Here is a 72,089-nt window from a genome sequence, read left to right on the forward strand (position 1 = left end):
GATACATATTGAGGTTAAAAGAAATATATTACTAAAAAAACGATACATATTGAGGTTAAACGATATATATTATTAAAACGATATATATTATTAAAACGATACATATTGAGGTTAAACGATATATATTATTAAAACGATATATATTGAGGTTAAACGATATATATTACTTAAAACGATATATATTGAGGTTAAACGATATATATTATTAAAACGATATATATTGAGGTTAAACGATATATATTATTAAAACGATATATATTGAGGTTAAACGATAAATATTATTAAAACGATATATATTGAGGAAAAACAATACATTTAGAGGAAAAACGATATATATTGAGGAAAAACGATACATATTGAGGAAAAACGATACATAATATTGCGGAAAAATAGGCGGTTGAAATCTGGGAACAGATCTGATGAGATACTTTTAATAGTTAGTCGAGTTAGCCCAACGATTATCTTTAGACTTTCATAATGTGTGTTGTTTCTCTTGAGCTCTAGAACAGGTGTATCAAAAAATGTAAAACATGTATATGCGTGTGGCCTCTACTTCTATTTGAAGTATAGTTATGTAATGTTATGCTAAAATTGTAATTACGCTCTAAACATTTTGATATTTCTACATATTTTCTCATTGACTATACAAATTGCCTTTTTATCGATTTTTATGTTATATTTTTAAATCTGAAATATAGGTAGAGAAAAATCAAAACTTTTATGAATTCATTGTTTAATTTATGTTCTTTGTTATTATTCAAAAGACGAATTTAAAAACATATTGGTTATTTTGACCTGACCGTGCTAGTGTTGAAAAAAAAGTTTATTGAGTATTTATTGAACACGATTTTTAAATGTGATCAGAATTGATCAAATTTGAATCGGTATTAAATCCCAAGGTTTGCTTGTTCTTTATAGCCCATTCATACAATATATATAATACATAATCTTTTGTTGGGCATAATCATGGCGCAAAACCATAAAATAGATATCCATAAAAGACATGTCATGCACGGTCAATGCTACCTTTACATGTATATCATGTTTGATTATTCACACTGAGTATTGTCATTTCAGGATTGACTGTTAGAACGCAAGCACCAAAGTAGTATCTAGAGAACATCAAAATCACCAAGATGGGAGAAAGGCTTTACAGTTACCAAAGCGGAGAGAAACATACATTTACATGGGTAGATTATCTGCTGTTCGTGCTTATGCTACTAGTATCGGCTGTAATTGGAATCTTTTATGCCATTAAAGACAGAAAGAAAAATACAACCAAAGACTTTTTATTAGCTGGAGGAAATATGTCTCTGTTTCCCGTCGCTCTGTCTCTGTTGGCAAGTTTTATGTCAGCTATAACGTTATTAGGTACACCAGCAGAGATGTACAACTATACAACGATGTATTGGTGGATCGGGCTATCATATGTTTTTGCCATTTTTGCATCAGCTCATATCTATATACCTATCTTTTATCGTCTGAATATAACCAGCGCCTTCGAGGTAAGATATCCATTAGTATATTATGTTGTTTATGTTGTTTGTAATCCTAACAAAACAATGCTAGTAATCTACCTTATAATTTGTTTATCACTTACTGTAAAACTGTATGTCTTTCTATGTGTTAGTATTCTTAATACATAACGCACCGTGCGTTGATCTTTTTGACCTACATGATAGTTGTTTTAAAGGGACAGTAATCCCCCAAGAAATACAAAAAATCCATTTTAAGATAATTAAAGATGAACATGTTGCATCGGTCGTGAAAAGTAACTAAAAAGCAATCAACAAAATCAATATCAATATTTTGACTTCAGCGTTCACAAAGAGTGACACGATTTTGGTAGTAAAATTTTTAATTTTGTCTTTCAACTGCTGAAAACTTGTCTGACATTTTGCTAGACGCTAGATATTTTTAATGGTTAGAATTGAACAAATCTGTAACACGAGATTATCTTTTATTTTCAGTATTTAGAACAGAGATTCGGTCGAGTAGCTCGTATAACAGGAGCTTGTACTTATATTATTCAGATGGTAAGATAGACTTCTTTCATTCTTCTAGTATATCAAAGCCTTGATGTAAGAATCAATAAATGCAGCCCTAATAAGAGACCTAAAGTATTTACATTTCAATGTATTGGGGCACAACATACCAAAACTGATCCTGGTCAGATTAGATGTATATGTTCAGGCAAGGGTTGCAATTAAGTGAGCTCATTGAACCAATGTTACATTTCGCCTTTTTCTTTTAGTGGAAAATTGATCCTCTATCATACACATGTGATGGTTTTGATAACATTATGTTTTTATTAAGAATCAAATCATTTCATTGGCTGAAACCCCTTTTTCAGAACATGACAATATTAGCAAATGTTTCAGATTCTTTGGTCTAAAGTTCAGTTATATATAAATCGAAAAGTGGTTGAAATTTGCTATAATGCGAAATCTAAAAAGAATGGCTAATGTTGTCATGGAAAAAATATGCGCAATGTAGGGCATTACCCTTGTCATTAACTCAAGCTGGATCAGACATCGGACGTAAAACTCTATTTCATCTTATTTTCAGAGTATCTATATGGCTATAGTTTTGTATGCTCCATCATTAGCTCTAAACGCTGGTGAGTAGGTCCAATTGCCTTTTTTGTGGTTTCCTTCTTAAACGTTCATATTTTGCTCATATACCAAGAGTCCAATTTTGGAAGCTGACCCCCATTTGAAAAATTAGGTGCTCTGATGAGAATTGTATATCCGAAACGAGTTCTATTCAATTAAAAATGATACTGCAGCTCATATTGAGGTGTATCTTTCCCTTTTAACAGATTATAATTAGACGTCCGTGTACCTTTAATATTATGTACTTTACTTTTCCAGTAACTGGTGTAGATCTATGGGGATTGATTTGGTCTGTAGGATGTGTCTGTATATTTTACACCACCATTGTAAGTAGATTAGAAAGACAAGCTCTTAGAGTGATCCAATTTAACGGATAAAGTTTTCTAATTTGGTACTTGGGAAGATTTTTGAAAATAGGTGCAGTTGGTAACTATGGTAAATTATGAAAATTACAGTTTGGTGGGGTTGCTTAAATTGGTGCTGTTGTGGAAATTGCGCATGGTGTGATAATTTGGGTACAGTTTTGATAAGTTGGGTATAGAGCAGCTTTGTAATTTAAATGTCATCGGTCAATTTTCCAGGGTGGAATGAAAGCTGTATTGTGGACGGATTCATTTCAAACTGCTATGATGTTAGCTGGATTATTAGCTATATTGATACAAGGTAGCATTGAAGCTGGAGGATTTGCTGCGGCTTGGGATCTCAATATTGATCGTGATCGCGTCGAATTCTTAGAGTATGTATTAAATTTTCATATTGGTCAAGTGTGTGTCACCATAAACAAGACTCTTATATCATTTGCCGGTTCCCTTACTCATTTACCCTTTATAATATATGATAAAGAAACTTGGTATCCTCTAAAGCTCTCTTTCATGGTAAATTCTTCGGGATTATTTTAGTTTAGCTACAACAATTGAATGGTTAGCCCTAGGTATTGCTATAGCTTATATACATCATTTCAAGGATCAACTGATTGGACCAATAAAGACTTTATTAATTATGATTACATATATTATGATAGAAGGGAGATGACGAAGAAGTTTAAATTGAAACCGTTTATTGGAAGCTCATTCGTAATTTTAATAATTTTTAATAATTATTATTATTATTTTTTTTTTTGCAATATGTTTCTGTATTCCACACAAGTCATTATTATTTTTTCAGTTTTAGTGTTGATCCAGCAGTAAGACATAGTGTATGGTCATTAGCTATCGGTGGTATATTTACATGGACTTATGTTTATGGTACAAATCAAGCACAGATACAAAGAGCTATAACATGTCCTTCACTTAATAAAGCCCGAATGTAAGATATTTTGAACATTTTTAAACCTTTTCACTTAGGAAATGATATTCTATAGTTGGTTATCAGGCATCAGCTACCCAGAAAGTCTTGCTTTGCTGGGACATTTTGAACGCAGTGGCGGTGCCAGCCTCTCGAAAACTGGGGGTACAAATAGGAGACAGACTGACAAAAAGGGTCTGTCGAGGCTGAAATTCAAAATTCGGCATGGAGGCGTCGGCGTCATAGTCGCAAGCCTCTAATGGGGGCGTCTGGAAGGTTACTAACCAGAAAATTAAATTGGACAAAAATGTCATCCCTGTACTCCCACTATTTCAACTTATTTTCGTTAACACGTTACGATAAAGTTCTGAAACTCGAGAGAACCTTACTTGATTCTTGAGAGCAGAATCTTCGATCCCTTGGAGTTGACGAAGAATTTGCATTGGATTGGGCATATCCCTCCCACAGTAATAAATTATGTAATGGTCATTTCAGAGCTATATGGTTAAATTTACCTGGTTTATGGGTTGTACTATATCTTTCATGTTTGATTGGAACTGTATTATTTGCTTTCTACCGTAATTGTGACCCTTTAACCTTTAAACTCATTACAGCATCGGATCAGGTATGGCTTTTGTTGTTTTACTTCAAATCAGCATGGACTATCACCGTTTTTAATCTTTAGGCATGACCTCGACTAAAAGTATGATTGACACTGTCAAATCTTTCTCGATGGTAAAATAGAACCAAGGATTATTATCCCTACATTGCTGTCATGAATGGACATGTGTATCCAAGTTAGGATAGAACTTATGTATGATCGTGTATAAGGAAAAAACAAAGCGTTCGCCGCCACCGTAACCCTTCATATATAGATCAAAGACGACGATATTCCTATACATGTAGTTATATATCTATATTATGTAATTGATAATGGAAATTGTTGTATTGAAATATCATTCCTCATAATGATTCATAAATTACTCTTATTTTCTAGTTATTACCCCTGTTTGTTATGGATGTGCTGGGACATATAAAAGGTATTCCTGGCCTGTTTGTCGCCTGTATCTTCAGTGGTGCTTTAAGGTACTTCTTCGTCCTGTTTTTAAATACATGTATATCAAAATAGGGCCCAGAGTCTTATGAACGGAGGATTTTGGTTTGTTCTTTTCCATAAATTATGTTACTTAATTTGTCATAAATATCTCTCTGGGATGTTTACAGGGCACAGCTATTCCGATCACCAATACTTGGCATATCGAGTTGGAGACAATAGTTTGTGGAACTCTTTAAGTTTAATGCTGCTGTGTTCTTTTCGTTTTTCAGTACTATATCATCTGGATTAAACTCAATATCAGCTGTTATCCTTCAAGATATAGTTAAAACATATTGTGTCAAAGATATTTCAGAGGCGAAAGCCACTTGGATTACGAAAGGCATATGTAAGTTCACAGCCGATTGTCAAGAAGTACCTTCTGCATCTGCTTCTTTTTTATTTGCATGCCGTGGCAAAGTACCTGACTCCTACAGGTTGTTGAATTTGCAAAATTCTGAGATAATTTCTTATACATATGCTTCAATCTGTATGTTGAACTTGACAGTATTTCTTAATGGTGGCTGTCAACATAGTAATGAAAAAATATAATCTGTTCTACTGCTCTGGAAATATGTCTTCTTATTAACAACATATCTATTTATTACAGCATTTGGTTTTGGATTTCTGATGATAGGATTAACATATGTAGCTTCATTACTTGGTGGAGTTTTACAGGTTCGTCTTTCACAGTCATTACGATTTAAGCCAATGAAATAGCTAAAAATGCAAATAGGTTATTAGAAAGAAAGAAACTACGGTGGCTCACATACGACATTATTTCACTTTTTATTTTGAATTATAAACTTTAATTTTTACTTGGTGAAAATTAATTGATATCTAGGTTTTCACCACGTAAAAATTAAAGTTTTTAATTCAAAATAAAAAGTCAAAGGTGTCGTATGTGAGCCACCGTAGGAAACAAACCTCCTGAGGTAAATCTTTTCGGATTATCCTTTCCCAATTACAGAAGGGTCAACTGGCGTTGTCAGTAACGATACACGCCATGTTACACTAGGTTACCCTCGTACTCGGATTGTTTTTTCTAGATTAACAAGGCTAAGAAGTAATTAAGTACTTGTATCATAAATATGGTCTACTTATACGGAATTACACTAAACGTAAACGTAAAAGAGAACGTCTGCCAGGCAAATGTGTAGTTGCTGTGCTGACACAAACTTCGTAACAGCATATCTTTCTGAATTTTATACCCACCATTGTGATATGAATATTTTATTTTTCAGGCTGCTATGGGATTATATGGTATGATAGGTGGACCTATTATGGGTTTATTCACACTTGGCATGTTGTTTCCATGGGCAAATCAGAAGGTAATCGACTCAAGATCAAATTCAAATATAAAATAGAATTGAATGAAACAGAGTTTTATGTCACCTCTGATGAAAGTTGAGCTTCTGAAGACGTGCAACGACATACAGTGTTAAATTTTCTGGTATCAACCTTTTGGGTTATTTCGTCCAATCTGATGGCCTGCATCAGAAGTGCAAATCCAAAGGTATTACCTCGACCTATTGCACGTAGGTGTTGAAATCATTTTGCTTACCCTGATTATCTCATCAAAGCCATAGACAAATCAAAACAATCTACTTAAAATGAACTGAAGCACTTGAATTTTTTGTGATCTGTAATATTTCAGGGAGCTGTTACGGGATTGTTTACCGGTTTAATATTATTATTTTGGATTGGTATTGGATATCATGTACATAAACCACATGTGGCGACAAAATCCTTAATCAGTATTGTCGACTGTAATTGGAACTTAACAACCACTATGAGTCCAGTGACCCAGTCTTTAAACGACACATTACAACAAGTATACGCAACGTCAACAATGGCTTCCAATATGACTTCCAATGGCGCCGATGATGGGTATGTCTTATGCAGCGTTCACACTGAAAGCTATATATAAAACCGATTTCTGGAAAGCGATCCCCTCAATTCGCTTTTAGCGCATTCAATTTTGTAGCATCACACTACTCTCTGAAGCGATTCAATGCGATACGAAACATGTCACACTTGACAGCATTATAACCCGGCATAAACCAATGCGCCCTCAACAACCTATTCCTTAAACTGCACACAGAGCGTGTAGGTCGTTCATTCCAAGGTGGATGCGCCCGCGAATCAACATGATCAACAGATGCCAAACGAAAACAATTAATGGTAGAATTCAGCTTATACTGTTTTTAGTGATGGTGTTCTTTCGATGAATACGGCAGAATTGGCGTAGACTGATGTTGAGAATCCAACATATTATATATCATCGACATCGATTATTTGTGGAGATTACGTGAATCAATAGCAGATTTCCCCAATGCCGTAAAACAGAAGCGAGTGTGTAAATAGCTGCACATGCCTGAAATGTCTGTCGTGTTTAGCGTCGGTCACAGTCGGAAAGCACGATGGATAACCTGCTTCCGTTAAAGCGGATTGAAATCGGTTTGAAAAGGGGTTTTGTTAGAGCGGTTTTAGATCGGTCCGTTTCAGTGTGACGAGTCTATGTGTTCTAAGGCTTAAAAGCGCATTCACTCCGATTAAAAACGCTACTGTTAACACGACTTTACACTACCCTATCTATTGTCACGTGCATGCCGTAAGTTAAAGTGAGCAATTCGCGGTACATAAATTAGAAACATATGATCTTATACATGTATAGGGATTGGCATAAATGTTAATGGAATGAATTTGTGTAGGGTCATTCTTCTTTACAGCATAGTTTTGGACGGACTGTATTCCTTCTCGTGCCAGCTCAGGAAGCTTTAAAAGCAATTAGGACAGTTCGTCAGATCAGTCCTTGTGGACAGTTTGTTAATGCATTATTTCAATATCATTTCAGATACGTGTACATTTCTTGTCAGTTCTATGTGCTAACGTATTTATCTTTCTTTATTCAGTAACGTGCTAGACAGACTGTATTCCCTATCATACATGTGGTATACAGCTACAGCAGTAGCTACAACTGTTGGTGTTGGTCTCTTGGTCAGTTTTATCACAGGTAAGGGAATTATTTGGCTGAAGTAACGTAAATTATGTTTTTGAAGTCTGTTGCTTAATCTGGTAACACACGGATCAGGATTATACGTTTCATATTTCTCAGACACTTATTCGTTCATAATAGGAGGACAGCTTCTTTTTCAAATACTGGTTTGTCAATATTATTCATGTTTATATCGTTTACAGGTCACACCAAGCCCGAAACACTGAATCCGAAGCTTATTTGTCCAATTTTTGATATTATGTTTCCGTGTTTACCAGAAAAGATTTTAAAACCTCTTCGATTTGGAATTGACTACACTGGTCTTGTAAGTAAATATATTACAGTTTTGCGAGTAAATAACTTTCAATAATTGAGGAACGTGCACAAGGTTAAGCAGTTTTCAAACCAAGAAACCGGAAGAGGAAGTTTTCGCCTTGGTTGTACATAACGCATTGTGATTTATGCATGGAGGACAAAAGTAGCAGTTCTATTATCTCAGTTTTCCACCAGGAATACGTTGGTAGTGTCCTTGCCCTTGAATGTGTCATATTCTGGATTTTCTTTGACATCAGTGTCATTTCCCTACAGCAGATGGAACTACTATGTTTGCGACTAGGTTTTGGATCTTTGCACATAACATTTATATTTTTTTAGTACGAAAATGATAATGGAATAAAGGCCACTGAATTAAAGAATGTTTCTACAAAGGACCTTCAATCAGCTTATACTGAAGATGAATTGAAAACTAAGTTCCCTGAAACCGAAAGCTATCCCAGTGTTGTGGGCAATTCATCTACTACACCATTATGGACTGTTGAATCTACGCCTACAATAGCTACCAATGATTCGGGAATACAAGCCGATGACAAACAAGGTGAAAATGGCGACAAAGGAGGTGAAAAGCCGGAATTTTCAACATATCTTTAAATGACAAAAACATTTTTTAAAAACATAATTATTTTGTGTAAATAAGGCGTCTTACTAAAATACTTGTACAGATTTTGTAATATAATAAATTTACCAAAAGACAGTAAGCTAGATAAGTGGATTATTCAGTTGACACATTTTGATGAGTTGTAAAAATGAACATACTCTGCCTCACCAGATACACCCAATGTAAATTTCATAACCAAACAGACAAAATTCAAATTCAAATTAAAGACCAGGAGGCTCTCCCGAAAGCACTACCTGAAATCTTGATGTGCCATTCAATAAAGCGAGAAAAAAGACCTACACCATGATGCCGTTCAGATGGGTTCAAGACTACTTTATATTTTTCCAAGAGTGGATGTCTTTTAATCAATGCATTTATGTCAGCTCATCTACATCCACGTGGGGTAAGGATAACCATGAAGACAATGGGGGTAAGGGTAACCATAAAGACAGTGAAGTTAGGATAACCCTACTGACATCATTTAATTTATTGACATAATTGATAGTCAAAATTGTTTTCATTCATTTTACGAAGGCACATAATATTGAAAATCAAAATCATTAACAAAAGAATGATTTTGTTTAATTGTAGGAGAGCCAGGCGTCGAATTTTCACAAATTAACACAGATCACAAGCATGACAAGAGTTACCGCTATTTAAAGTCACATTTTTTGGCCTTTATTCTAGCCTTTAATAGTTATTTTGAAGGTTGGTGTAGACGATAACTGTCAAAACGACTAACAGAGACTGGCAGATGTTTCAGGCTAAATTTCATACGCCCACATGAAATGAGGGGCGTATATTGCCGTCACCCATTTCCGTCCGTTCGTCCGCCCACAATTGCTCGTAAACACTCTACAAGGCACAATTCTTGACTGATTTCGACGAAACTTGGTATGGTTGTTTGTAATCACCCAAGATGAACCCTATAGAAAATTAGAAAAATCGAAAAATATTTAGTATGAGTTATTGCCCTTGTTCTTGAAACGCTCGTAAACACTCTAGAAGGTGCAATTCATGACGGATATTGATGAAACTTGGTGTGAGTGTTCGTTATCACGCAAGGGTGAACCCTATTTAAAATCAGAAAGATCGAAAAATATTTAGTATGAGTTATTGCCCTTGTTCTTGAAAACGCGTTCAAATTTTAGCTTGTTAACACTCTAGAAGGGACATTTCTTGGCGGATTTTGGCGAAACTTGGTGTGAGTGTTCGTAATCACCCAAGGATGGACCCTATAGAAAATCAGAAGAATCTAAATATACTGGGTATGAGTTATTGCCCTTGTTCTTGAAAACGCGTTCAATTTTTAGCTTGTAAACACTCTAGAAGGCACAATTTTTGGCGGATTTTAACGAATTTTGACTTGAGTGTTTGTTATCACGCAAGGATAAAGCCTATAGAAAATCAGAAAAATCGAAAAATATTTAGTTATATTGAGTTATTGCCCTTGTTCTTGAAAAGTCGTTCAATTTGTGGCTCTAAAAACTCTACAAGGCATGATTCTTGTCGGATTTTGACAAAACATGGTATTATTATTCAGTACCGCGCTGAAAATTGAATATTTGTCTTCTAGAGTTTTCACGAGCTAAAGATTGAACACGTTTTCAAGAACAAGGTCAATAACTCATACTCAATATTATTCAGTATCGCCCTAAAGAGTTCAAAAGAAGTGTATGACTGAAGGTTGAATATTTCATACTGGTGATTGTTACTGTACTGCTAAATATTTTTATTCAAAATCAAAGCTGCCAGTGGGCGTATATTGCCTTGCCTGGCAAGCTATCTTTGAGAGTGTTATACAAGTTTGAATAGTAGCCTACTACAGTCACGTAACCTAATATCGTGCGAACCTAACTTTGTGCATCTCAGGACATGATAAATAATTACATGCAACATGTGTGACCTCCCGCAACCTCCGTATTTGTATGTTTTGATTCTCTACAACGTCAACCTATCGTTTCAAAGCAATGTCAAATTTATCATCTATTTCTAACACATACAAAATGGCGGATTTCAGTTATCAAATATCACAATTTTACCGGCCAAATTTCCTTATAATCCCCAGCTGTTCTTGAATTCCAAGTGTCGTCTGCTAGAATATATTCCGGTGAACAAAATCGCCCGACAAACTAGTGGATTCCATGCCAGCAGAAAAATTCTATGGAGCACAATGTAGGCCATATTCTCAATATGCTGTTTCAATGAATTTTAGCAATAAATTACTTATACTTATCCCATTTAAATAAAGGAGCACAATTTTATGGTAGGCCTATACTACTCCTTAGTTTTACTACACATTATTTATTATACGTTATTTAATGTGATCTCTACTCCTAAATGTCGCTAAAGGATTATCTCATTTAGTCACAATTTCTTTTTTCAAATCATTGTTCTTTTAAACAATTGTCATTATTCATAATGAATTGATACTAAAGATAAATACTAAGAAATGATAATTATAGGCCTACCACCTGGTATTCATACAACGTGTTTTTCTAGACTTATTTATAGATCAAACATTTTACACAAAAATAGGTGACGCATTTTATCGACGTTATCCAGGTAGTTACCCATGCATAACATGTGGGTCAAAGTGGGGGATCCATAAAGAAAATAGGAACAAACCAATTTTAATTATTTTATAAAATATCTGAAGAAACATTTAAGACATAACAAAACAATTTTCCGTTTTTTAATTTTGACGAAATTCGGTGTTGAAGCCTTATATGCACGAATATAGGTTACACCACTGTAATATTAATAGCCACAAGTAAAATATAAAATAGTGAACCACAACACAATAATCTGGGCATGTGAGAAATGATAATTACATTAAGGTGATCTATATAATTGTATAATATTAATGTCTATGAACGGTTGTTGGCATGAACGCCAAAGTTAGAGTTGCCACTTATCGTGAAACGGGCGATTCTCTATCGCTCTGGTCTGTGGTCTTGTCATAAATTTCATATGTAAACTGGATACCATTTTCTTCTTGAACATCAGAAGGGATATTAGATGGATTTTTAACACGTTGAAAGAGACTTTCTTCGATTGGTGGTAAAAAGGTGTCACATTCAAAATCAGCATCTACTTTGGTCAGATATACACGACAATCGTAGTCAGATTCCATGGCCTCTTTATAAACACTACTTCCCCCAATTATATGAACCGATTCAATTTGTTGTTTCATTTTGTCCGAATTGACCAAAGATAAAGCTTGTTGAAAATTCTTAACAATATATGTCCCATCTGGGCTTTCTGATAGCGTGTTACTTAAAATGATATTGACCCTATTTTTCAATGGTCTAAATTTGTCTGGTATTGACATCCATGTCTTTCTACCCATTATCACAGCATTCTGTTTGGATTCATCTACTGTATCAGATGTTATATGCCTAAACATCGCCATATCCTTTTTCAAACGCCATGGTATACTACCGTTAACGCCGATACCATTGTTTTTACAAGCAGCCACGACGATATTCAACCTCTTCGTACACATTTTGATACAGGAAGTAAAATTTCCCGCGCTCATCTTTGTTTGGATTCAGACCACAAACAAAGAATGCTGCAGTAAAGCTATTCAATGTAACGATGGCTGTGCTATTTTTAGATCTCCTTTTACACGAATAACATTTCGTCTAAATTCTAATCAAGAAAGATACGTGCACACTCTACGTATTTATGTGTTTTCGATCCATTATTTAGTCCCATTATCACGTATTCACGATTCATTTCTCCTGCATATTAATGATATATTCACCGGTTAATAAAAGTATTACCTCTATGGCGACCTCTTCCAAAGGGAGTTAACTACCAACTTCTCAAATGCAACAAACAGCAATAGTATTAACTAACTGACGACGCTATCAGATACGGCCCAACCAAATTTAATTAAGATCACACAATTGTAGCTATCCAAATCAAATATGCAAACTTACTTTTTTGAGTTTACATCCCAAGGTTCTGCACTCTGTAAGTTGATGAGACCATAGCAGCTGTAAACTGTGAGGCAAGAGGAAAATTTTCGTATTTATAATGGACAACCTATTTGCAATAAAGAAAAATCCAAAAAATAATGCATGATCACACTTTATTAAGAGATTATAACAAGCCACTATTCAACTAACAGTGATAAAATAATGTATTTTAAACAATTAGTAATTCCAAATATACACATTATTGATGATTCTTATAATAAGTTAAAGGGATTATAGAGAGGTTTTCTAAAAAAAAATTATGTGTATCGGGGACACTGGTAGCAACAATTCGTGCCATTCCAATTTTCAATCAGCAGTTATAATATATATATATATATATATTATATAATATTGAGAAAACCTCTTTACAATCCCTTTAAGTTGGACGGAGTTTTGATTTCAAAAAGGCAAATTTTAACACGATTGTTATAACAAATTCAAAGCTTCAGCAGTAATGGTAAAAATTAATCTCAAAAGTGTGTGGACGGATTTATATCACAACTACTGCATCTCAGCAAAATTTCTGAGATTTTGTTTTTTTCACAAATACAATAAATAAGACTAAAATTAAAAAATAAAGTTTGTGTCATCAAAGAGCAAAATATCCCCTTCTGATCTGAGCATTCTGTATTAATTAACTTTATTCCATATATAAATAAATTAAAAATGTACAATTTTGAATGACAATGATTTACAACTTGTTTTTGTATTATATTTTATTTCAAAACATCATCCAGATTATCCAAATTACAAATTCAATATGCAGTTATGGCCCCGCAATTATCAAAATATACATAAACAAAACCATAGAGGCTTATCATTAGGTATACAGACTAGAATATCTTGGCACAAATGCTTTCAGCAGTTTATATATTTAAATATCAGCGTTGAAAAGTTTAACATTAAGAGGACAGTCTTATTTCATATGATGGAATTTTTTGAATTTGAATTTTGAACATAACTCAAAATTATGAGAATTATGAGATGGGGTTTTAAAGATATTTTGCTATAAACAAAATAAAGGCCCATGAGAATTACAAACTATGCAAAAATGTGACAAAATTAAGCATTTTTTTTGTGATTGAGAAATTTAGACTAGTATTTTTAAAGCCTTGTATACCAAGATAATAGGACAATAACAACAACAACAATAAAAACATATAATATTAAAATGGTGGAATGTCATCAACATCAGCAGCTTGAGTCTGAGTAGTTTCCATGGGAACACAAGTCTCACTTACACAGGAGATATATGCTCTACCACAAAATCACTCTGAAAAAGAAATAAAAGTTTGGTAAATAATTTTGTCATCCAAAATAATACCATACCCTGCCAAATTTCATGCCACTTTGATTAAAATTCAGATCTAGATGTTTGTTTAGTATTGTTGTTGAGTTACTACACCACTCCCATCCATGATCTTACAACATTCTCCTTGAAATTGGGTTCATTCAAATTCTGGCCTAAAACTCTGCCAATTATTATAATTCAGCTTAAAATCAGAAACGCTCCCACACAGGTTGATGGGTTTATAGTGTGCTAGATCATGGATGGCAAGTGGAGTTACAAGAAAAAAAACAAAACAAATATCTATGGTAGATCTGAATTTTAAACTGATTGTTTCCATGCAATATTATGTGAAGTCGTGGAATTATCAAATATGGTTTCAAATTCAGCTCAATTTCAGCTTTCACCAAATCTCATCAGATTTGGCCACTTAATATAGATTTCTCTCTTATATACCTGTACACTAAGTCTAGGAATTAACTTCTCAGAGCTGAATTTGAAACCATATTTGTTGAACATGACCATTTAATGCACTGAAAAAACTCAGCAAAACGACATATCAATAGAAACAAGAATGAAAGTGTGAGCATCATCATAATAAATATCATTTCATTTCCTGATTGATATAAAGCATGCATTATTAGTAAGTTATTATTTCATAAGATTTCAGTTAAATTATAAGATCAAAAGAGCATTATATCTGTATTCTACTAATAAAACCCAATACCCTGTTTATAATTATAACATAAACCATGTACCATATATAATGAAGAAAGATTCTGGTCCAGTCTGCATTATATTTTAGATTTAAACATTAATTCCTTATCCCATTGATAGTGTTGTAAAATACATGTTATCATTTCACGGCAATAAGTGCCTTTTAAGTGAAAGTGCTTCATGTAAGGAAACAATTTTGTATGGTAGATATCAATGTAGCTTAATTCATTCAAAACGACAACCGATGGCTTCAAATTTAATCGAAATTATACTGCCAAAATTTAATCAAATATTCATAAATAGTAATAGTATAATTTAGATCTTAATGAATGCAATAAACTGGACCAAGACTAGAGAACAGAAAAGATAAAGAGATAGAAAGGATAACAGAAGTGTAGTTATGCAGTCATTACAGTGAGGTAGAAAATACATCAAGGTACCAAGTTTAGTAGTTTTCATTTTCAGAAGAGTGGGATCTGCTTAAAGATCCTTGTCTTGTAAGATTAGAAGGTCGAGGTTTTTTAGAGAGAGCAGCTACAGGTTCCTGAAATAAATGGCTGAGAAATGAGATTGGATACTTGGATGCGCTCGATTGGTGAGTTCTGCATGTTTGGAATTTATGTAATCAACAGAACGTTCAAGTACGAAAAAGTAGTTGGTGCAGACGGAATTGAAAATGGCAGAGAAGGAAATAGATGGGAAAATTTGAATGTCACATCTGCTTTCATACGGTTCGATTGAAAGCAGAATAGGACCAGACAGGACCTGCTCAGAACTCTCCAATCAAGCACCACCTATGACAGACAGGAGTTAAAGTAGATAATGACAATAAAGATATGTTTCTAATCTAAGATAAAACACACACACAGAGTTTGGATTACTGATTTACCATTTTAAACATCAGATGACTGGGTAAAATAGAAATTATTATAGATTAATAGGTATGATAATAAAGCCCTGTCCAAGCATCATGCATGTTTATTTGTCATTCTAATATAGGAACTAAGCAAAACATAACATGTCTATTCTTTCAAAAATAGAGCTTGAACTATTTACCACTGCATAGAATTAAACCATGATTTGATATGGGTTTTCAGAATTGGACCATTTCCATTAGGATGATAAAATGCCATAAGCTGAAATGTCACTTCACAGTCCACTAATCCTCCATGTGAAGATTTCAAAAGCTGATAAGAGACTGAAATGTTTTTTAAAGACTTACATTTTGTCCTGAAGGAGGTCGAGAACGTGGTCTAGCACCATGGCTACTATTACCACTACCTGCTCCAGGTGACACGCCTCTAGCACTACCAGCTGTCATGGATGTTTCTGAATCCCACCTCTCTAATTCTTCTCTTACTAATCTCTCCATTTGTTCTCTTTTCATTTCATCACTTGTTCCATCCGACTATAAAAAGAATTATTCTTTTTTATCAAGAAACTAACATATTTTTAAAGGATAACAACTTAGGTTTACAAGGATCCTTTCTACCAGCTGGTCCTGAGCCAACCCTCTGTACGTTATCAGTACCCATTTACAGTTGGGTTGCTGGAATAATGAGCATAGATGACTTATGCCATCACATGAAGTTTTCAACGCGCTTACAGAACCCCTCTGACATTATGAAGAACTCACCTCAGTTATGCTATCTAATATTTTTCCCATAGTCTCTCTTCTTTTTAATTTAGCTTTCTCCATAGCTTCTAATTTAACTAGAACAGCGTCAATTTTAGATACTATACTACCAATAGAGTGCTCCATTCTATCAACTCTTCTGGATAAGACTGTAAACTCTTCATATGATACACCATTAGATGTTCGTCCTGTACGAGATGATTTGGTACCACTATCTTCATCATCACTATCATCACCACTATCATCATTGAAACTAATACGGCTAGATGATCTGCCGGCAGTACCACTTCTTGGAGTTTTACCCAATTCATTATAATAAGCCTTGTTTATAGCACTCTGTTGATAAAAATAAATAAAATCATGAACATAATAATTATCCATTTCACTATGTTGGCTATGTCAGTTATTAGTGGAAAATATTTTGCTCAAAACATTTTTAAAAGCAGATTCAAGATATCAGTAAATACATTACTAAGCTAACACAAATCACTTTTTTTTTTTTTTTTACCTGCAATAGCCATCATTACTTTTTAAATTTTTTTTTAATATTTCCAGAAAGTCTTTTCTAATGTCTTTTTATAGATTCTCAGTTCCTTATTCATAATACAACACATACCTTTTCATTAGCCAGATCAGCTTGCATACGTTTCTGTTCTTCTTCATCCAGTACACGATCACCATCAATATCATACTTAGCAAACATAGCTTCAATTTCACCATCAGCATAACCACGACTAAAATATAATTAGGGGCATTTGAAAAAATCTTCAATACCAACTTAATTTTATGTTTGAACCCATATTTTTCTAGCGTGTACAAATATGTCCCCCTGTTCAGTGTACAATGTGTGAAATATTGTCCTTAAAGCATCTGCATGAGATTGTCTACATTTGAAATCTCATACCATACCAGTTCTATAGCACAGTCGGTTAGAGAGGTTGTTCTTAACATGATGTCATTTGCTTGGATCCGATCTCGATCGCGGTGTGAAAGTCCAATGACCTTGAATAAGTCATCTTCACTCATAATTCCAGGCGACCCAGCTGTAAATGGGTACAGATAATCCAAGTAAGACCAATACCAAGAGGTTTGGCCAGGGACCTGCTGGTAGAATGGATCCTAAACTGTGAACCTAAGTTGTTATCATTGTAAAATATAGTGGTTTCTTCCTTTCTTTACTATTCAATTTGCTATATCTCTGGATACATTAGAAGTTGTTTAAGAATCTACAGGTAATATCAACCAAAGCTGAAATCATATTTCCCAACTTATGTCATGATCACCGAACAATCTACTGCATAGTAAAAAGTTGTCTTACGTTTTAAGATCTTGTCTCCATTCATCAAAGTCAACTTGTTTATCATTATTAATATCAGCAGTCTTCAGAGCTTTCTGGATATCAACAATCTTATCTCTCTTCAGGTTCAGTTTATCCAAAACACGAGAATAACCCTATAGTTTAAACAAAAATTAAGCTATGAATACATCAGTTTCTTAAGCTTTTTTGGGGATAGTATAGGTAGTAGGCCTATAGGTTTGAGGTACTCATGGTTTAATTTTACATTGTCAGTTATGTGACCTTTCCAAAATGGATGTTGAGTTGTCATCAAGTATTCAAAGGGAGCATTGTTTGCCATTCTGGCAATAAGTGCAACTAAATAATTATAGTAAAGCTCAAGTCCATAAATTAAGCTTTGCTATAATAAGAGCTAAAAGCTGATAAAATAATCTTTGGTTCATCAGCTTAAAGCTAATAGGTTCATGTGGGTAACATGAGCTTCAAGCTAAGAAGGTATTTTGAGTTCAAAAGCTTCAATTGTAATCTTTGGTTCAGGAGCTCAAAGCTAAAAGGTTAATGTACATTACCTTCTTGAAATAGTCAGCCATTTCAAATTCATTCTTCATGTTTGCCATATCACCTTTAACTTCAGAATAGGTATCATTGATAATAGCCAAGAACATGTTGATGAGTACGAAGAAGACAAAGAACACAAACAGCATAAAGAAGATTGGACCAAGAATTCTGTTAGCAGCTTCAAGTTGTTGGAAGTCAAAATCTCCCAGAATGATACGGAACAAGGTAAAGCTGCAATGAAATAGTTCTAAGATCAAGATTGTATATTTTCAAACTTTGATTTCAATCTATAACAAAAGGTACAATTTTTGCCAACAACGAAATTTATTAGGTAAGAAAATTCTGATGTCAGCCAGTGCTTTCGAGGTCCATACCAATGATGGCTTAGAACTTTTATCAGCTACCCTATAAAAGAAACCAAATAACTTACAAGGAGTTCTGGAAACTGGAGAAGTCTTTGACTTGAGTACCAAACAGAAGATAACCAAGTTGAGTGAAGGCCAAGAAGATGATGAAAAACATAACTGCAAATCCAGCCAAATCTTTAGCACAACGACCTAATGTTGATGACAGTTGAGTCATTGTCTTGTTGAAACTAATGTATTTGAAGATCTGAAAAAAAATTCAATGCTAGAATATTTTTGATGAAATTGAAGGTCATTTAAGAGGCATGCACAATATATTGTTCTTAGAACGGTTACTTTTCTCAGAACACCAACTCAAGCTTGGCCTGAATTGCTTTAAAATGAATTACATGTTAAAATTTTTTGTCTAAGAATTGGACTTACCTTGATCCAAGCCATAAAGACCAGGATAGCAATGGTATTACTGAATCGTGTTTCCCAATAACTCAGTCTTTCAAAATCAGCATACTGTTCCTTGTTGGATAGGAGAGATTCTAGTTTCTCACCAACAACCAGTGTACGATAGATATCAAAGACCATACACACCAAAGCTAACAGAATAACCAATATATCAAGAATGTTCCAGAATCCTTTGAAGTATTGAAGACGATGTTTCTTGATCTGAAATGATGATCATTAAAATTATTAAGCGATTTCCATAAATTGAAATCAAAATCACTTACAAAATTTAGGGTTTCATAACAATTTTTGCATGATCAATAGTCAGCAGAAAAGCTTAGTTGGTAGGGCATTTCAAGAGTCATCCTTTTGCCTATTCCATCCAAAGACATCAGAAGATTGAGGCCATGACTAGCCATGTAGCATTAAGAAAAGAGTTATGGAAGATATATTGGTCCACATCTTGAGGCTCTTGAGATAAAAACATAGAGACAAGCACAAGGAACAAGCCTCATGGAGTAGGGCAGTGCACATTCCATAATGGCTGAACATGTTTAAAATTTATCAAGCTCATGTGTCTTCAGTCCAAAATTTGAAAGTTAACCCTTGTTCCAAAACAAAGACTAATGATGAGATTTGTGAATCCTAAATACAGTTAAATCTAGCAAAATATGAAATTACCAACCTCCAAAGCTTCCTCTACAATGTAGTAAAATATAAAGAGAACAAAGATGAATTCACAAGCCATGATGAAGAAATCAAATGCTGAGACATATCTGATCAATTTAACAGTTCTGAAGGTCCAGGATGGTATGGCTCCACCAGTAGCTGGGAACTCTATCAATAATCTGAAATAATTCAAGACATTACAAAAAATCCTAGATCATAGGTTTCAAAAATTATCTGCATCACCAAAACAACTATCTTTAGACTCGTGATCATAACTTTCTTATCAAAAAGAATTTCTTGAACACCATATAGTTCTTTATGTCTAGAGCCTGTCTCATGCAGCCAACTTGTGTCTTAGATATACAATACACAGCTAGTAATGGAAATGAAAGTTAAAATTCAAATTCCCATATATAAGTTGTATTGTAATTTCAACACCTCAGTTCAAATGCTGGAGCATAATTAATTGAAATGAAGACAGGTAACACCATGAAGTGTGCAATGTTGAAATTTTGCCTACTCCTTTTTGTTTTTCAACTGTTGAGATTTATAATGTGGACTAAAGGTTAGTAAGCAAGCATCTAACTCATTGAGCCACTACGACTCACAGCACAGTAATTAAAAGATCTTGACCTTAAGGCATATGATAAAGTTATCCTTTATTTTTGCAAATTAATTTAGGAAAAATTATAATTTCTCACCTTACTACACAGAAGAAGTTGATGTTGGCATTGTAAACAGTGAAGTCAATAAATATAGCTCTAGTTCCTCTTGTTACCCACAAATTATTAAACAGGTTATCAATAATCTTAGAAGATTCAGACATATTCAGAGCTAAATCTTGAATGTAACCAGCACCACTGTATGTTGTTAACAAACCCCAGTGAGATGATCCTTCTAGTTCAGTTTCAGTTTGATAATTCCAGCTGAAATAATAAATTTCATAATATGCATCTTTTTTTAACCAATATTACTATCAGGTGCTCTACCGTGAATTTGGTGAAGCAGCCATTACCATGTGACGTCATGTGATATTATAATTTGGAACCATGATATAAAACATGAAATTTTATAAACACTCAGTGTTTAAATGATAAAGCGGTTATTCAAATATCATCTTCATTACGCCTTCAATCATCACTTTTTCTTCAAACATAATGATGTTGTTGTCATTTCTGAACATCATTTTCTTTTTTACACCTATATTTGTAAGTGGAATAAAATAAAATCTAAATTTGAAAAAAAAAACTTACGCAGATCCATTTGTGTCTGATCCTTCAGGTCCAAAAGTTTTGGTATCTTCATTTCCTTCAGCATAAGAGTCAAAGCATTCTTGGATAACACCTTTAAAGTCATTATGAACAACACAGGAGTTACTGTGAACTTTGAGCTGCCGAATTCGAGGTACACCTAGTAGCTTATTTTCATAGTAGATATAGCCTTGTTGTTCTTCTGGTACAGATTGGTTGTTATACCATGTTTCCCAATATAAACCTTTCAACAATGGTTCTTTAGTGTACTATAAATATTTAACATTTTAGTGACATAATGTGTACCAAAAATAGCAGTCAAGATTTGTTAATGCAATGCCAAACATTCTAAAGCAAGGGATTGTTTGTTTTGAGTTCTGAGTACTAAAATAAACTGTTATTGTACCAAATAAAATCTGATAGCTAGTGGAAAATATATTTCACATGAAAGTTTCAATGCAATGATCATGCATGCATACCGAGATATTTCTTGTAGCACATGATATATGTCAAACTATGGTGCAAACACTATTTGTATGGTTAAAGTTTGTATCTAACATTCACATGGCCCTGGTGCTCCCTTGGCCCACCACAAGCAAAGTGAAAGGGAAGATTACTTCAACTATAAGATGTGAGCTGTTTGAATATATTTTTCAATCCATCACATCACCATCCAGGTACCCTTAGTAGTGCTCACTCTCACTGCTACTTCCAGGGCGAAACAGTACCCCAAGTAAGGAAACAGGGCTCTAGTAAAGTCAGGAATAAACTTAATGAACTTACTCTCCAGAAGTCATCAACATTAGTTACAGTACGGAATGTACCAGCTTTAGAGTTAGGGGTGTCCAGGAACAAATCACTCATCACCTTGGTGTAATAATACATAGTAGTACTTGTCATACCAAATGTTACTGAAAATACAATTCTTTCATGTTTATATCATATATATTTTTTTCAACCCAGTTTCCCCCTGTCAGTGATGCAGGTAAGAGGAACTGCCATTAAAAAAGCGTCTTGTCTTTTGGATGGGACAAAAAACCAAGGCCCTGTGTGCTTAAGACTTTGCATGTTAGAGAATCCTCGAAAGTTGGAAATTGACAAGAGCAGGCTAATGCCGCTGTCCTGACAAAATTTTCCCCAATGCACACTGCACATGGCGTTGGCCTTTTTCATTAGCCCACATTTGTAAATTTGCCAAATTCACTGTATGTTTCACAGTTGAGTATTTGGGTCTCATTAATAATATAGATGTACAATAGCTAATTATATATCATTATTAATTAAGATTTAACACCTTCTGTTTGTTATTTAATCATTATGTCCTTTATAGCAAGTTCCATGATTTTTTTCTGCCTCGGTGCAGACATCGAATAAGCTTAAATTATGTACCAGTAAATGTAAATGCTATTCAAAGACACATTTTGCTAAATGGATACATCCCAAATGTTCAGCTTGTTTAACATCAGTAGTCATATTTTGGAATCTGAATAGGATGACAAAAAATGCTGGGATTAATAATGAAAATACTTTTACTTACTGACACACAGAATAATGAGAAACACAAAGTAGATGATCAATTCTCTTAAAGTGGTCTTCACATACAATTCTCTGTTCTCCTTTGTTTCTTCTGTATGTCTGGTGGCCCATAATGCTGTTAAAATAAAAAGCAGTTTCTTACTTGGTGAAGCAATGATATTTTTACTATTTGAACTGAGTTGACTAAAATGGCATTAGGTGTTACAGAAGAATAAGTATGACATAAGCTTATGCCTTATGTTCAGTTTTTTTTTAAATAGCCTAAGACTGAATTATCAAGAAACTTTTCTCATTGTACTGGTACCAATATCTAAAATTGTATAGTGTACTCTCAGTCAAAACTATATAGAAGATTTCATGATTGTATATAACTGTGATTGTATAATTAAACTTTCAGGACAGAGCTAATACTGGCGTACTAATTAATTTAACTCGATTGATTGATAAATTATGTTTATAAGGGCACTGAATATAAAAAAGCATAAGTGTGCTGTATACACCAAATATCTGATTGATTGCATTAATGCATTATTTTAGCAAAAGAAAATTTAAACATGTTTAGAGCAAGCAAGAACAGGTGAATTAGAATCAAATGCTGCAAGCTACATTGGATATCTAAGTCTATTTAAATATTTAAAACAAAAATCAATAGATCAATCAATGCAGCAAATATTTAAAGGAATGGGATCTTGGTATCTTATACAAATTGCTATGGGTACCATGTAAACATTGTCAGGAATCAATACCTATTGTTCTAATATTGTCTTATTTAAGCTTAACGCATTCGGATAAAAACAATATGCTTATAGAAATATTAATATTGATTTATGAGAAAATAACTCAAAAGGAAACAGCATTCCGATCAAAGTGTTTTCAATATTTTATTGTTTTTATCGATTTTCACTTCCATAGTTCTATACCCTATGTAAACTGTTGTCATGACTTCATCCAAACATTACCGCTCAAACCTGTTCTACAAGTTGTTTAAATGGCTAAAAGTCAGTCAACCTCCTGCCTAGGGAATAAAACTACATCAATAATGTATAATCCCCTGGCAGAACTATAGATCTAGATCCTAAGATTGATATTAATTTCTTTTTCAAGGGCCGCACTTACAGTCATAGACTCACTTTTGATTTCTTGATCATAAACTTCTAGTTTTGTTACGATAAGAAACCATAATAGAACCCAATTCCATCTCGCACTTCCTTAATACTTATATCATTTCCAAAATCAAATTTACCCTTTATATCTGTAGCCTACACGTACCACAGACTACAGAAATATAGACTGTAGTCAGTTCCAGGGAAAAAATTAACAAAATAATGCATCAATCTAGACTTGGAAATTTGAATATCTGATAAGGCCTAGGCTACTGTCAAAATAATACTACAATACTTACATCTGATTCCACCCAAGATCTTGTAACAGCAGCCTCTTGATTGTGGTTTGGAACTTTTCTGTAGAGCTCTGGAATCATTTCCACTCATGTAAACTGGACTATCCATTCCGTTGGTTGAAGTATTGTCTTGAATTTCAGATCCGTAGTTGTCCACTCCGTCTCCCCAAGCTGTACGTGACTGAGCACTTGCAGGTCTGCGAGTAGCCGACATCCTGCTGGATTATAAACAGGTGTGGTAACCTAATTAACAAGTTTCTTTAATTGAATTTCCCAATTAAGATAATTGTAGAGACGCAACTTTTAACGTCTGTCCTTTATTACATCTACCTGCGCTAATAAGAACACGCAGAAAGTTTCAGGGTCCCGTGAAAAGTTTCAATCAATACTTCTTCGCCATTCCGACGATCAATCAATCATGGCTGAAAGTCTTCAACTATGACGTCACGATATAAACAGGAATGGTCGGTGCGTGCTCCTTTGTTCTAAAGCGTGATAAATATTGATCTATGTTCACCTTTAAAGGGACGAAAACAACTTTAATATTCTAATCAAATATATTATTCATAGCTATCGTCATATGTTGCTATTAGATACTTAGAAATTCTTATTAAAAGTTAATCAAAAGTTTCTTTGATTTGAGTTCTAGAATCCCGCAAGATGGCGCAGTTTACATTCGGTGCCAACTGAAAACGGTTTAAGCAACCGGTTTGTGAATAGCTACTTTTCAAACCATATACAGTGGTTCACCTAGATGAATGTGGAACTGTGGACGTCGGTGGGTTCGGATCCCTCCAACGGGAAAAATATGCTGTCCTGCATTCTTAGACCATTCTGTGAGTCAATGGTTATGCTTGATAATGAAAGATTTAAAGATTCTCGGTCTGTAGTGCCCTTGGTAGGGCCCCATCATACGTTGTGAACCATTGTAGGCTATATTGTGTGTTTTAAAAATTTAGCCAACTTTTGTAGACCTACATATTTTTTTATATTTTGTACTTTTTTCTGGGAGAGGACCAGTCCCGTGGCAGTAGCTTTAGCCCACTTATATCGACTTAATAGGCTTAATTATATATCGAACCAGGCGTTACCAGGGTTTTATTTTGTCGATTGCAAATCTCAGTGTATTGTGTTGTTGTGGAGACCCGCGTCCAAATTTGATATGCCTTTTTTAAGCCTACTGTGAATATCCAGATCATTCTAAAATACGCTTTACCCATCCTGCCTATTCTCAAAATCTCCTAACCAAGAAGAATATTAGTCCTTCAGCAGATTTATAGTCCAGTCTATTTAATTTATTAAACTTCCAATGGCGTTTTTATAAAGCATAAGGGGGTATCACCAGGCTTACACCGGGCCAGTCAAATTTCTCGAGGGGAAAGGGGGTATAAAAACAGATAGTTCATTCTACAGACTGTATTTTACAGAGATAAAGAAATGCCTGTGAGCCCTGATTGAAAATTAAGTAGCCCCTACTCTCCCATAATCAACTATATGATTCTGTTTGTGGAACTGAAAGTGTTCTGTGCGCACCAATACTGTCAAGAGTTGCGAATTGCATCAGAACAAACCTGTCTTTAAAGGAATACTACGTCTTAGAGTGGATATAAAATTTAAAGTCTCCAACATGATCAATAAAAGTATACATATATTCATTAGTTGGACTTACCAGGCGCCATGACTGAAGAAAAGATCTCTATTTATTACGATATCCATTAAATAAGCAATTATAGAAAAACGCTTTTAAGCGTGTTTCAAAAGTACTTATTTAATGGATTTTTACTTAGTTATATGCATTTATTGGATTTGAGGGATTCTGTCGTATAGTTTAGACACTGATGAACACAGGCTCATTTTGACCAGTTTAAAATTTCAATTATTTTCGTCATCCTATACCATTGAAAATTTACCAATAAAGATGTTTTAATTTCACGTTAATTTAGGTAAAACTGAGTTTTTACAAGGAATATCTTCGACTAAAATTCTTTACATGAAATATCACAGAAAGTATAATGTGAGAAATATGATATTATAAAAGTATAATGAAAAAGTATAACATAACAAAAAGTATAACGGAAAGTTATTATAATTATAAGAATTATAATGCAAACATATAATACCGTAAAAAGTATAACGTAAAGTTATGATAATTATATGAATTATAATGCAAACATATAATATTGTAAAAAGTATAATGTAAAGTTATGATAATTATAAGAATTATAATGCAAACATATAATACTGTAAAAAGTATAATGTAAAGTTATGATAATTATAAGAATTATAATGCAAACATATAATATTGTAAAAAGTATAATGTAAAGTTATGATAATTATAAGAATTATAATGCAAACATATAATACTGTAAAAAGTATAATGTAAAGTTTTGATAATTATAAGAATTATAATGCAAACATATAATATTGTAAAAAGTATAATGTAAAGTTTTGATAATTATAAGAATTATATTGCAAACATATAATACTGTAAAAAGTATAATGTAAAGTTATGATAATTATAAGAATTATAATGCAAACATATAATACTGTAAAAAGTATAACGTAAAGTTATGATAATTATAAGAATTATAATGCAAACATATAATATTGTAAAAAGTATAATGTAAAGTTATGATAATTATAAGAATTATAATGCAAACATATAATACTGTAAAAAGTATAACGTAAAGTTATGATAATTATAAGAATTATAATGCAAACATATAATACTGTAAAAAGTATAATGTAAAGTTATGATAATTATAAGAATTATAATGCAAATATATGATACTGTAAAAAGTATAATGTAAAGTTATGATAATTATAAGAATTATAATGCAAATATATGATACTGTAAAAAGTATAATGTAAAGTTATGATAATTATAAGAATTATAATGCAAACATATAATATTGTAAAAAGTATAATGTAAAGTTATGATAATTATAAGAATTATAATGCAAACATATAATATTGTAAAAAGTATAATGTAAAGTTATGATAATTATAAGAATTATAATGCAAACATATAATATAATAGAAAGTATAACGTAAAGTTATGATAATTATAAGAATTATAATGCAAACATATAATATTGTAAAAAGTATAATGTAAAGTTATGATAATTATATGAATTATAATGCAAACATATAATACTGTAAAAAGTATAATGTAAAGTTATGATAATTATAAGAATTATATTGAAAACATATAATATAATAGAAAGTATAACGTAAAGTTATGATAATTATAAGAATTATAATGCAAACATATAATATTGTAAAAAGTATAATGTAAAGTTATGATAATTATATGAATTATAATGCAAACATATAATACTGTAAAAAGTATAATGTAAAGTTATGATAATTATAAGAATTATAATGCAAACATATAATATTGTAAAAAGTATAATGTAAAGTTATGATAATTATATGAATTATAATGCAAACATATAATACTGTAAAAAGTATAATGTAAAGTTATGATAATTATAAGAATTATATTGAAAACATATAATATAATAGAAAGTATAACGTAAAGTTATGATAATTATAAGAATTATAATGCAAACATATAATATTGTAAAAAGTATAACGTAAAGTTATGATAATTATAAGAATTATAATGCAAACATATAATATTGTAAAAAGTATAATGTAAAATTATGATAATTATAAGAATTATAATGCAAACATATAATATTGTAAAAAGTATAATGTAAAGTTATGAAAGAAAACATGTAATATTGTAAAATGTATAATGTAAAGTTATGATAATTATAAGAATTATAATGCAAACATATAATATTATAAAATGCATAATGTAAAGTTATGAAAGAAAACATGTAATATTGTAGAAAAGTATAACGTAAAGTTATGATAATTTCAAGAATTATATTGAAAATATGTAATATTATAGATAAAGTAAAGTTATGATAATGATAAGAAATATAATGAAAAAATATATTATTACAAAAAGTATATTGAAAAAGCATCGTATATAATCATAAAAAGTATAATAAAAAAAATATTCTTAAAACTATAATGAAAAAAAAAGTATAATTATGAAAAAAAGAATTATGAAAATATAATAGTTAACATATTAAATAAGAAATATATAAATATTTAATATTATTAAAAGTATAATGTCAAAATATAATGTAAAAAAGTATAATGAAAAATGATATGAAAATATAAAAAAAGATATAAGTTATAAGAAATTGGGCATTAAAACTAAACTTTATAGAATATCTCGGAAATGTCATAACTGTCGGCATGCTTTACAGGGGAAAGATGTTTGTAATGTGTTTCATTCATTCAAGAGATGACAATCTGGACAAAAATGATAAGGTAATCTCACCTGAGTTATAGGTCCCATTTGTCACACACCTTACAGAAACAAAGGTCATTGGAGAGATCTCTAAGAAAAGAAAAATATATATATAGTATATATTATATTCTATTGCACACCAGGAATACAAAGATAAAGGGACAGACCAATCATACTTAAAGATGGTTTCCCTTATTTTCATAACCAGCAGAATTCCAATGAGTGTCCGATCAAGAAAGGGCAAAAAGTTTTTTTTTGTTTATCCAGACTGCGCATACATTGGCATTTATTATTGATTAAAATTCTTAATTATAACATAGAACATAATGATATAATTAAGAATACATGATAATTCATTAGAAACACCAATTAATCAAATAGTTTGCTTAATTTGACACTAAAAAAAGGAAACCCATCTTTAAGTCTGAGAAACGGGAATATATTCAGTAATAAAGTTCACAGCTCATCAATTTGAGCCTTCAAAAGCATGTGTGTCCAGAATTATCTTCTTTTGAATGTTATCACAGAGTATCTTAAACTGACGAGTCGTCATTTTAAGACACTGATATATAGAAGAGACATATATAGAAATAGTGAGTAAATTTCCCAGTTTGAAGTCTTTTTGAAGGAATTTTGTGATTTTCATACATTTCTAGTACTTCTGAAGACTATTTTCATAAATATGGCACACCTGCCTCTTTAACAAAACAATTAAGTATCTATTTTATGCACATCGAAAGAGTCTGGAAAACCTTATGACTGTTTTTTTCTTCACAAGAGCCTAACTTAACATGATGACTGCTTTGAAGAAAAGGCTTCTATCAGGACAATTATAAGTTAAAACTCACCTTTAAATATTTGACATGGGGTTAACATATTAAGATTGAAAACTGTTTACAAGAAACCCTTCAATAGCAGAATTTAACTTTCAAACTATGTAAATTGTTTACACTTAAATTTGATAGAAACATGATATTTGACATAAATAAACGAGACCAGAAACAAGTTTCACTGGTTAAAATGTACCTCATCAAGTAGGATTAGTTAACCAAATTATTTGATTATTTTACTGGTGTGGTAGAGTGAACATTGTCCACATGTAGGTTGAAAGGTAAATAAGGCATTTCGTCACGTTAAACAAAGTCTTAGTTTATACTGAATCAAACATTTTAATTGGCCACATGAAAGGTCAGAATTTGCATTTGGAATACATCATTGTCTATTTCCTTAAAATTGTATTAATTACAAAACAAAATGTAATAGTTTAATCTAAGGAATAAATGTAACAACATTTTGACAGTCTTTGATATTATGGTAAGTAATAGTTTTATTTTGCTCTGTTTGTTATAATTTAACTTTGAATTGGTTAGGATGCTGTGTTTCTAATATCCAAAGCCAATTGTATTATACAGTAGGCCTATATAGCTACCCTGAATCTTCTTTCGCTGTTTTCTTGTACCTATAACATTTCAATAACAGACCTATGTCGTTAAAGATTTTCATCGATTAAAACTATGAAATTTGAAACACTTTACAAAAGATTTCAATTGACTATCGCTATTATACAGTAATACCGTTTTAGATCTCCCTGAAAAGCTCCGAATCTCTAGGTTGGGTTTTCGGTACTTAGAACTAGAGCTAAGATGGTGGGTGTTAATTAATATTAATGTAATTCATCAATAATTTACAGGATACTCAAACACTGCGGGTTATTCAGGTCCCATTCATTTCAAAACAATAATAACTGGTGACAAAGTGGGGGTAAATTGTTTTTAATAACTATTGTTAAATTAATGGCTTTATCAGATAATTATATGATTTATTATATTCAAACGGAAATATCTTTATATTGATGTTAATGGTACTATGACCAATTAAATACATTATATACTTCTATAATATCATATTTTCATCACGTAACTGTAGGACACTTGGACGTCATACGAAATATCGTGTCCAATTGGTTAGTCAACATAATGAAAGTTCCTGTGGTCAGAATGACTTCGACGTTATATAATCGTTACATTAGGATTTAACACAATTATAGATCATATGCAAAAAATATACTTTTATAAGTGATTTATTTTAAGTAAGTAAGTATTTCATCTGAGTCCTACCATTCCCCATTTTCACAATGTCAAGTTATTACGAACTTTGCCTCCATCTTCACAATGTCAAAATATATTACGAACTTCGCCTTATACCAAGTTCGTAATAGCTTGACGTTGTGAAAAAGTTCATTCCGAGAATCAGTTTTGATTTACAGAATTAAATGCAATTAATTTCAGTGAAAAACCTTTCATTATTGACTTTTAATATCATTTGTATTTCTGTTTTCAGGAAAAGATTGAGATTCCGACAAAATCAACTGTCAAAATGGTATGATCTGAGTAAGTCACATCAGTATGAAAATGGGGAAGTATAACAGAAGGCCTGCATGGTATCTCTTATTGGTAGTACTTCTTCAAGCAGCTATTACTTATGGACAGAACGTCGTTGATGATACAGTTTTTGAACAGCTTGCAAATTTTTCATGTGGTATGAAATGGGAATGTCCATCAGTAGAAGGGCTTTATTTACCATGTGCTTGTGATAATCTGTGCCAGATTGCTGGTGACTGTTGCCAGGGACATTTTGAGACCGTTAACTTACCAGAAATAAATCCAGAAAGTTTTGAGTGTGCTTTCAGTCCATTAGTTGACGATAGCATTCTTATGATTACAAAATGTCCATCTAGTTGGGATGGAGACAGAGTCGAGGAATTATGTGAATCAGGTCCAATGTGTCTGGAACTGAAAATGGTTTCATATATAAAAACCAATACTGTGCAAAGTGTCACTCCGAACCATACCAGTTCTGGCGACCAACCATTGGTTGTAATGACTCGTTCATTTTCCCAAACAATCCAGAGAAAAACTTAAAAATGTCTGAACTGCTAAAAAGCAAAAGCCACTGTACAATCGCTAAGTTGACCCCACCTGATGGAGCATTTATTCGGAAGTGCCATAAATCCAACAGCCTAGTTGATACATGCCCGCAATCATGGCTCGATGTAAAGATTAGAGATTTGTGTGAAAATCCGAAAGGAATTCAACCGGTTTATTATATTGGAGAAATTCGAATCAAAAATATCTATTGTGGTTTTTGTGGAATTCCAGACATTTCCAAATTCCAGTGCCCAGATTTACATCCACAGAGACGAACAGTCGATTTTTATCCTTTCTCAATTCTCTTTGATATCAATAAAATAGAGAAAGGCGAAGAAAAAGTTATTGTATGTTCCCAGAATCAAGTCTACGATCCGTTTGTTAATATTTGTCGAGATGCTTTGTGCAGTAGAAACATGGTCTTCAAGAATGGGCAGTGTGTTTTTTCTGGAAGCTCATCAGATCCAGTGACTAGCTTGGATTGTCCTCACATATTACTGAATAAATCTGAATTCGAAATTTCTGATGAAGGGAGACTGGTCATATTGAGCTCTAAATACGTTTATGATCCCGAGTTATATGAACTTTTGAAAGACAGCAACCAAGTTGCCGTCTGCAGTAACTTTACTCAAAACTATACTTCGTCTGAACTTGAATATAATTTTGATGATGTTCAGGCCATATTATCTGTGATAGGAATAACGTTATCTATAATAGGATGTGTTCTAACTATTTGTGTATATTTAAGTTTTAAATCATTGAGGAATATTCCTGGGAAAATTGTGATATCTTTATGTATTTCTCTAATACTAGCTTACCTTACCATGTTGATAGGTCCTGCAATGCGAGAGAATTTCGCTGGATGCAAGTCTTTTGCCATTATGATGCATTATTTTTTCTTAGTTGCGTTTTTCTGGATGAACGTTATGGCTATAGACGTATGGTATACTTTTGCTTATCACCAAGCTGGTGGAAGTAGTGAACGGTCAACAAGATTCCGCTTTTATGTTCTTTACGTTTTCATCATGGCCTCCATACCTGTTATTTTATCCACCATCTTGAATGAAACTGAAATCGCAGACGACTTCTCTCCACATTACGGAGAAGGAATTTGTTGGTTTACCAGAAGAAATGCTCTATTGGTTTTCTTTGGATTACCCTCGCTATTGGTCTTAATCGCTAATGTCATTTTATTTCTGATCGCAGCCAATACCATCTACTCGGCCCAGAAAAATTCTGTTCGTCTGTTGGGAAAAGAAGATAAAAGCATGCTCTCTATTTACGTTAGATTGACTATTGTGATGGGGGTGGCCTATTTGTTTGGATTTCTGGTGCCTTTGTACAACCATCCGGCTATCTTGTATATCTTTATAATCCTGAATACACTGCAAGGGTTGTTTATCTTTGTATCCTTTGTATGTACACGCAAAGTTCTTGGTCTGATACGTGAAAGAGCCAATAATTGGAGTCAGAGTCGATCTGACGGTTCGTATTCTGGTAGCAGATCAACCACTAAATCATCAGCAGTTTCTTTTCGACCGACAACAGGAAAGTTCTAGTAGCTTAATGCCTTGTAAAAGATCATTTCGCCTAATGATAATTTAACCGGTGCAATAGATTCTATTATTTAGTCGTGTCATGAGTGTAGTTTATTCTTGTTGTACCTTCCAGAATGGAGGAATAAAGCATTGCCATTTTAAGGGGTTCTTGGGCTTAGGATTGGGTAGTTTACAGATCGATATTTTGCGCCCCCTGAAAAAAATGAAACGCATATTATTTTTAGTGCTTTTGAATTTTTGACTTCTTTCAGACATTCTGAACTATATCTCCACAATATCAAGCTATCACAAACTCCGTACTTATACCTTGACTGCAATAACCACTGTTCTTGTATCTCGGATTGAACGCCAGCATCCCTCGACGTGCGTCCACAGACGTTCTGTTGAGGCCTCTGATTGACTGTATTCGCTAGTCTATAATGCATTCTAATCGCTCCATTATCAAGCTTCCGTGATACAAGAAAGGTGACTATTGCAGACAAGGTAGAAGTACGAAGTTCGTAATAGCTTGACATTGTGAATATGTTGTGACTATGTACATTAATTATTTATGCATGTAAAATGATTTAATTGTGCAATAGCCCTATTTTCAAATTTCATATAAATAAAGGTGCTTTTTACTACTTATCTGAAAATATCTAGGCTAACCAACAAAGTTAAGAAGATTTGAAACAACAGAAATAGTGCTGAAAGCCGATTTGTAGGAAGGGTTTAGGAATAAGAATGAATGATTGAGTTGTCATTATGTTGAAGAGGATTAAATATCAAAACAACACAATTATAAGGGAAGCTTATACGAAAATATCGTGCCAAACAACAAACAGATTTTTACACAACAAAACCATTGATGTTGTGGTTTTGTGCTAAACAGGTCTAAAGATAAATAGGTATAATTTTATGGACAGATGTGGTTCTCAAAAGACAATGTTGATAATAATAAAAATACTAGAATTATCCATCCATAAAATTTTCTTACATGCAATAACGTGTGCTTCTAATATGCCATGGTAGAATTAATAGGTCTAAAGATAACAGTAATAGTCCCAAACTATTAAAGAACGCCTGTTGAACAGAACACATCTCGGTGTTCATAGAAAATTCTTAATGCAGCGATTGTTTTGTAGTTCGATTTGTAAGTTAGTAAACATAACTATTCAGAGAACTCGACAATTGCAGTTATATCGATACGTGTTTTTCTGTAGAGGGCTCTGATTAGCTGTAGGTCAATTTGTTTGCGTACAATTCAATCAAATTGCTGATATGTATTGTCAGTACACCAAGTTTTCTACCTCTATAAACCTTGAAAGGAGAATTACTTGCGATCTAAATGAAACTCACCGAGGTCAAAAAATTTCAGTCTGGGTGATTACGATAAATGTATTTCGAACCCGTGCTTTACCTTTGTTGATCGAAACATTCTTGACTTTTCGGTACAATACTGACATTTTCGCTTGTAAATTGCAAAGTCAGGGGTTTTAGCTTAGATTTTCGGAGGCGATCTCACAATCCCTAAACAAACGAGACAACAAAACCTCGATTCTCAAGTCAGTAAATTTTTGGGGCAGAATCCATGATTTTTGTCCAGTGAGATACGAGTAATTCCGAACAATCTGTGACTGTAATGTTCAGATTGTGCTGCATGATTAGATTAATTATCACCAATCAGTGTCATTCGGGATGAATTTTAACTCAGTAGAACAAAAATAAATTAAAAATAGTTGATTGGATAGTGAGATTTTAAACCAATTATAGCTCAGTGTGAATATTCAGGTTATAGTTTAGAGAACTATTCATTTTATTTAAATAATTCGAAAAATAACAGGGACGATCTTTTCAAGTGAACATGACCAAAGGCCTATATCGCGTTTCAAATTAAATTTACCCGATTTTACCCGATTTTTTGAATACAATATTTTATTGATGCGTTAAAGGGATCGAGGAACAGGTTTATGCCCATGTTACCCCTATCCATGATATATTACAATATATAGTGTACATAAACTAGTGTCCAAAAGAAACGATACCAACTTATTTTCAAAATTGTTTTTTACTAAGTGAATTGTCTAATTTAAAAACATGCCAATTCGTATTGCACATCCCAAACACAGCATAGTCGATAAAAATACCGGGAACACGTGATCACTTCCGGGAAAAAACGTAAATTTCGTGAAAGTGACATTTCCCTGTCTAGCATGTTCTGCACGTGCATAAAAACTGTATAAAACGGCTCATCAGACACGTTGATATCACAGCAACAAAAAGAACACAAGATATGCCACTTTTGACAGCCATCGACAGAGAGAGAGCCGTTGGAATGGTCCAACAAGGAGCGACACACGTCGACGTCGCCAGAAGGTTGGGCTGCACACGCATCACTATCACCAGGTTGATGTAGCGGTTACGTCAGACAGGTCAGACGTCAGACAGGCCCAGGAGTGGAAGACCACGAGTAACCGCGCCCCATGAAGATCGGTACATCCGGGTATTACACCTGAGGAACCGCACCGTAACAGCGACGTCCACGGCGGCTACAGCACTGGGACACAGGATCAGTCGACAGACCGTCTACAGGAGACTACGGCAGTATGGTATCCGGCCACGTCATCCTTGACACGCCTCGACACCAGAACAACAGACTGATCTGGACCAGGCGAGTTCGACGTTGGCAACGGCGGGACTGGGCACGTGTTATGTTCTCTGATGAGAGCAGATTCCTCATCTTCAAAAACGATGGATGACAGCTTGTATACTGACGATTTGTTGAACGTTTGGCGCCTAACTTTATCCAACAGGTCCGGTCGTTCGTATGTGGTGACGTCAACACGAGGCTTGTCGTAATTCGTGGAAACCTGAATGCACAGCGTTATATTGATGACATCCTACGGCCTGTTGTGGTGCCCTTTATTCAGCAACAGCCTCGTGGACTCCTTTTCCAACATGACAATGCAAGGCCACACGCAGCAAGATTGACACAGAACTTCCTTGCCAACGCCAACGTACAGGTTTTGCCATGGCCCGCATGTTCACCGGACATGAATCCCATCGAGCACTTATGGGACCACCTCGATCGGCAAATCCGACTTTGCCGTGTGCCTCCAGTCAACGTCCAGGACTTGGAACGATGTCTCCTCGAGGAATGGCAACGAATCACTCCCAACGTCATCAGACGTTTGACGGCATCAGTCCGTAGGCGTGTTCTGGCATGTATTGATGCTCACGGTGGACATACCCGCTACTGACTTGACTTTGTGACGTGTGGTGTGACATTTCCCGTTGTTTCTGTGATCAGTGCTCTAACGAAATGTTCTTTTTTTTGACCCCACCCATCTTTAAAGGCTTGTCATATTGGTTGTACAGATTTTATTGAAATGAAATTTTTGTACAGATGTTGTGAAAGGATTTCTCAAAAGCATAACACCAATCCTAAACTTCTGCATTGTTTACTTTCTTTTATGTCGTTGCAAACAGGTGGTATCGTTTCTTTTGGACACTAGTTTATTATAAATTGGAGAATTGATCAAGACATAGCCCAAGATATAGCCTATATTTTTGTTCGGGTGCAAAATCCATTTACAGTTGAAATTTGAAAAAAAAGATGCTTCTTCTAATAGGCTAATAAGGTGGAAAGGGCGTAAAACTCCATTTTATCCATAGAGCGTCGTCAATCATTCAGGAATTAATCAAAGTGGTATATATTTCTTGTCTATGTTTAGATATATAATGTATGTGATCGATGAAGAAAAGTTATAGGCTAATATTCCTACGTTGTATGGATAGAGTTATTATTGATTAATGTAGTGGAAAATTTTGACGTGCAGGTGTTTTAAAAACTTGATAATGTTGCGTAAGTATAAAAATGTCCCTCTCTCTGTTCAGTTTAAAGATAGCCTGAAGTTTTGCCAACCTTATGACCAATCGTATCATAATCTTAGAGAAGAGAATTTTCATAGCTAATCAGTGATAGTGTTTACAGCTCACCGTCGAAAATTGAGCTTTTGATTCCATGTAAGTCGAGAATTATCCGCAATTGAAAGTTAAAATGGCCACTCGTCTTTTCTTGAGGCTCCACCAAATATAAAAAGACATAAGTATGGGCATATATGTAAAGGGATTATGCGATTTTCGTATAGTTTTAGTACGTTTGAAAGTCAACCACAAATATGGCGAACTATATTAGGCTATGGCCTTGAAAGAAAACATAATTGCAATTGCCAAAAGGCAATTCTGAATTAAAAGCAATATTAATTTTCAAATGCTTTTTGATACCTTTTCTATCGCTATCCCACTCTAGCCATTGAAAACTGTCAATATCATTTCATTCTAAAGGCTTGGATGACAACGAACTTTCAATAATTCAACAAATTTCATATTCACACTTCAACCGATCTAAACATAGAACATAGTAATTGGAATTGTTTACATGATGTTCATTTAAATAAGACAATAAAGGTAGCTGTGTTTATTTTATTCAAATTTCAACGTGTTCAGAATGTACCATTATTATCAACTTAAAATTCTGTTTGTATAAGTCTGGTTATTATTTATATTCAAAAACTATTTAACGCCCCTCGAGTGGGTCACAGCGACACCCATAAAAAAGATATTTTATATCTGGCTCTAAGCATACTAGGAGTATCCCATGCATAGGCAGGCCATATCAAGTCCAAGGATATGGGCAGATTTGGGACAAATTTTAGCCTCTTGGTTGCCTATTTGTTTAAATATTAATAAAGAATCAAGGAGTTCATAAAAACCTTCCTTTTAATAATTGAACTTTGACACATGCTTTCTTTGTGGTCTGAAATCGAAGAGAAGGTAACTCTTCATCCGGGGATTTCAAGTTTTAAGAAAAAAATCCCCTAGTTTAGAAGAGGTAAGGATATCAGCAGGTGATGAAAGTGTCATTATCCAAAAGCTTCATTCCATGCAATTTCAAATATTATGTACTGAATGTCTTAACTGATGCTCTACTCAAAGCTAATCGCAGTTCTATGTGCGTTTTCAAACTCCTATCATTGTCAAAGGAAAAACTGATATGGCAAACGATGAAGTAATAATGGATGGATGACTGTCGTTGGCATGGATTCGATTCATAGCATGTGCTTGTTGGCGCATAAATGGAAAGCCCGGGAAAATTGCAATATGTCAAGCAATGCTTGAAAATTAAAAAAAATTCTTTAGTTTATATGTTTGTCATGGCAAACATTTTAATGTACACTGATTTTTCTTGCTCAATCTGGAATCCAGAACAGAAGATTAAAAATTTACATAACTCCATATCAATGAGAGATGAAAAATCCTCAGGAAAAAAGGTTATTGACTTAACTTATTCTCATTCATTTTCGTTACAGAAATTAACTAAAAGTACCAGAAAAAAGAAAGTAATGGCATCAGGAGGGTTAGGAAGGGGTGGTCGTGGCCAGGCTTTATTAAAAGCGTTGAGTCAACCAGCCAGAAAACCAGGACAAATAGAAGAGGAGGTGAGCCACTCATAGTGGGACTGCCTGTGTTTTTTATTGATTTGAATACATCTAAAGTCATTTTCAACATAGACCAATGTGATGGCTTACAATTTAATATCACAATATTTCTGACAATCTAATCTGAATAACAGTTGTAATTTAGCACTTAAATCATTTGCTGTCCTTTCAGAAATCAAAACAAGACATATCAGAAACAAATACTGCCTCAGGAACACAAGCAGCAACTGCTCAACCAGCATTCCGTCCTATGGGAAGGGGTAGTTTTCTACTCAAAAATTTAAAGGAAGCCTTACCTCAAACAGGGTCTACACCAGTATTACCAAACCCACAACAATCTTTAACATCATTACAAACAGGTGAGTTGATATACTGCACAGGTAGCAAAGGTTTTTTAAATAAGGTAGTGAAAGTAGTTATTGGCATCCACCTAATCAAAGTTTTCAATGCATTTTATCCTTGCATTACAGATAAATCAGATAAAAAGATGGTTTACTTACTCTTGTTGGTATAAACCACCAATTAAGTTAATGCATATATTTATCAAGCAATTTGGACACCAATTATAGCACATGTCATTGTGCAACTCTGGCGATTTTGAAGTTATCTAGTTTGCAATTTGTTGATATGCAATTTAAGGTGTACCCACAGCTCAGCCACCTATCAGATTAGGAAGGGGATTAGCAGACTTTCAGTCACTGTTAAGAGGGTAAGTTGACTACTTTCTGAATTAATTATTGTCATTTTGTTTGGGTTTAATTACTGCACAGATTTAGATAGCTTCTAGTAACATTAAAGGGATGACATGAAAATAACTCCAGACTTTGAATGGGACAATATATCCCCTAACAGTGGGTTATGTTGATTTGGTAGCTCTTTGCAAGATTGACTCATTGAACTCGTTTGGAAAGCTAAATTTCATTTCAATTTGTATATTTATAATGTTATTCTTGTCATTGTATAGCAAAGCTCCCGTTTTACCAGTTGGACGAAGTACATTTCTACCTCCATCACCTCAAGGTAGTACATCACCTCCAGCACCTGGTACACCCGTTAGTTCAGGATCTAAAATTAGTCAAGGTTCTCCTGGATCAGGATCTAGTGAGGGTTCATTACCAAGATCACCACCTCCCTCTACAGCACCTAGATCACGACTTGATGTTGGAGAAAGATCTGCTACTGTCCATAAGTCAGGTTCTGATGGCAAAGTGTAAGTAGAGAGCTTAATTGTGATATATATTAGAGGTTGAAAGCAAGGCTATGGCAACTTTCTGATATACTTATATTGGCATCAGAATTTGTCTCACCCTTAGGGGGATTTTAGTCAATGGCACCTAATCACCTTGCAGATGACAATCCAAACCTCTATTACCAGAGCTTTCCAGAACTTAGATGACTATATGAATTGAATTATTTCAGGTTGCCTATGTCAGCTAACTATATTCGTGTTAAATGTAAAAATGAAGGTGTATATCAATACCATGTATCATATAATCCACAAATAGACAGTAAATTTATTAGATGTCGTATGATCAATGAACATAAAGCTGTTATAGGAGAAACTAAAGCTTTTGATGGTGCCTTATTATTCCTGCCTAAGAAACTTCCTCAAGAGGTATACCCGGTTTATTTTTGGTGCTTATCTTGTTTTTATCATAGCTTTACACATTATGTTGATTGCATTGAATGTCAATGTTGCTTGTTTGAGTGAGTCTTATGTTGTTTGACATTTGTCCAGGTATGAAAGGCTTTATTGTTAGAAGAGAGTTGCATTTGACTCTAGTTAATGAAGCAAGAGCCGAGTTTTCCTAGAATATTCTTGTTGTTGACCTATAGCTCCTGTTCAGTGACATCGCTGGCATTGCTAATACCCTCGAAGTCCTATATTGAAAACTTATTTTCGTGACTGGCCACAGGAGGATTTTTATTTGAACTATTTGTCAATTGTGTTGTCTTTCTGTGGGTACACTCTGAAGTGTTACTATGGGGTTGTCTCCCTTCCATAATAGACTTCATGTTTGGTATATTGTATTTGTAGAACACTATATTGGTATCTAAGAGAAGAAGTGATGGTGCAGATATTACACTCACAATAAAACTGATTAAAGTAGTCCCTCCAGAATTTTGTACTCAGGTTTATAATATTTTACTTAGAAGGTAAGGTCCCACTCATATGAATCATTAAACTTATTGACTTAATTGTAATGCATGTTTGTATCACGATACGACCTGTATCAACACTTGTATTGTATCGCCATTACATATTCATGTTGAAAATACTCTTGTAGCTTCTATTTTTTATCTGCAGCTTTTGTGTACTCTATATTGTTACATTGGGTATTGACTCTTCCTGTGTTGTTTAAGGAGGTAAGATTAGTCTATTAGATAGAAGATTTTAATAACTAACATGTTTGATTTCTGTTGTAGAGTAATGAGTATATTAGAATTATGTCAAGTTGGTAGATATTATTATAATCCACATACACCATCATCAGTACCTCAACACAAGTAAGTTATTTACTAGTATTTTTCATCCCAGTCTTGCTTCATCGTAAAAGTAGTATTCAAATACTAATCCAATTTAGTTCATGCACTGAATATTGACTATTTATAATTTATATAATTCAGATTAGAAGTATGGCCAGGATATATTACTGCTATTCAAGAACAAGAAGGTGGATTAATGTTATTATTAGATGCTTCACACAGAGTGTTACGTACAGAAACAGTTCTTGATGTCATGTAAGTATGCCTTGAAAATATCATTTCTATATCTTGTTTAGGGAATCACGTTATGTTTTTATATGGGCATAGAATAAAAATGTCCATCCACTTAATGATTATAACTTTAATTCATTGAATCTGTATAATGGAAGTAAATTTTTGGAATGAACGCGATCTTTTGCAAAGTGTTCCCCCATTGCACACTGCATGGCATTGCCTGTCTTCATTAACACAATCAGGTCTGAAAACTGGGATTTTCAACTCTATTTGATTCCTTTCAAGCATATTACCAGTACATCAATTTATGGACTAGTATTAACTCTCTTTCAGGCAAGCTGTAGTACGTAATAATCCTAAAGGTTTTAAAGATGAGATAACTAAATTAGTATTGGGTAATATAGTGTTAACAAGGTACAACAATAAAACATATAAAATAGATGATCTATTGTGGGATAAATCACCACAAAGTACATTCCCAGCTAGTAAAACAGGACAAGAAATCTCATTTGTTGATTATTACAAGTAAGTGTGTTTAATTTGTTCTTTGAAAGAACTGTTTTTGGGGAAATTTATATATTATAATCCATGAGAAAATTCCTAAAATGATACTTTAAAGGATGCTGTCACTTCTTATAGACACAAAAGATATGAATAACAATTTCTCTTATACATGATTTGCAACTATTTAGCAGAAATTATTTTGCTAAAAAAGACAAGAAGGCCATTGTTGAAATACCACAATTTGCAATTTCTATAACTATGTTCACTTGTAATATGTTTTCACAAAAAAAATTGTTATTTTATTTTTTAGAACAAATTACAATGTGACTATAACAGATGTAGAACAACCATTGTTATTACATAGACCTAGAGCTAAACGTATGCCAGGGGTAAGTTTATTTTCCGACTTCATTTTGCATGGCTTCCACTTTTATTCAGTATAATATTTTATTTGCTTCTAAAAAAATTCTTCATATCAAAGACTTCATGACAGATCTGTTAGCTTTTTTTCGGACTTGAAAATTCAGTGTCCCTTGTATCCTGTAAGCATAATAGCAAATTTTATATTAACTTGTACAGTTATATTTTTCTTGCTTTTTCTGTGCATAAATTGACATTCACTGAATTTTTGTTACAGGAATCAGAAGCTAAACAAGAGTTCATATGTTTAGTACCAGAGTTATGTTATATGACAGGTTTATCAGATGCCATGAGATCAGACTTTAGACTGATGAAGGTAAGTGAAACACTTTCAAATAAAAATCAACAGAACTTTCTAAAATCGTTATACAGATCAAACTTTAAAAATGACATGATCAAGACGATACATATTTATCTTCTTTTATCTATAGTTAACTGCTGAACATTGAGTGTGAATGAATTAAAAGAGTCAAATACCCTGATCTGGAGTAATATGTCTTAAGTGTATGCTTCATTATAACATAATGTGACATTATTTGGTAATGGCTGCTTCTTCTAAGGTCTCTGCATATATCACATTTAAAAGGGTTAAGTATTTCTATTTTAATTTCATAGGATATTGCCTCACACACAAGAGTGACCCCAGCCCAAAGACAAATGGCTATGAAGAAGTTTTTAGATGCTGTTAGAAATAATAAAGAAGCTAATTCACAGTTTGTTAACTGGGGTCTAGAATTAGACTGTAATACAATAGATGTAAGTTTTTTTCATATTGCAAGCAAATTTGTTAAAAGTTCTAATTAATGATAAAATGAAATCCAATAAATGAAATTTTTGAAAGAAAAAAACTAATTCATCTTGCAATTTAAATAATTTATTGCCAAAATTTGTCACATTTCATTAATTGTATTTTTTAGATGCAAGGAAGATTGTTACCAGTAGAAAATATTCATTTTGATAGATATGTAGCTAGAGATGTACAGAATGCTGATTGGGGAAGGGAATCCTCTAATAATAGATGTCTAGTGTCTGTAGAACTAAAAGATTGGGTTGTATTAGCTACTGCTAGAGATATATCTAAAGCTTCAGGTTTTATTGAAATGATGAGTAAAGTTTGTCCTAAGATGGGTATTATGATACATTCACCTAAAGAACGTAAACTGGTAGATGACCGAACAGAAACTTTTATTAGAACTTTGAGAGAGGTCATTACACCAACGGTAAGTAATATGATTGGTTTTTTTTTTAAACTTGGTGACCAAGCAATATAACGTTTTTGAAAAACGCATCGGAGTGATTAATCTAACCTTAGGATTTCTCTTGGTTTTAAATCCTTCACAAGGCTTTAGAGATTTAGTCAAAACCTTGTACACCAATTTCACCAGCCCAAATACTATTTTACCATCTCTTTTAAGGGTTAACAAAGTTTAATCTGATTATGCTTCAATTTTTTTTATTATTTATCTGTAGAATGGTATATATAGTGTGTTTGATTCTCATCTGCTTGGCTATTGTTTCTGGCGTTTCCAATAAATAGTAAAATAACAATGTCATTTAACCCCAATATGATATATTTAATATATATATATATATATATATATATATATATATTGTAAAAGCTATCTTAATTGTTATTCATTAAGGTTAAGTGTTTTAGGCAATGAAGTTTTTTTTTCTCCAGAATTCTTAAGCATGTCTTGATATTTTTATTCTTCCAGACACAAATGGTAGTAATAATATGTCCTACTAGTAGAGATGATAGATATTCAGCTATCAAGAAATTATGTTGCTGTGAACAACCAGTAGCATCTCAGGTAAGGTATATACATATATTATTTAAATTTGACATTTGATGTGAAACATATTTGACATTTGTTTAATCCTTTATAAGTTTATAAGTTATGAAATATATTAAATATTCTTACATGTGTCTGGGTAGAATTAAAAATTGGAATATATTTTTTGATTATTTATAAAGGTTAGAATGAGTAGGTGATCTATCTTGAGACAACTAAATCTATTGACACTTTATTTTAAGGTTATCAATGCTAAAACTATTTCCCAACCACAGAAGATGCGTAGTGTAACAACTAAAATAGCTCTTCAGATTAACTGTAAATTAGGTGGTGAACTGTGGGCTGTTGAAATACCAATGGTAAATATAACATATTTCTATTTTAAAATACTGACACAGTCCGAGATGTCATTGACTGAACTCCAAGATGAATTCCCGAACATCTATAGGAAATTTTTAGTAACTGCTTACAAAAGAAGTAAAAATCTAAGTCATATTCTTGTCCAAGGCAATTAGATCCCCTTTCATTAACTATCAATGTCTCTACTTGTGATCTAGGCCGGTGCTTCTATAGTGGAGTGCCTCTTTTAAAACATAATTATGAATCTCAAAATAGGCCCCTACCACAATTGATATTCCCTGGACCCATAGAAGACAACTTCCATATTTAGCCTCAATTTTGAATGAGAAAATTCAATGGACATCAAAAAGTAATTTCTGAGAAATGCTTGCTCACTTTCCTGTGATAATGAAGTCTGTTTTAGTCCATAAATCCATTAAACCATAAATTCAATATGGAGGTTGATAGCTACAGTGATCTGTGCTTGGAACAAAGAAAGTTACCTGAGTTCAGAATGATCAGTACATTAATTAAGAAATGAAAATGTTGTGTTTTATAGAAAAATGTAATGATTATTGGTATTGATGTGTACCATGATGTAGCTAAAGGTAAAAGATCTATTGCTGGATTTGTAGCTAGTATGAACAAAGCTTGTACCAGATATTACAGTCGGTGTTATTTTCAAGGACAGAACCAGGAGATTATTGATGGATTAAAGATATGTTTGATCAGTGCCTTACGTAAATATCATGAGGTAATTATACTACACTGATTTATTATATTTGATTATTAGATGAACGAGTTTTTCTAGATTAACCTATATGTTGTGATAAACAGTTCAATAACAACACTAAAAGGGATTGTAAAGAGGTTTTCTAAAAAAAATTTGTGTGTATCGGGGAAACTGATAATAAAAACTAAAACTAAGTGTTTGATGTTGTCACTGATCACAAAATAAGCTTCACATAAGGCAATAAGTGTCCCTGATATACATAAAAAATTTAGAAAACTTCTTTACAATACCTAAAAACATGAAAGGGAAGTTGACCTTTGATCAACGGACAAGTTAGCCTAGGACAGAATCCTCCAAAGATTTTTTCCTGTTGCACAAAAGATCTTGGTTTACTGTCCCATCCTTACAACTAGTTGATTCTAACCCCAACAACATATTTGGAAGTATTTCTTAATGACACACAATTTTGTTTGTGCCTGTGCCTTTGTAACATTGTTTTCAATGCAATGTTACAACCATTATTTATAAGTTAGACTGAAACCCTGAACCGTTTCAGAAATCTTGTATTTGAAATACAGGTATATTAATTGTATTATAGGTCAATCATTGTTTACCTGATAAGATTGTGATATATAGAGATGGTGTTGGTGATGGACAGTTACGAGCTGTAGCAGACTATGAAGTCAAACAATTACATACATGTTTTGCTCATTTTCCCAATTACAATCCAAACATGGCATTAGTTATAGTACAGAAGAGAATTAACACTAGACTATTTTTAAAGGTAGGTTCCCCACTGAGAATTATACCTTCTAATTCTCTATAATTAACTCTGTATAGTATTAAAAGTAAGACAATTTATCTGTGTTTGATTGGCTCAGATTAAGTCGATCAAACTACAACTTGCTCTCAGGAAAGTTAAAACTGTATCAGGATTGTTGACCGTATTTGCCAGTATTGTCTGATTAAAGCTTCAAAATATAAAGTATTTCTATTTGTGGAATTCATTTCATAGGTGATGAAACCTAAATTAATATTATGCATTAGCATAAGCTTATATCTGGCCATTTCGGTTCCTCAAATTATGTGATCTACAGATGTAATTATGTCTAGGTTTGGGTTAGCATAGAATGTTACTTTTATGGAAATTAAGTGCGATTTATTTTCCTGTGTGGCCATATTTGTTGGATTAGCATAAACGCAGTTACGGTTATTGCACAAAATCTGCATTTAAGAACTTCAGATCTCAACTTAATCCCTTTCTTTCTAGGGCCGTAATGAAATGGAGAATCCCCCACCAGGCTCTGTAATGGATCATTCTATAACTAGAAGAGATTGGTACGTATTTTTATTTATATAGAACTCGAACTCATACTGCTGACAAGTGATTCTAATATATGTAATCCTTAGCAAGATAGCCTGTTTAGAAATGTGGGTTAATTTATGAGGACTTACATGTGCATCAGCAAAGTTAGCAACTCGTTGATCAGGAGCCAGATAGAATAAACTAGAATATTGTACAGTAGGAGGACTCTTTGTGTAGTAGAATTTTATTGAAAGTTATGAGACCAATCTTGACCAAAAATTAAAGATATCGAAATAAATGCATTCAGGAAAAAACTCAAAATAGCTAGCGTTTCATTATAAAGATTAACAAACGAGGGTTTAATATTTAGTGTGTTCTCTTGACATATACCAGTTCTTTAAAGGTGATGGTAAAGAGGTTTTCTAAATTTTTTATGTGTATCAGGACACTGATATCATCAATTTGCACCATTCCAATTTTCAATCAGATGTCTGTAGTTCCTGCAATTTCACTAAAACTAAGTGTTCGATGATGTCACTAATTGCAAAATATTATGCCTTATCACTTAAGACCCCTTGTGATTAGTAACATCATCAAACACATAGATTTAGTAAAATATCAAAATTCTAGAAAATATCTTATATATTTACAATAAAATACAAATTTATAAATCATATATAAATGAACAGGAGAGAACTCTCTCTATAAGGTTTATAGAAAAATATCAAAATTCTAGGAAATATAATCTTATAATCTTTGTAAGACATACAGAAGCAGTGTTCTTGAATATAATCTTATATAGAACAGAGATATTTATAATAGTATACAAATGATAACTAATTTAGAAACTAACACTAGTTGTCGGTCAAATGTCATATGATTGATATACTCTTCATGCAATTTTCACTCAATAGAATGTTGATTGCATGAAAAAGTAGATTAGGTTTTAAATTATGATACTGACAAAACTCTAGATATTTCTCTGTTCTGTATAATATCAGATTGCGGCATTTTGGGGTTTGACTTGAGTCTTGAAAATATATAAATAGTCTTCAGGAGTACTAGAAAGGTACGAAAATCATAAAATACCCTTCAAAAATATCTCAAACTAAGAGTTTAGACCAGAGAATATGATATGACTAAATTAACACTATTTCAATGATATTTCTCTGATCTGTATAATATCACATTGAGCTACAAACTGATTGTCAGAATTTAAATAGCCATTGTTTTTATCAGTGAATGAGGCCAGGTGATAGGATACATATAACCACAATAGCTTCCATCTGTATCAAATCTCTTGTTACTATCTGTATATGTTAAAGTTTTACTGTCATCATCAATATTCAATAAACTGAGTTGATAATCAATAATACAATATTTTAGTTTAGAATTGTTAACTGATAATGGTTTAATACCACAATACATACCACCATAAAACCTTCCTGCACTACAACTCCATATCAGGTTGTTGATTCTTTAGAAATAACCGACCCTAACTGATCCATATCTAAACTAGAATCCTTTTCCTCCCACTGTAAATACTGTATATATAGATTATAATAGTTCTTACTTTCACCCTGTTTTTCTATTTCTTTCAAACGAGGCAATGTTTGTAAAATGTTTAATGTTGTTTTAGTTGAAGGTGAAATATTTGATTGCATTTTACTTTGTAATCTATTTATTTTACTTGTAATTTCCTTTTCTCTATCTTCTACTTTACTCCTATTTTCTTCCAAATTTTTCCTGATGTCTTTTCTAATCAGTTCACAACTTTGTCGTAAATCTGAAACAATTTGCTCAGTTTTTTCAGTCACGCAAGAATCCTCACACAAAGATTTCATTTGTTCAAATGATTTTAGTAATGAAGATCGAGTTTTCTCCAAGTTTTTGATTCTGTTTTGGATGATTTTTGTGAATGTTGAAGTTTTTCTATGGCTTTATTCCGTGTTTTGTCACTTTCTAAATCCAGTGTTTCATGTTTTTGTGTAGTCCTAATATACACTTGGAACACAGTACTATATTACAATTAGTACAGTAATAATCCATCCCCCTATGATTATGGGTGTGTTGTTGAGGAAGGTTCAGGTTTTTCTGTTTGTTGGTGACATTTTGGGTGTGTTGTTGAGGAAGGTTCAGGTTTTTCTGTCTGTTGGTGACATTTTGGGTGTGTTGTTGAAAGAGGTTTACATTTTTCTGTTTGTTGGTTGACCATCTGTACCATAAGTATAAAGTTGGTAGGAAACTCCTTTGCACCACCGTTTGGAATATATCCTTCTTACACAATGGACAGGGGAATATCTTTATCTTAGTACCAATATGTTTCTCTATATTACTGATATGTTCTTCAATGCACCTTAAACAAAAGGTATGTCCACATGGTGAAAATTAGTTCACACAGTATTGAGTAAAACTTTTATAAAAATTCTAGTCACTATATAATTGTTTAAAATTAAAGGAATAGTGTATCAATGATGATTAAATAAAAGCATTCTACAAGTTTTTGTGGTTGTGTGCCTCTCTATTTGTCTTGAAGATCATATTGATTTTTGTAGATAGATGATTATAAAATGGCTACTTTAACTGTGGGTGCACATCATTACGGGAGGAAAAACCAATGATCTAACATCCTTCACAATTTATTTAATTTTAAACCAAGCAAAAGATCATAAATCTGTGCATGGATAACACTTTTTTAAACTCAACACACTTTTTCAGAAATGAAACTCTTGCATATGATTTCGATAGGGTTCATCCTTGGTTGATTACAAACACTAGTATATCGTGGGTGACCGTCTGAAACCTTATATATAACAGTATAAGACACAAAATTACTTTCGATAAAAAAGCTAAAAATCATTTGTTAAAATCTTTTTATATTTTCATCATCCATGCCTGTCCACAATTGCTCGTAAACACTCTACAAGGCACAATTCTTGACAAACTTAGTATGGTTGTTTGTTACTCCCAAGGATGAAAACCAGAAAAATTGAAAAATATATAGTATGAGTTATTGCCCTTGATCTTGAAACGCTTGTAAACACTCTAAAAGGGGCATTTCTTGACAGATTTTTACGAAACTTGGTGCGAATGTTTGTTATCACCCAACGATGATCCCTATCGAAAATCAGAAAAATCGAAAAAATATTTAGTACGAGTTATGGCTGACTTTCTTGAAAAAGCGTTCAATTTTTAGCTTGTAAACACTGTAGAAGGCATAATTCTTGACAAATTTAGATGAAACTTGGTATGAATGTTAGTAAAGTTCAACTCATGGCTTGTGTTTTTATCCTGTTTAAAATTGAGGTCCATCAACATCATTGTGAATATCAAGTTTAGATATATAACTTGTATTACTGATATATCAAAGTAACTGATATGCAAAGTGCTTACTGTCAATATATGTATTTTTGTTAGCATGTTTAAAAAAACCTGTATAAAAACATCAATCAATCACTTCAGTGGTGACATTTTATGGCCAATGGATGCACTATTTTTATACCCACATGAGAAAAAATTTGATATGATTTCTTGCCCTTGTTGTTGAAAACTCATTAAGTTTTTAGCTGGCAAACATTCTAGAAGGGACAATTTTTGGTGGATTTTGAAGAAATTTGGATTGAGTGTTTTAATGAACCTATTAAAAATAAAAAAACAATATTGATATATGTTAATGCCCTTGTTCTTAAAAACGCATTAAATTTTTAGCTCGTAAACACTATAGAAGGCTCAATTCTTGACAGATTTTGTCTAAACTTTATAAATTGTTCAGTATCATTAATAGATAAAAAAGGGAGTAAAATTCCTAGTTTGAGATATTTTTGAAGGAATTATGCAATTTTCGTACATTTCTAGTATAGAAGTCTATATACATGGGCTAAAATGGTACAACTGTCCCTGTAAGTCAAAGCTTACTGTGCTTGTTGTTGGTATTAATAACCTATAAAGAGAGGATCCATCTAGTTGTCATTTCAGTAATTATAAGTGTCAATTGTAATTGTAGATCAAAGATTAGTGCCTCTATATCTGTTGACTGACAAGACATATAATCAGACATAATTTAACTAACTTACTAGGACATTGTTATACATCAAAGATTATCTTAGTTTTGTTTCCGGTAGAGTATATGTCTGAAATAAAAGTTCACATAGTATAGATCTAGTTTGAGTAGGTGTTATTTTTTCAGTTCAGACCAGCAGGTTGTTGATTAAAAATTTTCCTAGAAATTTCCGATATTGGTATAAGTAGATCAAATCATCTTAAATTGTGGGTTTCAATATTTTTGTACAGGGAAATGAAATTTGAGCTTCAAATCCCTTTAAGTTTCAACGTATGTAAGCTTACACATAGTTTGTGAGAACCTTTCATGGAACACAAGAAGTGTTAATGCTTTCACTTTAGATATTCTTGACTTATCTGATTTTTAGCGTGTGCGACCTTAATTTAGGTTCATTGTGTCATGGGTCTAGCTAGATTTAACAAAAAGAATTTGAATGGATTTCGTGTTATTTAACATTTACTCAAATTAATATTTATATAAACAAATTACAAAAGATTTCTGCCTTGAGCCAAAAAGTGTTTCAAAACAGAGTTTATTATTTTTTCTTTTGATCTGATGTCATGCCAATAAATATGATGGGAAATACAAAGATGTGAATTTAATTAATAGAAGCTAAAGGCATTATATATTATTTAGACAATAATTGTATTGTTTCTATTTATTAATAATCCTAATAGAAATGCTAAATAAACACGAAAGACTGATTTAAAAGTCTATTTCATTCATATATTAATTGCAATATGGCTCATAAACTTAATATTTAGGCTTGAAGGGATTGTAAAGAGGTTTTCTATATATTTTATTTGTATTGCGGACACTGAAAGCATCCATCGGCAACATTCCATTTTTCAGTCAGATGTCTGTTATTCCTGCATTTCCATTTAAAAAGTGTCTGATGATGTCACTAATTGTGAAGGGCCTTAAGAGATATAAGTGATGTCATCAAATTCTTATTTTTTGAGGAATTACAGGAACCACAGATGTTTGAAAAATTTAGAAAGACCTCTTTAAAATTCTTTCAAGTTCAGATTTTGAGTCCAATAAAAAAAGCATTTAACTCAAACTATTTGATAATGCTCATCTGATCTGACCTGTTTTGAAATGGTTATCTGGACAGCTTGGATAGATTGTTGAAATATCATTTTCTATGTTTCAGGTATGATTTCTTCTTAGTAAGTCAACATGTAAGACAAGGAACAGTGTCTCCTACACATTATATAGTGGTACATGATGGTACCGGTTTAACTGTTGATAGAATGCAGAGATTAACCTATAAGATGACACATCTGTATTATAATTGGCCAGGAACTGTTCGAGTACCAGCTCCATGTCAGGTAATATCTCAATTACAGGTTACTCAATGAATTCTAGTCACATCTGATAGGAACATAGTCACTGACTAATTTACTTTTTCAACTCCCAATTCCTCGTCCCAAATAGAAAATGTGCAAATTCAGAGATATGATATTAACCCTTTCAATCCTAGCAGCCGGTTTACAGGCCACACACTAACGCAATATATACCCGAGCAGCTGTTACGTCATACAAAACGTCATATGCTTTTACTGTTATTACTTAGAGTTCAGGATATATGATAGTATATGATATTTACACTCAGGGTTCAAAGGGTTAACAATGAAATTCTACATTGCTCACAAAAAGAGATCATTTATTGAACAGAGTATTTGCTGAAAAATGAAATGAAGCATCCATATTTGTATTTTAATCTGTTTTTTTTAGTTATAAATTAATTTTATCTTTTCAGTATGCTCATAAATTGGCATATTTAGTTGGACAGAGTATCCATAAAGATTTCTCAGAAGCTCTATCAGATAGACTCTTCTTCTTATAACCTGGAACAGTCACAGACAAACTGCAATATATGATGGTGCTATGATTTTGGTGCTGTCTGTGTGTTAACACTGCCTGTTTTTGATACTACTGTGCAAGAACAAATAACAGCAAATCTTAGAAACTATTATTCTATTTAAGCTCAGGGAATATCTGCAATTCCATCTGTTATACTCTCAATTTTGTGAATATTGATCATAAAGTCTTCACATAGACTTACCAATTATCTTCTGTAAAGTACTGAATTTGTCGGTGCTAACCATTGAAATTTGACTATACTATATACATTCTAATCACATCATTTCTTATTTTGCTTATGTAGTCAATATCAAAATAACCCTTCCTACTCTAATTTCGAACCATGCTTTTATTTTTTACAATTTGATAATTTATATTTTGTATATCTATGTTGTATTAAACCTTATTTGTAGAACACTAGTTGTGTTTATAAGTTTTTTGTTTTTTTTTAAGATTTTCAAACATTAACTGCCTTATCCAAATAATAACTTTTAAGACAAATTACTGTTTTTCTTGGAATGGGAATTAAATTAATGCCAACCAATTTTTTAACTAATCAAATTACAAATTCAATTTCTAATTGTAGTGTTTAGTTAGAATAGAATTATTTAGTATTAGTGGTTAAATTTGATAGAAATTTTAACAAGTTAGTTTTATTAGTAGTTTGTTACTGTTTTAATTACTGTTAATATTTTATAATTAATTAGAATGATTATTTAATATTAATTTGCTTAGATGGGTATTTTATAAATTCAGTTTGTTACACATCCCACAACTTCTGTTAAGTTGCTTTATTTTTCAAGCTTGGCATATCTTAAGTGATCTCAAAACATTTTTTAGGTCTTTACAGTGATCATGTAATATTCTACACCCATGCCACCTTATAGTCTTTCTTATTAAATTTAAATCATTATTAAAATTGGAAATTTAAGTTTCATTAGTTGACTGTATAATAATGAAAGATATCAATTTTAGACTGTTTAATAACTTGGATTTCAGCAAAGGAGAAAAGGATGATCATGACCTATAAAGGAATTATAAAGAGGCTTTCTAAATTTTGTATGTGTATCGGGGACATTGATAGCATCTATTTGCAACATTCCAATTTTCAATCAGACATCTGTGGTTCCTGCAATTCCACTAAAAATTGCAAAGTCCTTATGTGATAAAGAATATATTTTGAAATTAGTGATGTCATCAAACATTTAGTCTTAGTAGAATTGCAGGAACTTATTATGAACCAATAATATTCATTGATTTACATTCTACAATTCAAATTCAAGCTTTATTAATTTAGTATATTCTCAACATGTCAATTTCTTTATTGTTATGTTGGTCATTTAAAAATAATTCATAAGAAGTATCAGTAATCAAAAGCAATTATTATGGACATTTATTCATTCTTATAAGAGTTTTTGACATAAAGTTTTTGCCAGTATTGTCAAAGTAGAAATGAAAGGTTTTCATTATCATTTCATGTTTTTAAGTCAAGTTTGTAAAACTACATGAAGATAACATGTTCATAGTTTATATATTTTTGTTAAATTTTTTTATTAAAATTTCTAAAACTATTCTACTCGTTTGTTTGAAAAAAAACTGTGGCACTGGCACATTTTACATTTCTAAAAAAGGATTTCCTTTTACTTTTGAAAGGATTGAATTCTAACTACATATAGAATGGGCTCTACTAGGTAGATGTTTGCTTTTCTTGGGGTTCAGACTTTGATACATTTATAATCAAGATGACATAGTAAGATTCTGTGCCCAGTTTCCACTTTCGCTGATTTTATTGTGTTGGTAAAATTAGGGGCTGCAGGATGTGCTTCCGAACTCAAATAATGACCACCAAATGATAAATTGTGATAGCTTCAAATCTAGTAGTTATTTTAAATTTTCGTCTTTAGTAAAACAGATGTCCTATTTCTATTTCTATACGCCCACATGGAAATGTGGACGTATATTGCCGTCCGTCCGTTCACATTTCTTGTAGGCGCGATAGAGGCTACAGTTTTTCTCCGATCTTGATGAAACTTGGTATACATGTATATATTGATGAGATCTCGGTCAAGTTCGAAATTAGTAATAATCGGATGAACGGTTTCAGAGTTATTGCCCTTTACTTAGTAAAAACTCGTCAAATTTGACTTGTAGGCATGATAGAGACTACAGTTTTTATCCGATCTTGATGAAACTTTGTATGCATCTATATATTGATGAAATGTTGGTCAAGTTCGGAATTGGTAATAATCAGATGAACAGTTTCAGAGTTATTGCCCTTGACTCAGTAAAAACGAATCTAATTTCGATTTTCGATCGGCACAATAGAAACTACAGTTTTTATCCATGTTTATATTGATGAGATCTCACTCGAGATCGTTATTGGTAACAATCGGATGAAGGGTTTCGGAGTTATTGCCCTTGACTTAGTAAAAACTTGTCAAATTCGGCTTGCAGGCACGACAGAGACTACAGATTTTAACCAATCTTGATGAAACTAGATATGCATGATGAGATCTCGGTCAAGTTAGAAATTGGTAATAATCGAACCAACAGTTTCCGAGTTATTGCCCTTGTGTGTACAGCGATGAGACATTGTTCATGTTTGAATTTCATGTTAACTTGATGAACTGTTTCAGGTTTTTGCCTTGGCTGAAGGATGATTTAAAGATTATTTGAAAATTCATTATTAAGCCACTAAAGATTTTGTTATCATTCTGACAGCTGGTAGTTGGCGTATATTACCTTGCCTGGCAAGCTATCTTAAAACTGGTAACTGACATTGGAAGTCCAGGTGATATTGAGAAGACTTGAAATCCATCGGGAAATAGAGATAACAAGTTCTAAATGCAGATTAATTCCTGCAGGATTCCATAATTCTCTCGGTATTGATTTTAATGTTTAAATATTTAAATTCAGACCATTGAAATGTAAACATGTGATAAACAACGGTTTTAAATGAGCCCTGACATAAATAATTGGTCTTAGAAGAAATTGGAGGAGCTCTGACAAAAACAATTGATAATGTTCGAAAACCTAAAAGAAGGGGTTAGGGGTTCAAGAAAAAATTGACATGCAGAATTAGTAAAAGAAAATAAGCTCTCCAAGCACTTGATTGGAAGTTATAGAAAGTACTAAGGAAGCTTGGCACTTGTGGATAACTGATAAATATGTTTTAGCCTTTTTTGATCAAAATGTTTAGCTATTTCGAATTCGTCTAATACCAAGATTCACAAGAAAAGTGCCTAATGTTGTCATGGTAATAGACGAAGTTCATAATAGCTTGAAATTGTGAAGATGTTAATGGATTGGAAATAATATGCGGGTAACCGATCTTCCTGTGACAAGGTCACTGTGCCCTGTAGAGATATCGAGTGTTAATTTGTTATGAATATGCATTTGGATTTAGATAATCATTCATCTTGAGTGATTGATAAAAATTCTAGTCTTCAACTGATGAATGGTTAAAAATCCATAATGGTTATTTTTGTCAAAGCCTTATATAATGCAGAGTTCATTAAGAACTCCCAATTTACACATTAGCGTTTTTTGTATTGAAATTTCTTTTTGAAATGCAGTTTCTTTGACAACAGATAGATTATTATCGAAAGAACTATTTAATAAGGCTGGGGGCTAATCTGGTTTTTAGGAATAATTATCATTTCTTGAAACTCCACAAAATCAGCTGATTTTAGGCATTTCAATATAAATACGCCTTAAAGCTCATTATGTGTGATTTAATTTATTTGCGCTAAAAAACTGTTATCATTTCAACAATATTAACTAGAAGTAGTTGCCACGTTAGCCGATGAACACGTTTTTGTTATCAATCCGTTGATATATAAACAAGACACTAAAGTCATGTGAACACGATGCCGTGGTAACTCCTATTCTGTACTGAGGTTAGCTTGTTAACACAATACTGTAGTCACATCCACCCCGAATCTTGTAAATATGTGAAGGAAGACTCTTATGTCTATGGTGTTGTCACACCCACCCCTGTCTTGTGTCATTATTTTAGTCACCCAAACGCGTTCTATAAGCGTGCGTCCTACTCTGTCTATACACTGACATGTAAACATGATACTATAATCACCCTACCCTGTCTATAGACAATGACTTATAAACACGATACTATAACCACCCTACCCTGTATATATACACTGACCTGTAAACACGATACTATAATCACCTCTACCCTTTCTATAGACAATGACTTATAAACACGATACTATAACCGCTCTACCCTGTCTATATACACTGACCTGTAAACACGATACTATAATTACCTCTACCCTGTCTATAGACACTGACTTGTAAACACGAAACTATAGTCACCCCTACCCTGTGTACAGGCCTGTCAACACGATACTATAATCACCCCTACCCTGTTTATAGACACTGACTTGTAAACACGATACTATAGTCACTCTACCCTGTGTACAGACCTGTCAACACGACCCCTACCCTGTCAACACGACCCCTACCCTGTCTACAGACACTGACTTGTAAACACAATACTATAATCACCTCTACTCTATCTATAGACAGTGACTTGTTAACACGATTCTATTATCAACCCTACCCTGTCTACAGACACTGATTAATAAATACGATACTATAATCACACCTACCCTGTTTATAGACACTGACTTGTAAACACGATACTATAGTCGCTCTACCCTGTGTACAGACCTGTCAACACGATACTATAATCACCTCTACCCTGTTTATAAACATTGACTTGTAAACACGATATTATCATCAAGCCTACCCTGTCTATAGACACTGACTTGTAAACCCGAAACTATAATCACCCCTATCCTGTTTATAGACACTGGCTTGTAAACACGATACTATAGTCACTCTACCCTGTCTATAGACACTGACTTATTAACACGATACTATAACCACCCTACCCTGTATATATACACTGACTTGTAAACACGATACTATAACCACCCCTACCTTGTCTATAGACACTGACTTATAAACACAATACTATAGTCACTCTACCCTGTGTACAGACCTGTCAACACGATACTGCAGCCTCTCATACCAGGAATATAGACTTTAAATTGTGAACACGATGTTCAAGTAACCCCTTTCCTGTCTATTAGACACCATGCCGAAATCAAAACAGACCCTGTCCCTCACAAGTAGTATAGGTAAAATAAAATAGGTATTTAAATCACCCTTATAATGTTCGTTAATACATATATTCATAAATGTTCACATTTTAGGAAGATGGACGCTGCACCTTATCTTCAATGAATAATACTTCAAACACAACCATTGGTTTGTGGTGATCTTTTATTGACCAATCACATACAGAAAAAGTAGGACGTAGTGAAACTCAGTCACATTTCATAACCTGAACCGCTGAAATAATAAGAAACAGGAAATTAAGGCTTGCCTCGCCCCCTGCTTAATATAGAAATGTACAACAAACAACTCAAGCCTAATTTGATTAACCATACTACACGTGCATAGGAAGACAAATAGGTGGCCGATAAAGTATAGAGTTTGGATATTTTAAGAGCAAAACTAATAAATTTTTGTGGACATTTTTATTAATCTAAAACAGACGTTATCATTCACCTTCACGTTTCAAATTAACTCGTAAACAATTTTTGCTGAAGGTCAAAAATAGATATTGACATTGAGACGATAGAAAATAAGGGGAAACTATAAAGAACAAAGTCAGACGTGAAAATATTCCTTAAATAGCTAAATAAGATCTTATCTTAAATGCGATCGATTGGTGACGCAAACATTATAGTTCATGTTATATAAGTTACATTATTACACAGTAGTGACTTGCAAGATAAGATAACGTACGCTCACTTTTTGTTACTTGATAATATATCGATTTGCTTTGAGCCAGAGACAATAATTCTGTCAAACACAGTTCACTGTAGCTATAAAGTAGCTCATAAAGTTGTTTTATCATGCACATTTGTCTTTAAGGGTTTGGCCATAAAGAATGGAGGTTGGGAATATTCTGTCATGGTCATTGGAAGAACATTGTTAGCACATTGCTGCCTTATTGAACAATTAACAAATGTGATAATTTCATGTTTTCAGCAGGAATACCATACCATTATGGCAAGGTGATTATGGTAGAACTGCTCCCAAGAATGTTAATAACGTCATAGTAATGGCGACGGTGAAGTAATTTTGAAGTATTGAAAAACGAGACTTCAGTTCTGAAAAGTGGGATGAATAGCTTTAATTGAATAACATCTTGCGTTTAAGATTTCAGTTAACTTCCACAACAACTCTTCAAGAGCTAGAAAGAAAGAAACAGCTATATTATATTTCAAGGATAACAACTTTCGACCAGAGGGGCCTTGGCTAAACCTCTTGGCTTTGATCTCTCGCTAGGTCGACTGACATTTTGAGTGAAGATGATTTATTCAATTTCATCGGACATTCAAACGCCGATCGAGATCGAAACCCACAGCCACTATTTGCTCGACGTAACGTATTTAACAGTTGTGTATTACAGTTTGTGTAGAAATGTAACGCGAGATCTTTGAGATATAAGTCAACTCCACTGCTTGACATTAAGTGTTGACGTCCAGCCTTGAGATATAGGTTACGCAAAAATGGCCTGCGTCCACTTTTCATGTGGGCATAAAGCTACTTTATAGGATATTAAATGTCGCTATTTACTAATTGATATCACTTAGGCATTTAGAATTAAGATTCGTCTGAATTTATGATCTAGAAATAGACAATAAGTTGAATGAAAATTCAGTTGATGCGACCAAAAAGGAAAGTTTTAGATCTGATAATTACATCTCGGCTTATTTTTTGTCCAAATTTAGAATTATATAAAATTACGTACATCCTTCACGGCACGGAACATTCCAGAATTAACTATTGATTATTGATGAAAATTCAAGTTCACTGTCAGGGACATGACGTCAATACAGCTTTCAATTGTAGGGCTAGAGTCTTGGTAATATCACGCCGTGATAAAGAAAGCCTCAATATTTCCATTTCTATTCATGAAACCTTCTAAATGAATACATGTACTTCAATTTCTGTCATTTCATTTATTGTTCTATATATATATATATGAGATGTCAAATTTAGTTGGGTCTTCTGTGTCTTTTTTGAACTAAAACTTAAAGGTAATGGTTCACTATTTTCGGAGGCCAATCATACCTTGGTCTCAGAAACGGGAATTGTGCAGCTAAGCTATTCAGTAATATTGCTCACAGCTTACCGTCGAAATTAGCCATGTGTAACTTTTACGAATGATTCCTTTTCATAGAAGAGTTTCATGAAATTATTTCAATGTTTTAACCTTAAACAAAAAAGTTCAAGTTCACTAAGGTGACATCTTTGATAAACTTCTGATAATTCATATATAAGATTATTTGGTTATAGTTTTCTAACCTTGCTCTTTGTGATGAAGAGTCAGGCGCTAAAAATAATAGACCACTTTCAATTTCGAACATACTAATAAATATGACAGACAAACATAGAATCAAATTAGGACTGTGAAGATGGCAACTTAACTGTTGTCATATCTATCTGGTTCGAAGTAGACCTACTATAATCCATAATATGTTCTATTAAAGGCAAACTGTCTCTTAGGATGACCAAAAATCTGAAATTTTAATATTTGTCCAAAATGAGTCTTTGTTCATCAGTGGACTTACCTGGTGTAAAAACTAAATGACGAAAGCCCTCTATAATATATAAATTCAATAATTTCTTAGTTAAATGGATATATCATCTTATATAGAGATTCTATTCTTTAGTCATGTCCAACTGATGGATATTATATACTCTTATTGACCAAGTTTGAGACCTCAAATTTATGTCCATTCTAAGAGGTACTATCATTTTAACTTAGATACACGGGTAACCAGATTATACCTTTGTTACAATCAATCCCCTTCAGATGAGAATCGTACGATTGATATCTCCTGGACGCAGATTCGATTATGAAAATTATCCTTTTCCAGTTTCATTGCAAATTAAATAACACGATTTTATAACAGACTGCTCTGGGGTTTTGTACATAAGTTTTCAGCTATTTACATTTTCAGAATTCAATACGGTATACTGTTATTGAGTTTTGTAAACAACGTTTCAACAATTTCCATTTTCTCAATATTTTATATGGTATATTAATTCTGGGTTTTAATTAACACAACTTTTCAACAATTTACATTATTTACATCATAATCATTTTATATGGATTTTATTGTTCACAACCTTTCAACAATTTACATTATCTTCATTTTAAAAGAAATACTACTTGGGTTTATTGTACGCAACGTTTCAACAATTTACATTGTCATCGTCATTGTATATGGTATACTACTCCTGGATTTTCTTCAATTTACATTGTCTGTCATCATCATTTGATTTAGTAACGTTTTATATACGTTTAACTTTAAGGGAGGGAATTCTCTGCAATTTTATTTGACCACTGAGACTCCTTATGATTTTATTTAAATCAAATTTTTGTAAGGTAATTGTATAATTAATAGAAAAAGATGTAGATCTACCCATATTAAGTCTTCGGATTACTGCGAATCGAAGCATTGCACGGAGGTACATTAAGTATCTACAAGAGAATACACAAAGGCCTTGACATTATCTCTATTTTTATAACCTGTCCACAGCCATTAGATGATTCCTACACTTTCCTCGCCCTCTAATTCGTTTTGGTCTACAGAAAATGTGTCGGCAATCATTCATTCATTTTCCTTCCTTAGTATTTCTACTTTCTCTGTACTGCCCTTGCCTAGCACTCTCCCTATAATTGCAGTACTTTCAACTACCCCTATTTCGTCATTGAATCTTACCCTTACCCCCTTTTCTTTTCATTCCAATTTGTATTTCTCTCTACTATATCTTCATCATTCCGATCGACTACTGGATCACAGTTTCCGACGATTGAAATCTACGACCATCTGTAAATCTTATTGGAATTTTTGCCTAATCTAGTAATATTATTCTAGGCGGTCTCTATATATAAACTTCAAAAGAACCATGTCTGTTTAGTTTAGAAAAAGGTAAATCCATTGTAAAAAAAAAATGTGATTATTTTATTGTTATTAGGCCCTATATCATTTTAGACGTCATTTGCAAGATCGATTTTGAATTGATATCGAATTTATATGAAATGCGAGTCAAAATTGAACTTGATTAGCCAAAACTGAAATTCGTTATGACTTTTTGCAAGTAAAACTTTAGTAAAATTTGATATTTTTAAGCAAGAGAGTAATTTTCATTTTCTATGATCTAATTTCCTAACACCCTATATATAAAAACGGATGTAATGATAGCCTTTAAATCTCATTACGACATTTTTTGCTAATATCTATTTAAACCTTATAACTCACAAATTTACGTAGGCTTTTTAGATTGACATATAAGATTTAGTTACATGTGGTAAAAAAACTTTTTTTTTAGCTTATAAACCTTTCATACATGGTTCAAAAAATAATTGGAGTAATATGAGCGTAGAATAGGAAAAATATTGTAGATTAATATAAAAACGGTTTTATTAATATATACGGTGGTTCGTATAGGACATGTTTTAGACTCTATTTTTTTTCATTATCAAAATGGCCAACACGAATTCTCAGTATAGAAATTTCTATTTATTTTAAAGATTGGGTAAAAATAGCCCGTTTTTTCAAGTTTGTCCCCCATAATGACGTACAGTTCCAAATTCTGCTTTTAATTGATTTGATTAATGTATAGATATTTCAAAATTTATAAAATAAAGCGACATATATAGGCCTACATACTGTTATTTAAAGAAGTTAAAATAGGAATTAAAAAATATTAATAAAACAAGTAGCTATAATGTCCTAAACTAACCACTGTATTTTTATACTTTATCATACATGTTATACAAAATCCTATTTATAATATACATTATGTTCTATGTATTAGGTCATTGTGATATTATGTATAAAAATAAGAGTACAGTAAAAACCTTTTAACAAATGAAGTTTCTTATTGACCCCATACTGTATATTTACATTTACTATTGTCGTTAACTTTGACAGCCGATTGTTATGCAACAGACCGTAACTAAAGAATAAAGAGAAAAATCGGAGAGGATGGGCCTAATGCCATCAGAAAACAGGAAATTTTGAGAACTTTGATGTAATTGGCGAAGTTATGGCCATTTTAGTGGAGGGGTGGGGGTCAGCAGTCTCACAATAGAGTCTAGTTGCGCTGGTTGGGGTTAAGACCAAATCTTTGACAGGCTGCCGCTCGAAGACTATCAGAGAGTTGCAATTTGGACTGAAAGTACACGCCCATCTGAAGTTATTGTGTTCCAAATTTCAGCTTCCTATCTTGCAAACTCTGCCAGTTACAGCACTTTTAGTTTCAGACTTTTCCCAAAACCATGCCATTTTCCTCTTCAAAATACGGGTGGAAGTTCAAATTCGATTTTCTCGAAAGTTTGAAAAAATTCTGAATTTCTTTTTTTGACTGAAATAGATACCTCTAGCGTCAAAATTGTCGAAGTTATGGCCATTTTAGTGAGGGGTGGGGGTCGACAGTCTGCCTATAGCGTCCAGTTGCACTTGGTGTACGGGGTAAAGACCAAAACTTTGACAGGTTGTCATTCGAAGACTATCAGCGATGGAAAGCTGAAAGTTGCACTGAAGGTGCATACCCATAGGATGTTGTTATGTTCCGATTTTCAAGTCCCTATTGTGAAAACTGTGCCTGTTACAGCGCCTCTATACCTCTAATGTAATGATTATCGCTTCAAATTCGGTCATTTTGGTACATTCCATTAAAGACTGTTATGACATTACCAAGTAGACTAACTGCATAATTCTTAATTTCCGGTTGTGGCAGTCGGTGCGTTTTCCCACGTATGTTCCGGATCTTTCTCCCATTTCAGCAATATTTAACATTAGAAAAGTAAAAATTTGTACCTTAGCAAAAAAAGAAAAAAAGTTTCCAGGACATGCGACCTTTAGAATGGAGTAGACAGCTATCGTGTGTGCCAATTAATTTTAAAAGTTTTTTTCACATGATGCCATTTAATTTTAACACTATATCCCAAATCTATTTTAAAGGTATACTACCTCTTAGAATGTACATACAATTTCAACTTGGTCAACAAGTGTATATACTCATCAGCTGGTCTTACCAGGTGTTACGACTAAATAATAGAATCTCTATATAACACGATATCTAAGTGTGTTTCAAAGTTACGTAGTGAACTAAGTATTTGTTTATGAATATTCTAGTATTTCTCGAGAGACTTTTGGTAGCAAAACGTCTATAGAAAAGCTTAATAAGTTATTTATCTTTCTCACTAATGTTGCCACGATAATCGATAGAATTAACGTCGATATTGCAAAATATTCCGACGTCTGAATGAAGTGTACTTAAAGCCATTTGGATACGGTTTTTGTATTTGGCCCATCGTTTCGTCCCTAATTTCAGAAACTGTTAAATATTTCTACCGTGTTTCACAACAGTTATTGGGGTATGAAGACATAATAAATATTCATGATGCTACTTGATTTGCAAATCGCACAATAAACGCAATTCCACATATGGATTGTTTTGTAAATATTGAACACACGTTCGAAAATTGTTAATTGTTATACCAATACTTAGTAGGGTCATCTCCTCTCGTATGAAAAATCGTATTTTTATTGGTTCAGTCACCGCCTCATACGAAGCTATTTCGATAAAGTGAACCATGATTCCATCTATTTTTAAATAATGTTATTATTCTCGATTGTTAACTACTTTGACAGCCTTGATAGTATCATTATAATATTATGTTTTGCTTTTTGTTGATCTGTTGCCAGCTTAAAAAAGTTCTAAAAGAAAAGGTTTACAAGTAGACTTACACGGTTTTATTTTAAAAGAGCGTGTTTTTTTACCAGACATTCTATAAGTAGGGGAACAACAAATATGAAATAACTTTAAACATACTAAGTGTCATTCTACTTGTCATTTTCAAACAATTTTTAAAATAATCCAAATACTCAGACTACTTATCTATATTACTCCAGCAAGTAAGTTTCTAGTTTCTCTAGAAGGGAATTAGAATCGCTTCGAGCTGAAAAGTGGAAATGCCATTTAATTTGTACCTTCACTAATCCCACTGAAGCGCACAAAGTTCACTCGATTTCGATTCTTAACGACAACTCCTGAAAAATATTGTTGTGTTTATAATAATTGTAATCGGTGAATTCCAACGCAAGACTGTCATTCTAAAGCACCTTAATCTCAGAACCATAATATTGACTTGGATCTACAGCACTAATTCACGAGGCAGACGTCATTTTAAATTAGAATCGTATACTCAGTACACTCAAGCCGCCAGACTGTCATTTTCATTGTGTAGGTTTAAACTTGAACTACAGCTTTCAGTTTTATCATTTCTGGAAACAATATAGAACAGTGCTTCTCATTATAATCTCAACCTCAACCTTCAAATATACCCCCCTCCCCCTCAAATAAAACAGCCATTTTGAAACGTATTTCACTCGGAAAATATATTCATTTATTTCGATTGCATTGAGCGGATACACAATCTTACAGATAAAACCTGTGTACACTGTATAATTCCGCGTAGCGGTTTATACATAAGTGTACACAGTTTTTTTCTGTTTATACATCAATAATCTGAACAAAAAATTCAGTTTATTCCTTATAATTAAATCAACTCGAATGCATGTTTAAATATTTATCTAAAATAGTAACAAACTAAAACACAAAATAACATAACGTTAATGAACTGATACTAACAATAGAGACGTCCAATCAGCCATAAGTAGGTTACAATATTTATGCATGAAAGTTGACGGAGCGGCTACGTTGAAAGTTCAATTATTGAAAGACGAGTTCGAAGTAAAAAAAAATCGTGATATTTGTTGATATTTGGAGGGTGCACATTTGAGGAAATTTGGAAATTATCGTAATCATTCAGTGAAGTGTCGATGTCGGCTCTGTTGACGTTCGAAGGAACGGCATCGACGTCGTGTAGTGGCCACGTCAATCAAAAAGGAGTCCGTTAAGGGGCGGAACTTATATGTACATTCCGTTTACACAGATATAAACCGAATTCACGTGATTACTGTTATCCAATCAAATTGCGTGATATCGTGTAAACGGAATCGTGATTTATAATCATTTATAATTTAATTCGTTCTATTCAGTCAGGCTATGCAAATAGAGGCTATTTTTCCTTTAAGAAATGAGTGATCATGAGATAAAAATACAACCGTTCAATTCCGTTTTCATTCAAAGTAATTCTACGCCATGGGCAAAACCCCAATCTGGCGTCAGTTTTGCGGAAAGTACCAAACTTCCACTTCCCATTGCCTTGAGCGATAAAATCAAATTATTCATTAGGCTTCATTTTTTCCCGATACGAGCCATTGGGTAAAACTATACAGTGAGAGGTGTATACAATCATCTCCGGTCAAATGTTTGAGTTACAAATGATAAAAAAAGACTTTTACGTCCTATTTTACTGCCCCTGATTGAGCATCTCTATGCAGTGTGGAATGAGCAAAATTTTGCCCGAACAGCGGTGGTGTGTGTTGCATTGTCTGATAATGGATACCAGACAACAGAATAAACAGGAGGCGCCAGTCCGGAGAGTTTTTGCCTTGTATATTGTCGATTTATCGCACAGTAAAACGCACCGGACTTAATCTGTTCTCACCTATTACCTCTTATTATTTTTTTAATAATTAGTTTAATTAATTAACATTATCTGTGAGTGTTTCATAAGAACATATTTATCAGCTTAGCGTAGTACTTACAATATTCCAAATAAAGCTATTTTTTATCTTCCGAACTATCGTTGCAGAGTGGCATCAGGTGTTCAGAAATATACTGATATTATATATTGTACAGATTGGAAAATACTACGAATTAAATATTTCCCGTAGCATTTTTCAGGATAAAAATCCCACAGCTATATAACAACAATCAAAAGAACTACTGTCACAGTCCAAAGAATTCTATTATGGATGCTGTTTATTAATTGTTTGTTCATAAACCTTGTGATGCGATTATATATTTGAGCTAAAATCGTTATACAAGTCCATCCAACAATCTCGTTTGAACTTAGTCAACCCACCAGTGACTCGACATGACAAAAATATGTGCCAATGTCATATTTTTCTCCTTCCTTTAATGGAAATATCCAGACATGTCGGGTAGTATGACCTGCTTGTAGAAATGAACCCAAACAACTTTCAGACATCTTCCCACTTGGTTTCTTACATAGTCATCCAAAGGAACTTGTGACATGAGTTCCAACTCGCTTGAATTTTAAAATTGTCCCCAAGATCTGGTGTTAAAGAAATATCTAGATAAATATGTCTACCTTTTATTTTTTAACGTCAAAACTATCTAAACGGATTCAATATAAAGTTTTTAAGTTCGTTGTGCTTTTTGGTGTTAGAGAAGTACTGTACGGATTCAGAAAAATAAACGCCTAATTGTAGAGAAATATATCTCCTACGTATTCGAAGATTTCAACTAATAATATCGAGCCATTATAATGCCAACACCAACATGGCGCATCTGTCCCTTTAAAACTAATTCAGTTTGATCAAGTAGATACGTAGATGTAAGTAGCATAATTATTTTTCCAAAGAAATATTATGTATTTCATATATACGACGGTCATTAAAACTGTAAAATCAATTTTCACGTTATCACATATTTATCAGCACCTAAATTTGACATGGAATACATTACGATGAAGTTGTCTTCTCAGTGCTTGGCAATATCTAGTTGTGTGAATACCATAGTAGGAAGTTATGACTCTGGACAAGATAAGTCTACCTTAGGTATTAGTAGTAGATTTTTTCCCCAAAGTACAGATCAAGGGTGGAACAAATACTTAATTGAGAAATTAGGTGATCTGGATAGGCCGGGTAGTATTTCATTTGATCTACAATTAGATTAAATAATAGGCAAGGGGTTATTTTTTTTCTGATATGAGTATTATTATAAGACAGATTGGAAACTGTAACTATTTTTGTTTGTTTGAAAGTTGTGATCAATTTGGAAGAAAAGTTGTTGCGCAATAAACATTCAAAGGCTTTTAAAACTAAGTCTTAGATTTTCTTTTGGTTGATGAAATTGTCATCAATTGAAAAAAAGCATTACATGCAATTGAAAAAGATATATTCAGTATATGTCAAATTACAGAAAATAATGCAACTCGGAGATGTGATCGGAGAAAAGTTAAAGAATCACGTCACCAGTGGCGGGGCAACACTGTCGAAGCAGAATTGAAAATGCGGCAGTTGAGACGTCATAGTTGCAAGCAGCTCATAGTGCTGCTAAGAGGGTGGAAAAGAAAAAGGTGGGAATATAATTGTAAAATTGGGGATTTTTGTAGGAGGGGGGGGGGGGGTGCCCTCTTGTACTCGCACTGGCGGCGCCACTGTACGTCTGTGTATTTTTTATCGGAGCAGAAAAAATGCATCTTTGTTTGTATTGCGTCTAGAAATATATTTCTTATCAATTGATTTTCCGTAGACAGACAGCATAATTACAACTTAATTACAAGCTAAGTCAAAGTTGTCATTATGACATCAATATGGTGTACATATAAAAGTACGATATATATTGTCTACATGGAAGAAAGGGTAATAACCGCGATATATAAAAATTAAAGTTTTATTGTCGTCACCATGGCAGTCACGCCGTCCACAAGTGCTCGAATCTGAAAGACGCAATTTTGACAAAAAAGAAGAAACGATTTGAAATTGTTTATTTCTGATGAAGATGCCATTGCAAATGGTGTTCAGTCACAAGTCGTTCACAGTCAAATTCTATAAGTCCATTCGAATCCGATCCTAAACGATCCTAAATTCCTAAATATAATGGAAAGTAAACTAATCCCATTATTAGAACTCAAAATATGGCGATTGAATTTATATTGGCAATTATTTTCATATGTTTTGTTTGGGAAGGGGCACTGTATGGTGTTCGTATTGCTTTTATCTATGTTTTGCAGCGTTTTCTTTTGTCAATTGATTTTATGCTATTTTAATTTTGTATATCTAAATCTAACTTGTTTAGGTGCTATGAGCCCGTTTTGGTGCTGGTGCACCTTAATGCATTATATACATTTCATTTCCGGTGGAAAATTTCGTGTCTCTATGACAGATAGTGACCAGTGTGATTCAAGAAAGGAAGTCAACAAGGACTCAAAGTTCAATGGACTATTATTGATCGATGTCAAATGATACAATATAATAAAATCTATTAAGTAGATACAAATGTTCAAATAATGACTATCTGGTTAAATATTACCGGAAGTGATAGTTTTACAGAATTCTAAGCAAGGACCCCGTTGGCAAGACGGTGTAAAACTATGAGCTGAATGAAGCACGACCAATCGCTGATATTGATCGAGTTGAATATTGGAAGGAGACGAGTGGTATATTAAGTATGAACAGGTGTATTATCAGTAATATAAACACAATGACAGTAAGTTCTTGATATTATATACAGCATGTCTAATGAAGTTGATAGTAAACCAGTATCCACTATGGACGGGGAAAAGTATCTTATATTGCGTACTAATTCCACATTGGATCTTTATGATTCTGTACTTACTGATATTGAGAGGCAATTTATAGCAGGCTATTTAATATGTATAGGTAAGTTTTTTATATTCATTATTTTTTTATTAATAACAGTCCATAATTGTATTCAATTTTTTTTTATTTATTACATTTATTAGTTTTCATTCATTACATTCATTAAATTTCATTATTACATTTAATATCTTAAATTTGAAAAGTATCAAACATGATAGTATGGAAAGTTTAGAAAGTTAAGATAAGATGACGCATTCGATGATTTGACTGTGAATAGGCATTTGTGAAATACCGTAAAGGAATCTGTTTAATAAATATTAAATTTTTTCTAACGCACCAACTGATTGTCTTGTGGTTCCTGAAAGTCTATGAATACTTAACATCACTTAAATGAAATGATTACTGTATTGCACTAAACTATGGTCTTTATTGACATTTTGATCAATGTGAGTTCTTCTCGGCTATGATTAACTACAATCTCTGTGCAATTTATGGTTATATTTCATGAAATTATGGTGGCAATAAAATCATGCATGAGTGCAATTATGCGATATACATAATATGATAGAGTTCCGTAAACAGTTGGTAAGATTTCAATCTGAAATTGCCTTCAAACCACATGGAAGAAATGTAAAGCAAACAAGCAAGGTACAGTGCTTGACACTCTGCAGGTATTTTGGCGTTAGAAAAGTCAATGTACATTTTCGGGATTTGTCCCAAGGTGATGAATGTATGTAAATAGTCTTCACAAGTAATATAACTCGCATTATCTCAAACTAGAAATTTCTCTTTCCATTTCTTTATACATGTATGTCTTTTCTGTATCAGGCGAAGTTTCAACAAAGACGAGTCGTCATTTTAACATTCAAACACGGATAATTCTTAAAACACATGGATTTGAAGACCCAAATTATATAGCTGTGAACGCTATTACCGTTACTGAGGTACGATTGGCCAAACTGTCGCTTTTATTAGGATATAGTCATCTTTATAATGTGATTGTCACAATATTATTTAAGGATATTTGTCTATAATGCCCATAACAGCGCAATTTGGAATGACAGATCAGAAAAATGACTTCTCCAACCCAAGGTTAATACGATGTGCAAACTCACCAATCGAGCAAGTTTTTTTCTGTTGTTTTATATTCTTGGATTATTTTGTTATTATTACTGTGTCATAACATTTCCTTCTGTTATTTTGTTCTTTTAGAAAACAAGGAAGAACGGGTGGGATCATTTTGTGATGTTTATAACGGCGTCGCCCACATGGAATTCGCCATTGTTGTCGTATAGTACATTAGACATTGGTAAAGACGTTATCAATACCACAATTTATTTCCCTATAAATGTGACAGTAAAATGCAATAGAATCATTAGTTAAATATCATCTTTTCAGTGATTTTCCTACTATCCTACTTGTACTATAAAACTTACAGTGTAATTGATCTGTTTGTCTTCTTTTATGGATCGCCGGCACATTTAGATTACATTTAGACTTCCATTAGCCCCATGTGGGAGAAAAATAGGACTTACACCTCCATTCATTTCATTTCATTTTCAATTTACTTGGCTTGGATTTGAATTTCGTGAACAACCATGAAACTAATTTGCGATTGACATTATCTGAGAGTAACTGGTTTGTTTACATCTGATGGCATCTGATAGAAATTGATAAACCGCAATATTAAATCCACATGACAGAACCGACGAACGAATGGAAATTCCCAGATCTCTTGCTCTAAGCTTCCTTTCATACAAAACAAAAGACATAGCTTTAATCTCAGGGGTTGAAATTCGCGACAATCAAAACGTTAGTTCTCTGTTAGTTTGTGGCATGCAGTGGCGTGGATGAATTTGCCTTCTTGTTCTTTCTTTTATGCTGTCTGCCTTTGTATCATAGTAAGGTATCATATTTTGTAACTAATGGAAAGGAGGAGATGGGTGACGATGAGTTGACAAATCGGCATGAAACCTCAAGATAATAACTTCTATTTATCAAATACTATTGATGAGACATTAGATCTGAACTTTCAGATACTACTTATCAATATCACGAAAATAATAACCTTAGGGTTATAACCTTGATTAAGTAAGTCTTAATTAAACAAGTAAGTCTTAATTAAACTGGCTGACAATCTACTCAGAAATACTAACAATGGACCAAGAAGTACCATAAAAAGATAACAAATGACCATATCCGTAAACAATAAGTAGTATTTAGGAAAAAACCAAAATTGATCAGTAAAGATTTTCTCGGTTCTTGTTTTCATTTCCTGATGAAAATAGCAAGGTATATTACCATATAATTACTGTGTCATAACATTTCCTTCTGTTATTTTGTTCTTCTAGAAAACAAGGAAGAACGGATGGGATCATATTGTGATGTTTATAACTGCATCGCAAACATTGAATTCGCCATTGTTGACATTATGATTTTTATTTAAGTAGTTTGGCTGTATTGAAAGAAAGGAGCAAACCCCTTTTACAGTAAGGAAAAACTTAGCAGTCCTTAATACCAGCTGATAATTGACTTTGGATTGATTCTGTTGGTAATTATTGGCAGTTTGGTCGAGCGCGTGTACGTATCCAGCGTACCTAATCGATTGTTGATCTATATGTCCGGTTAATCGATTCATGCTGAAATAATGTGCTATTAACCAAGTCTCAAGAGAACTATTACTGATGCTGAGTTGAGGACGTTGACAATTTGATGAAATGTCACCAATTCTCATGGAAATAGACGTGGAAATTAAATTATAACACATACATAAGACTGTTATTACAGACACTTAAATAATCATTCAAACTATTCAGTCTACATGAACTATGAATTAATACTGTTTCCGGCATTTCTCAACATCAGCTGCGATCAGTGTAACTTTTGTTGACAAATACACAAGTCATAATAAACATGGTCAAGAAGGACAGAATCAAAACATGTCGTTACCCTGCAAATAAAGTTCCATGGACTGCTAAACAATGTCAGTTACGAAAATAACATCTTTTAAATTTAAACGGCAGCTTAAGAACCCCAAAATATTGGTTTTAGACCTAGGTTTAGTTCGACTTGTTTAAAATGTTTATTTGCTCCCATTTCATCTGCTTTTCTCGGCGACTTTTACGTTCATCACAGTAAAATATCTTTTATTGTCAAACTACTAGACCATAATATTTTTTTTCTATCTATTATCAAAAATGAGACGTTATCTTTAAGCAATCAAAGAAAAGAATAAATGAAGGGAAATAATTGTAATTTAATTGATACCAACCTGTTTGACGATTAACTTTTTTAAAAAATGGAAATGATAATATTTAATTATTATGTTAAATATTTCACGGTCATCCACAGTATATATCTGAGTCGCATTTTGCAGATCAT

General features: G+C 33.0%; 6 protein-coding genes across 6 annotated transcripts; 4 read left to right on the plus strand and 2 right to left on the minus strand.

Annotated features, from left to right (window-relative positions):
* Positions 1–1,136: 1,136 nt before the first annotated feature.
* LOTGIDRAFT_107937 (hypothetical protein) lies at positions 1,137–8,360 on the plus strand (the record flags this gene model as incomplete). Its single annotated transcript, XM_009066803.1, has 14 exons — positions 1,137–1,505; positions 1,971–2,036; positions 2,569–2,620; positions 2,874–2,941; positions 3,197–3,351; positions 3,780–3,920; positions 4,395–4,524; positions 4,897–4,985; positions 5,226–5,341; positions 5,603–5,670; positions 6,237–6,323; positions 6,650–6,837; positions 7,908–8,008; positions 8,194–8,360. The coding sequence occupies 14 exons, from the start codon at positions 1,137–1,139 to the stop codon at positions 8,358–8,360; spliced, it is 1,797 nt and encodes a 598-aa protein (XP_009065051.1).
* A 3,478-nt stretch (positions 8,361–11,838) lies between these two features.
* Positions 11,839–12,432, minus strand: LOTGIDRAFT_155225 (hypothetical protein; the record flags this gene model as incomplete). The annotated part of the gene is made up of 1 exon (XM_009066804.1): positions 11,839–12,432. The coding sequence occupies one exon, from the start codon at positions 12,430–12,432 to the stop codon at positions 11,839–11,841; it is 594 nt and encodes a 197-aa protein (XP_009065052.1).
* A 581-nt stretch (positions 12,433–13,013) lies between these two features.
* LOTGIDRAFT_229509 (hypothetical protein) lies at positions 13,014–24,277 on the minus strand (the record flags this gene model as incomplete). Its single annotated transcript, XM_009066805.1, has 14 exons — positions 13,014–14,183; positions 16,138–16,323; positions 16,552–16,887; positions 17,168–17,285; positions 17,870–18,003; positions 18,418–18,637; positions 18,837–19,018; positions 19,195–19,431; positions 19,895–20,057; positions 20,580–20,804; positions 21,132–21,397; positions 21,912–22,039; positions 22,666–22,779; positions 24,067–24,277. 14 exons carry the CDS (start codon positions 24,275–24,277, stop codon positions 14,148–14,150), a joined length of 2,556 nt encoding a protein of 851 aa, XP_009065053.1. The 3' UTR covers positions 13,014–14,147.
* A 7,462-nt stretch (positions 24,278–31,739) lies between these two features.
* LOTGIDRAFT_108512 (hypothetical protein) lies at positions 31,740–32,882 on the plus strand (the record flags this gene model as incomplete). Its single annotated transcript, XM_009066806.1, has 1 exon — positions 31,740–32,882. One exon carries the CDS (start codon positions 31,740–31,742, stop codon positions 32,880–32,882), a length of 1,143 nt encoding a protein of 380 aa, XP_009065054.1.
* Positions 32,883–39,788: 6,906 nt separating this feature from the next.
* On the plus strand, positions 39,789–52,093 carry LOTGIDRAFT_210915 (hypothetical protein; the record flags this gene model as incomplete). Its single annotated transcript, XM_009066807.1, has 16 exons — positions 39,789–39,977; positions 40,401–40,519; positions 40,790–40,870; positions 40,991–41,104; positions 41,417–41,608; positions 41,898–41,976; positions 42,225–42,323; positions 42,623–42,763; positions 42,925–43,227; positions 43,726–43,821; positions 44,046–44,162; positions 44,702–44,896; positions 45,474–45,659; positions 46,146–46,213; positions 51,398–51,575; positions 52,007–52,093. The coding sequence occupies 16 exons, from the start codon at positions 39,789–39,791 to the stop codon at positions 52,091–52,093; spliced, it is 2,244 nt and encodes a 747-aa protein (XP_009065055.1).
* A 16,527-nt stretch (positions 52,094–68,620) lies between these two features.
* Positions 68,621–70,091, plus strand: LOTGIDRAFT_155229 (hypothetical protein; the record flags this gene model as incomplete). The annotated part of the gene is made up of 3 exons (XM_009066808.1): positions 68,621–68,768; positions 69,537–69,652; positions 69,921–70,091. The coding sequence occupies 3 exons, from the start codon at positions 68,621–68,623 to the stop codon at positions 70,089–70,091; spliced, it is 435 nt and encodes a 144-aa protein (XP_009065056.1).
* Positions 70,092–72,089: the final 1,998 nt, after the last annotated feature.

This window comes from Lottia gigantea (genome assembly GCF_000327385.1).
Source record: "Lottia gigantea unplaced genomic scaffold LOTGIsca_8, whole genome shotgun sequence".
In the NCBI taxonomy this organism is placed as follows: Eukaryota; Metazoa; Mollusca; class Gastropoda; family Lottiidae; genus Lottia; species Lottia gigantea.